The following is a 72,089-nucleotide window of genomic DNA, read 5'->3' on the forward strand; positions in this document are numbered from 1 at the left end:
TTGGATGAAATGACATTATTGTATTATTGATGATGGTTGGTTTCCAATGCCATATTCACTGGGCAAAGTTGCAATTTTGAGATGGGCAGATTTACAAATTGATAAATATTAAATAAGCTTATAATCATCTCCTGGACTGTAATAGTTGGAAATATTGAGGATTGTTTAGTTGAGTAGCTGGGGTTAGTGAAGCAGACTATTGTGTTAAAAATCCATGTAAGCACCTGATTGGCCAACTTAGGAAAAGGGAATGTTTATTAATCTTTTTTTCTGACTTAGCAGAACAATGTCTTCTGTCACCTTTTTAAGACGCAAGGGCACTCTCATAAAAAATGTACACTATGAAAGGAAATGATTATGTACCACCTAAGACCGACCCTGGCCAGAATCCAAGGTGCAACTAGAGATAGAAGGAACTAAAATTTACAAAAACATGCCCTGCTAGATAATGCTAGAGCCTAAAAAATATGAATGTGTGTATATTTAAATGATGTTATATCAAAAATGTTTTCATTTAAGCTAAGTCAATTATGCTACTGGTAGTACAAAAATAATACAAATCTGATGTTTTTATGGGCCTTCTTCATTTTGAAGGAAGTCAACCCATAGATCTTCTGAGACAATAGTTTATTTCCTAACAGGAAGTAAAGCCTGATTTCCTTTCCTTTAGTGTTGTCGCTATCATGCTTCGTTGCCAATTTATTGTTGCGAGTCTTCTGTTTATTTTTTAAACAGAATTCACTACAGGGAAAAGGCGGGGAAAGAAAAGAAAAACAAGGTTTTTGAGCAACAGTGTCTGCAAATAAAGATATTGAAGAACATTTTGAATGTCTTTGTTTAAATATGTTTTATGATTATTCATTGAAAACAGAAAACAAAGAAGTAATATTTACCAACATTGTTTCCCTATTATATATATTTACACAGCCATTGTTTTCTTAATGTGAATGTTCCCTGGATGCTTCATTATGAAATACGCCACTTGCCTCCATTCCATTACATTTTGCAATGACAGGCAGCTTTTAAAAAGTACACTCACAATCGTGCAAAGTGATTGGAACCATTTCTCAGAAAATGGTTCGCCCAATTTTTTTTAAAGGCATTACAACCACAGAACACACATATTGCAAAGTTCCATTATGAAGCTTTTCTATTGATCTTTTCCAATAAATTATGTTATGGAGTTTAGGAAAAACACATTGGAGTGGTTATGTCGAGAGAGTATATTGAAATAAAAACTGAAGGTTAGTCATGGCTCCTGTCCTGTTAATTTCAAAGCAATTTCTAAACATGCAAATTTTCATATTTTGCTTCAGATCAGGGGGGAAAAAACCAAATTCCATTGGCATCACCCAAGTAAACTCTGAAAAATGTGTGTGTGTGTGTGTGTGTGTGTGTGTGCAAAATAGCATACCAGCCACTCCTTTTTCATACATTATATTCTGGAATAAGGTCTTGCTCTAAAACTGTAGCTGTATAAAGTTAATTAAACCATGATATAATTTAATTATAGTTCTGGAACTGCCTACTTGTGATAGGACCTAACTGATTTGATAGGACCTTGCTGATCTTGTGTTAAAAAGCAACAAAACCCCTAAGCAGCGACAGTCTGCTTAGTCTATGGATGGGAGATCACCAAAAAATCCTCAGCTCATCCCACGTAAGAAATTCTAAAAATACTCTGAAATAAGGCAATGACGAATATGATTCAACGGTGAATGTGTTTGAAGCTTCACATTGGAAAGACTCAAGTGAGTGATTATCTCAACTCTAAACTAGTTGTAGTTAATATAAATTTATAATTAACAGGTTTTTATGCCAAAATTTTCTGTTGTGGTTCTGCAAGTGTTGTCCAGTATGGATAAACCAGATAGGAATCATAACCGGTTGAGCTAATCCTACTTTAATGTAATGTAAATGACAGAATTTTGCAAGGCTGAAAGTAGAATCCTTTCCACTCACCTCCTTTGCAGCGTGAGAAACGGGAGAGGATCCCTTCTGAGCCTCTTGCCCCACCCGCTATCCAGTTCTGGGCTGGGCTGTCTTAAATTTGACTGTTCCCTTGCCGCCTCCTTTTGCCCAGACTCCCAAGGTCATTACAATAGTTGACTGCACGGTTCACAGTACGTACGCTTATTTATTGGACTTAAAACAATCGGAGATTTTAGATGCTTTCAAATGATGCTTTTCTGTGATTTTTCACAATATTTTAGAACAGGGGTGTCAAAGTGGTGTCACATTGTAGCATGATATATTGTGACTCCCCCCCCCTTTCGCTAAAACAGGGGCGGACATGGCCAGTGTCTGGTGCATCCGGCCCTCGGGCCCTGAGTTTGACACCCCTGTTTTAGAGGTCAAAACAACACAATTTTCAATGTGTAAATCTTTTTTTCTCACTGCTTCGTCTTTTTTTCTTTACAGGAAAATAAATGTTTAGGAAAAGGTAGAATAGCTGCACGATGCTATTTGTCATCAGCATTAGGAGCCTCTATCTGGAAGTGCCTAGATTGCTTATTAAGGCTATTGATGTTTGCTTAGATTGTCATAATTTGTTTAGAATTTCAAATTGCAATGGTCAAATTGTTGCTTTGTCATTTTGAACAGTCCCTCATGCATCGCAAGATCTGGTTAGTAAACAAGCAAATACTAGAGCATTAGGAGTCCATGTAATCACCAATTCCTTTGGGGCTACAGGAGCCAATAAAGTGGGTAGAAGCTGTTAAGATGAATATGTAATTAATATCAAAAAGGGCCTTTGCTAAAAGAGAGTTCTGGGAGAAATATGATAGAAAGCCTTTGCCTAGTGTGACATTGCTAGAATAATATGCTGCTTTATCAGCCTGCCGACTGCTATAAATCTGCTACAAAGGTCATTCTTGGTGACCTTACCTGAGCTCTGGAAAAACATGTCCAAAAGTAATTGAATAGTATAGAAACAATTGCTTCAAAATATACTTCAAGTTAGTAAATAATTGAAATATCATGTGTTAGATTTAAATCCACCTTCCCTCGGTTGTCTTCTTTCCTGAAATTTTCAGTGCAGTAAAGATACAGAGATTTCAATAAAGAAGAACGGATCGGTTGTTTTCTTGCAAATCTTTCATAGGATCCCTCAAAAAAGCCTCCCCCCCCCCCCGGAAATTTGTCTCTTGTAATAACTTTTACTAAGCTTTTGATTTTTTAATGTTATTCTACATTATTTTGTTGGCTGTTTAATTTTATTAGGCATTGCATTTTTACTGACTTTTTTCCCTAAAGGTGTGGGAGACAAATATAAAAAATAAGCACCAGATTTTTACTGATTTTTGGAAGAAAATTTTAAGCTAAGATGCTTAAAGGCCTAGGAAGCTGGCTCTCCTAATCAAACCAAAGCAAATCAAATCAATCAGTGGCCCTTACACAACTGTGGCAAACGGATGCATGCAAATCCTTTACAAGTACAGTAAATAATAGCTAGATTCTGCTATATGATACAGTCTTTGGAACATATAATCAATAGAATTAAATGAAAATTTTCATCAGTTTGGTTTTAATTAAGTTTTTATTCATTTGTGAAAATACTATTTTTAAATAGAACTAATAAAATACAGAAAAGGAAACATGAGCATTAAGTGACTAATTAAAGTCACATAAAGCATTTCACCTTCATTGACTTCAAGCCAAGAATTATGCATAGATGAAGTGAAAAGGCAACATGAAAATCATTACATTTGTGCAACTTTCAAGCGATGTTTTTAAAACTAATATAATTAAAATCAAATGGTTACAAAAAGAAATAGGTATATATTGTTTACGGGAAGACTGACACGTATCAAAGTAGTGATACATGAAAAATGCAAATAATAAGTTGTCAAGCAAATATTCACAAAGAAAATTATATTTTAAAAATCTACAAAAGCACATCAATAAATTATATTAAAATTTAATAATTGCCTTTAAGTATTAAGTAGTTCTGCTTTAGGAAAAACATGGACATAAACCAGCCAAAGTGAAGGACACTTATATCCCATGAATTTTGGTAACATACAGAAACCAATGTAATAGTGTGCAACTTTTGATAGGCTCTGTGCGTGTTTATAAAAGAAGATCCATAGCTTTAATATACTAGGCAATACCTTATATATCTCAAATTTTCACTTTAGGCCTGATCTTTGGATGGTTTTTCCTCCTTCCAAAGCACAGAGGATCCAGAATTAAGACCAAATAGACCATATTGCACATTACGGCACACAAAAGGATCCAGCAGAGCAACGGATGGCATTTTAGGGTTTCTATGGTGAGCCTTCACTCAATATATAAATTGCAGTGGAGGTCAGAGAGGAATGGCTTGTGGTCTGGGGGTTTTGTGAAGGCTGCTTTAAAGGATCGCCAGTCACGATTTCAGCCAATGAAGAGAAGAGCTTTTGTAACAGTGGGGCCAAACCATCCGTATCAGTTCCGCTTCTCAGGTAGATTAGCTTCATCCTCACAACTCATTATTAATACTGCAACAGCTTAAGCCAACACATAGGATGCAGATGTGGAGTTTGTTTTACAATAGGATTTAAGTTTTGTAAATCTACCCATCCTTGTCTAGATAAATATAGGACAAATGTGTGAATATGGAATTAAACTGGACATCACAGAAATGACATCAAGGTGAGATACAGGCACTTGACAGGTATAATATGCAAGGCAGAACTTCTGTCTGTCACAGTATAAAAAGGTTTTGATAAATGGTAAGAAAGAAAACATATTTAACTCTTTTAAGTTTCGCTCCTGGATTTGTTTTTATGTCGCATCTTAATGCCAACATACTTTTCCTTCTTTTGAATGGTTATCTTCCCTAAACTGTAAACCAAAGAGATCTTTGCATAAAGAAAATGGCTGCATTCTGGAATTACTTTCAATTAATTTAAAGAAATTAGGGCACACACTAGACATAGGCAGTAAATCACTTTTAACAGAATATGCATATTTGTACAATTTTCTCTGAATTTTAAAGGGGTCTTAATATACTTTTACTTTCAGTGGTTTGGATGCTCTATTTTAATTTTCCCAAAGAAATGTTTTTCTAAATTCTTAGTTCAGCTATAATGCTACTATAAAATCCCATTCCTGCATAGCAACCGTGTTTAGGCTACAATTTTACAATTTGGTATTTGAAAAGAAAAATATTTTTTTGTCTACCATTCCTCAACATAGGACTGATGCCAGTAGCTTGAAATACAATTGTCAATAGAAAAAAGAAAAGCACAAAAGGAATTGTTATTAGCCCACTTTCAAGATTCAGGCTGGTTGTGTCAGCCTCGTCCACCACAATTTTACAATCGGCACTTGATCACAAGATACTGCGTGGCATAAGGGCATCTCGAAATGCAATAGAGCAGCAAGGAAAAATTCTGTATACTCAAAGACATAAGACATGGTGGACGAAGGATATAAAATCTTGTGGTGTGACTGAGAAATAACTTATCTCTGGATTGTAGCCATAATTTGTGTCTGTGTAGTATGATATTTCATTTTTTAATATAATATGAAGCTTTTACCTGGAGGGAGGAATTATACCTTGGAAATGTTCTGCATAGTTATAAAACAGTCTTGTAAAAAAACCTGATTCTTAACAAAGAAATTTTGAACATAGACTTTTAGTTTCTATATTGCTAAACAGCCCATTCTATAAGCAGCGTCATGCAGGCTCAATATCGGTTTCAAGTAAGGATTGGTAACTAAGAGGCAAGAAATATGCTACCATCCTCAATTAGATACTCATTTTGCAGAACCTGAAATCAAATAATAACAATCAAAAGTTTTCTAAGGATGTGGAAGAAAACAGTAAATTTCTCTAACCAAACATTTCTATAACAAACTGTTATAATTCAAGGCACTTTTAATATTTTCTTCATTTTTGAAATCAGTAGTACTAGTAGTTAGCTGAGCAATGGCTCTTTGGTAGCTTCTCATTTAACTGTAACTGTCTTCTCCAATTCAAAATTACTGGATTCCATTCACAAGGACATATGTGTAAAACAACTTTTAACAAGTGTTAATCTCTAGTCTTTGAGGGAACTTCATACATGGAGCAGTCCAGAAGACTGGAAAAGATGCTTATAATGAAGAATGCAAAAAAAGCATTTACCTAATGTGTTTCCTTGTTGATTTGAAGGAAGTTGTTCAAACAAATTCATTGAATCTCTTTCTCCTCTCGTGGGGGCACAAAGGCATACAAAAGCACAGTGTCTTCTATCATGCTAAGCGCATACACGGGACTATTTTCAATAAACGTATGTATAAAAATATCCTGTTGGGGAAAGAACCCCCAGATTAAGCTTAAGAGGACGTTTCTTCTGTTCTCCTTGCACTGTGAAAAATTCTTCTTCTTTAGTCATAAAGTTAGCAGCAGCCAGCAAAAAAATTGTGTAAGAGCAAATTAAACTAAGCATTTGCAGATAGCCAAGACAGAACGTTTGTCTCCATGAAGATGCAAAGAAAGAGCACAACCAATTAAACCTTACATAGCAGCAAAGATAAAGAGGATCATGTGGACAAAGGATACAAGGACAAAGATTGAAAAGCAATGAGTCTATAAAAGGATTGTGCATAAACTGAGTGACAACACTTCTTATAGGCCAGACTTTAGGAAAGGCTTGATTTCTTCAGTTTTCTAAATAATGCAACAGCCTAGAAATACCTCATAATATGCAATGTTATCATCAGCAATGATGGTAATACATACAATGACTCAGCTGAGTAGCAACCTGAAAAGTTTCCATATTATTCAAATTTGCTCAGATAAAGAGCTTTTGCTTCTATTTTTGATACAAAGTGGAGTCATACTATATGCAACTACTTTTGTAAGAATTTGTGCTTAGGCTGACATCCAAGTTGTATTTGCAATATATAATTCAGGATGATTGCACTTCTGCTTTAGCTGAGTGATGGTTCGACACCACCATGTGCAGAAGCATTATTAACATGCAGAAAGTTTTTATTTTGTTGCAAACATGCATCTGTGGCATGTGTGCAACGGAAGAAAAACATTGGTGTTCTTGCACTTCATGTTTGGTTTGGTATTTTAGAAAAATGCAGACGTTTGGCAGGTCAAAATGTCCATCTTAAGAACCATTATAAAGCCGGAACAATGAGGTATCAGCTATAAACTAGCATTTTCACAAAACAGGGAAATCATTCAAAAAATTTACCTGAAGTTCAAGAAATCTAAATCTTACATTAACGCACTCAATATTCAACCAGTGTATACAATCGTTTCAGTTTTTAAAGAGCAACTCAAGATAAGACAGTGTGAATGTGGAAATTATAGGCACAAAGTTGGTATTAAACTTTGTTCAGTGAGGAAATAGGAGGTCTAAGAAACCAATGAGTCAACTATTAAAGAATTTGAACAATGCAGTTCTGCAAAAAGATGCGGTGTTTTGATTTGGTTTAAGTGCAGACATAAATCATCTAACCTAAAACAATATTTAGGACATTCCACGTCTTTTGCAGGTACATGCAGAACAAAGCTTGCACTTTTTCCTATGGCCTGGGTGGATCCGAGTATTCTGGGGTTGGTGACAGCATGAGTGGAAGAGGTTCATAATATCCTAGGTGTAGTCTAGAGATGCAGGTACTCATCATCCCAGATTCAGACTGGCTCTTCTTGCAGAAAAACACGGAATACACTGAAGCCGAAATGCTCTGCTTTGTCATAAGTAACCCTTTATATGCCGTCATTCTAGCTCTTCCCAGTTATCAGTGAGGTTACCTTTGCTCTGCCGCCTGATGCTGACCAACCTCCCGGCTGATTTAATGCTCCACCTTGAACTATTATTCCCTGAGCTTGCCAGGTTCGTGTACTTGGTTGAGCCTTTGGTTTCATCCTCCCAGCCTGACCAAGATGAAGAGTCACTGAGAGTATTTTCTGCGTCACTGAGGTGGTCGCCGGCAGGAATCTGGGGAGGGTCCCATCCTTCAATCTCATCGGGCTTCCTGGAATGGAGGTTCTGTTTTATCACCAAGCTGTCCCAAAATCCACCTTTCTTTTCTGACTTCAAATCTTCTTTAAGTTTCATATTTGTTCTGGGTGACAATAAATAGTTTTATTGGGAATCGTATGAAAAAGGGAGATATTTAATTGCCTAGGTCAGAGTAGATTAACATTGTTTTATCACTGGATGGTTTTTCCAGTATCTTCCTCTTACCATTCAAATTTCACTGAATATATTTAGCTCATTTAAGCATTTATTTTTATATTTCCATCTTTTAAAAAACGGCTAAAGGCAAAAAAGGGTTAACAAAAGAGTAACCAGAATAGTAAAAATTAAAAGTAATTAATTTGCAAGCCCTTCCATTTCTATGAATTGGCAGCTTTAGCTGTATTAGTGGGAATAATGCCAGTTTTCCCCCATGTCCATCTATAACAATCACAGCTCCAATTCAATGCAAATCTTTAAACAGAATGTTTTGTTAACAAAACCGGTACAGAATTTAAGTGTATATTGTCTAATTCAGTGTTTTTCAACCTTTTTGTGCAAAGACACACTTTTTTCATGAAAAAAATCACGAGGCACACCACCATTAGAAAACGTTAAAAAAATTTAACTCTGTGCCTATATTGACTATATATAAAGTGTTTTTCCCACGGCACACCTTACACTATGTCACGGCACACTAGTGTGCCGCGGCACAGTGGTTGAAAAACACTGGTCTAATTTTCTGGAATCTTAGTTACTTTCTCCTGATTTATTGCCTTGATTCTAGCTTCAATAATTTGAGTAAACTTACTACAAGATACGCTTGTTACATTTAGTATCATTTTACACTCCATTATATACATACCCTTTAGATTTTGGAGATCTACATCCTGTTAATAATTGTTGTTCATCATCTTTATTAAATATGGAGGTGACTTCTTTCCATCCCCGAAAACCTGCACCTTGAACCTAATAATGAATAATATAATAAAAATATTTATAAATAATTCCATGAAATATGGCAACACTGTAGAAAAGTTTTAATAGTTAAAGTATATTGTCTTTCATAAGTTTAATTTGAAATTCTATTGTATCTTAGTTGCAACTTGTTTTAAAGCAATTGTTGTGCAATAATAAGGCATTAATAGTAATAAATCCTTAAATTCCCTAAAAGATTTCTATGCTAATTTCTTCTGGCTTTACGTTTTAAAGAATCTGAGAAAAACATTAGACTCAGATTCAGCCCACGTCTCAAGTGGAGACTGGCAGTCTGCTGCTCGCAACTCTGCACAATATTCACTCACCTCCAAATATAATTTTACAAATTAAAATGTGTATTTTTAAAAAACGTTAAAAGTGCCAAATTCTCATGACATTTCTACCACTTTATTTTTTTAAATTACTATATTGGTGTTCCTAATCTGCTTTAATATTTATACGGCCCAGAAAACAATAGCAATGCTTTAGTCATCAATCTAAATATTGCATAGTAATTTTGTAAGTTTTTTAACCTATACTGCTCAAGAATTAGATATGTTAGATTTGTGCTTTAGAGAAAATTACTTGCTTAGATCTACAAATAAAACAAATAAATATTATAAATAACCATTCACCCGGATCAGGATCAGGAACTTCTCACCCCGATGTTGTGGGATGTAGCAGAGGTCCTGAGCCACTAGAGGCTTTTGAGTCTGGTTGAAATTGAACCCCTGAGTAAGGTACTCGTTGTTCTCTGTGCAGATGAATCTTAAAACTTCTTCAGTCATAATTCTGAAGAGAGTGTACTTCTCTTGAAAGAGAGAAAGATCTGCCTATTGGAAAGCTCTTGATCTCACGGCTGTTCCGAAGCGCATGACGGCCAGCAAGCACTTTGCCCAGCTTCAGTTGAGCCCCACCCTGACACAGGCGGCCCCGGCCATGAGGGCTCACGTTTATCCCAGGGGTGACTTGGATACTATACTTAACATCATTACCTAAGCTCCTACGGTGCACGCTGCCTTTGCACACAACTCGGAAAGGATGACTGGTGCGAAATACAGCAAACTAACTTGCAAATTACTCATCATGCTCACGTAAGACATGCCTTACAATCATTGTATTGGACACTATTAAATTTCTCTGTGCAATTCAAAGTCTTGGATTTAATCCATAGATGTTTATATGGCTTAGCATTTACGGACTTACAATCTCCTCCTAATGGGGATGGGCACATCCAATTTATCTGCACAGTACATAATTCTCACCAAGACTTTTGTTTATTCTCAGATTTGTATGTAGGTGGGGAGGAACACAAACAGTGGTTTTCAGCTGTGGGCCCCACTTTATAGAATGGCTACCCTCTGGATGTCAGGCCAGCATCCTCACTGCTGGTCTTTCAGAATCCACTGAAGATTGAATTGTCCCAGAAGGCATTTTGGGAATGAAAACTATCACCATTCTGTTAATTGGATTGTTGTGGATTGCCAAGAATTGGGTGAAATTCAAGGGCCATACAAGTCTAATAAATTATTAAATAAACATTAAAAATGAATAATTATTTGCATTATTGCTTTTGTTTATTCTGATGTTTTGTCTCTGAGAATAGTTTTACACTATTGTACACTGGTGAAAGTCATTTGAGATTCAGCAGTATAAAAATATAAAAAATAAATTATCCTTGTTCTTGTCTTAAATATGAAATCAGTTCATCATATCAGCAGTCAGAATTATGCCATTTTATATATAAGAGTCCAGCTGTGCCTCACTCTGCCTTCCTGGAATATAGCAGAGAATCCATTTTTATTTCTTAGTCAGTTTTAAAAATCTGCTGATTATAATGGGTTTTGCAAAAATTTTGTAAATGTTGAAGCACTGTAAATTTGTAAAGAGAATTTCATGGTTGCTGGCTTTCTATACTAAATTTAAATGATAACATTATTTGGGTAGGAAGAAATGTTTAACTGACTGCAACAAGAGGAATCTCAAGTAAACATTAGAGCATGACATTTAAAAAACTAAAAGAACTTCGAGCCATCCCACTCCAGTCTTCTTTGGTCTCCCTTGGCGGGAAAAAAACCATTAGTGCTTTTATGTAACACTGAGTCCTCACTCTATTACAATATACTATAATGCTGCATATATTAGACATTTGTGTGCCACTGTTTTAGTGATGCTTCTGATTAACAAATACATGTAGGGAAGTTCAGTCTCGTCTGGTAGCAACTTTTGTTTTAGGAAACATTCAAAAATTCTATTGCAGGATGTACTTATACATCAAAGGAAAATTTTAAGTTGGCCTCTTCCTGGAATGTTAAAACAGTTTCCCTGTAGTTTGTTTATGCATTTTGGGGGAGAATAATACGTTTTATGACTTAAATGAAATTCCTGTTATTTAAGTGATCACTTTCCATATTAAAATGCACCATATGAGACAATATATAGCATAATTGTATATCATAATACAACACATTATAAGATGTAATATGTACATATATTCAAACTTTTTTTAAAAAAGTTTTTTATTTTATTAACTTTATTTATGTTAAATTATACTTTAAAAATGTAGCAGAAAAAAGGCACGTTTCTTCTGAACCATTTTCACAAAACAATTACATGGCATTTTGTAATTCAATATGCTGTATAACCATTGTCTACGCTATTGCTATGTTCATCCATCAGTAGATCTCTGTCTCTATATTCAAAGACATAAAGATAGATAATGAAATCTATTAATTCATAATTCTTAATCAGCTGAATCTTATTATGAAATCTTTTGTTCACATGCTAAGTATCAAGCCATTTACAATATTAACATTAATCATGTTATTATGGTTCATCGCACAGTCAGACAGGATTCAGACAGCATTTAATATCTACCTACTGAGTCCTTCCCAAGGATCTGGGAGAGGAAGATGTTGATGTTTGATAGAGGGATCATCGCAGGATGAAAGCTGTTCTGAGTAAAGCTGCCTTTGGCAATTGACTCATGGTGAATTTGTAAATGCTGATGATATTCAAGTCGTACTTCAGTTGTTTTGGGATTGCACCAAGGTGCCTATTTCTATTTGCCTTCTTTTGCCACAGTTGTTCAATTTGTAAGTCTTTGCATTTTGCTATCTTTTCCAGTTCTTTCTCATCTATTCTGCCGTCTCCAGGTACTGCCACATCCATTATCCAGAGTTTTCTGTCTTATTATCGACAATTGCTAATAAGAAAGACAAAGAAAACTCTGGATAATGCCTATAGGTTTGAATTTAGATCCCAGAGTACTCCAGCTTTTTCATTTTCTATAGCTTTCTTTATTTTATGGTCCCACCAGTTCTTGCTTGCAGGCAATGGTATTTCTTGCAGATCTTCCAGTGCAGCATTGTTATTATTATTTTCCCATATTTTTTTTAGTTTAAGACACACTCCCCTTCCTCTAAAAGTGGTGCGCCTTATACAGTGAATGTTGTGAAAGCCACGCCCATCCACTGGTGCATTTTCATCCTCCATGCATCATGTTTTTGGCCTCCGCACACTGTTTTTGAACCGTTCCAGGCTGCGGGGATCGCCACAGCCCATTGCCACTTCTGCATCTCACATTTTTGGCCTCCGCGCATTGCGTTTTTGGCCTCTGCATGCTGTTTTTTATCCATTCCAGGCTGCGGAGATTGCCACAGTACATCATCGCCAATCGCCGCCTCCATGTGTCACAATTTAGGCCTCTGCATTCATTTTGGCCTCTGCACATCACATTTTCAGCTGGTTCCAGCCACCTGGTGATGGGCTGTGGCGATCCACACAGCCTGCAACAGTTGATTGGGGGTATTATGGGAGGAATACCTGCTCGTGCCGAGTCAGGCTGCAATAACATGCTGAAGCTGACCAGACTGTTTGCTGCAAGGATGCTACCTTAGATGGATACTAAGGGATGCTGGTAGCCAGAGGCAGATTTTTTGTCCGCCCCCAGAACTAATGTATGTCTTATACTCCGGAGCGTCTTATACTCCAAAAAATATGGTATTAATTTATTTATTCTTATGGTATTTACATGGTCACCCAACTTGCATCCAGTGATTCCGGTGGCCTACATTAAAATCCATAATGTAACCATAGGCATCTCTCTCTCTCTCTCTGACACACACACACATGTACTGAGTGTGCAGCTTGCTTACGTACAGTGTTGGTGGAGGTGTGGTTCCTTCGTTAGGGGATGTTTTCTACTTGATTGTCTGGGTGTTGGTTGCTGGAGCAGATACGTTGTCTTTTTTGTTTCCTTCTTAGCTTTTCTATTGCCTTTTTAGATTTAGATTTAGATTTTATTAATATTTGTAGGCCGCCCTTTTCCCTGAGGGGACTCAGGGCGGCTCACATAAAATCAGGGAGGGGGAATACAAAACAATGACGAAGACACATATAATAAAAGTAATAAGCAACATACATTCATCATTCGGGAGGGGCAACTATCCTTGTCCCCAGGCCTGACGGGATAGCCAGTTCTTAAGGGCTGTGCGGAAGGCCTGGACGGTGGAGAGGGTACGAATCTCCACGGGGAGTTCGTTCCAAAGGGTCGGGGCTACTACTGAGAAGGCCCTCCTCCTTGTAGTTGCCAGCCGGCACTGGCTGGCCGATGGAATACGGAGGAGGCCCAACCTGTGAGATCTAATTGGTCGCAGGGAGGTAATTGGCAGAAGGCGGTCTCTCAAGTATCCAGATCCACTACCATGCAGGGCTTTATGGGTGACTAATAGCACCTTGAAGCGCATCCGGAGATCGACAGGTAGCCAACGCAGCTCGCGGAGGATAGGTGTTATGTGGGTGAACCGCGGTGCACCCACAATCACTCGCGCGGCCGCGTTCTGTACTAGCTGAAGTCGCCGGATGCTCTTCAAGGGCAGCCCCATGTAGAGCACATTGCAGTATTCCAGCCTAGAGGTCACAAGGGCCCGAGTGACTGTTGTGAGTGCCTCCCGATTCAGGTAGGGTCGCAACTGGCGCACCAGGCGAACCTGGGCGAATGCCCCCCTGTTCACAGCCGTCAGGTGGTGGTCAAACGATAGCTGTGGATCCAGGAGGACTCCCAAGTTGCGAACCCTCTCTGAGGGGTGTAAAATTTGACCCCCCAGCCTGAGTGATGGAATATTTGTCGAATCTTTGGGAGGAAAACACAACAGCCACTCGGTCTTTTCTGGGTTGAGCACAAGCTTGTTAACCCTCATCCAGTCCATAACGGCTTCAAGGCCTCGGTTCATCACGTCTGCCGCTTCACTGAGTTGGCACGGGGCGGACAGATACAACTGGGTATCGTCCGCATATTGATGGTATCTGATCCCGTGCCTACGGATGATCTCTCCCATTTTAAAATGATATGTAAATGAGGTGCATCTCTATGTGGCTATTGATGGCTGATTTATCTAAATGCCAATTTTCCAGCAATTCCCCGAATCTTTTTGGATTTAGCTTGGTCTGGGATGCTTACAATTTCCCAACTGAAACTATGTTGAAGCTTGTCCATGTGCTGTGGCATTAAGAAGTTTTCATCATGCCTCTCGAGTGCTTTTGGTGTGCATAGATGTGGCTCTGCTGCTCTACTGCTGTCTCTCCCACATAATGGCTGTTATAGTTCTTACACTCTATGTTGTACATGAGTTTTTGTCTCCTGGATTACTGGGTCTTTTTGTTTACTTAAGATATTTGGAAGGGCTTTGCTTGGTTTGTGTGCCACCGTCATGCCATGAGGTTGTAACAATCTATGTGTGGCTGTCCCTTATCCCTTTCATAGCATGTCTTGGTTTGTGCCATAGTGGCTTGAGTAGTCAGGCACTTTTTGATAACGTTGTGTAGGTATTCATTTTGTCAACAGATGTTGTATGGGCGATCGGCTTCATTTTTCCGGTCTTCTGGGTTGCTGCAATGTCTTTGTACTCATCTGAATAATAACCATACAGACTTCTCTTGTGGGAGTTGGGATATCATGGAGCACTTGGTTAGCATGGTTTGCTTTTCAGAAGGTTTGCTCTCCTAATCAAGGAACTGTGGGGGAGGAAACTACACCCCAACACTGGCAAGGTAAGCTATTATACATAAACAAGAAGCAAACTCAACACTCACTAGCAATGAGGATCTTATCTAGTTGGGCAATAAAACATCATCAAGGAAACAACCAAGCTCAGAGTGCACCAAGTACTCCCCTGCCAATAATATGCCCCCCCCCCCCAACTGCTGAAGATTTGTTGCATATTTAGAGAAGGTGATGATTTTGGCTTGGGCAAAATTTAAAATCAATTCCTTCTTGTTGCCATATTGAGTGGTTGCAAAGCTCTCTTCAGGCTTACTGGAGCCACAGATAAAATTGCAGCATCAACGGGTGTACAAAAATATACTGATACAGCTACACATTTGTTTAGGAAAACGAAAGCATGCTTCCTTAGATGAGGCCCCAATAATTTACGTATTAAATGAAACTGCAGTCAATACACATTTGATTAACACATTTTCTTATAGATATTACTTTAGTGACGTGTCCATGATTGCTATACTGCATTTTCAGTCTTGCAGCCTCATAAATTTTAAATACCAAAAGCCGCAGACATTTTTCTACTGAAGTGTTTTTAAAGTGTTAGTACAGCTAGTCCTCCACTTATAACCACAACTGGGCCCATAATCTGAGTTGTTGAATGAAGCAGTCATTAAGTAAGGCACCATGTGATTGCTTTGTTTAAAGACCGCCATCTTGGATCTCCCAATAGCAGTCTTTAGGTGACTTAAGTGGTGCATAGGGGAGAGAAGACCCAAGACCCTTAATGGGGGGCAGGAAAAAGGCCAAGGTCTCCCACCATGCTTGGGAGACCTGCGCCCTCTCCTTGCCCCACTGTAGAGAACAATCACAAGAATGCTGGAATTTGCTAGCATTCTCATCAGATTTGAGGTATCCATTCCTTGAGCATGCCATAAAAGGGACCTGAAATCTGGCAATAATTCTAGGGAACTTTACTGTTCCTTAATGCTCAGAATGCTGCCCTTTGTTAGTGTTTTCCCCTTCCCTCCAGAGGGGAAAAACTGTACCAAATTCTTCTGGAGGGAAAAATGCTAACATTTCCTTTGTCAGCCTAATACTAGCCTTCACTAGATTCACTCCAAAAAGCAATAGGGTTTCTATGCTTGGATTGGCACAATCAGACATTGCCAGGATTCTATTATAGCCTTCATTTTTTTGTCATGGTTTAACTGTTTATATGTTTTTGGATTTCTGTAAGTCAGATGTTGAACAAAAACAGCTTTTTCTTTATACAGTTAGAAGTGTACAGCATCTTGGCACTCATGATCAAGCCAAATATGGTGCATAGTTGTATGTTTTCTGGAAATGAAGAATTGCGACGTTGTTAACATTTGCTGAAACAACTTAATTATAGCTATCCAGCATAGCATCATCCAATGCATCAACTGCAGGCTCTGATGCAATCAAATTTGACAATCATGACTTCTTGCTGAGGAATCATTCAATGCAAGAGGGACAGAAGTCCTCCATTACAATTGCATTACAACAAGGTGATAATTGTAAGCTATCGAAAATCCTCAAAACTAAAGTGCCCAAGAAGTGGCTGCTTTTAAGACAATTGCTACAATAAACTTTGAAAAGTGGGGGATTAAGTTCTGCAATAGCCCAGAATAATTATTTACACAATAAAATAAAGATGGCATATCCAAGGATTACTTTGACAGATTTCCTCATTGCGTTACTAAAATAGGACTCTATTTTCTTTAATACTGCAAGTCATAATCTGTTTTCTAGTTTTATTTTTTTAACCCTCAAAATATTTACATATAGAAAATTTTAAAAACAGGTTTAAGGACTAGTTCTTACACATAAAAAGGTAAAGATGACCTTGAGTTTGAGTCTTTGTGACTCATGTAATTTTCATTGCAATATTTGTTACAGAATTAGTTTACTATTGCCTTCTTCCAGATTTGTTTTACCCTCCCAATCTATTCAACAGCTCTGGAATTAGTACGTGGTCCCCCATTAGAACCGGAATGGGAATGGAATACAACACAATACAATACAATAGAATATTTGGCCAAGTGAAATTTGTCTCTTGTGCAAAGCTGTCAGTGTATATGCAAAGCAACAGATTAATATCATCATCATCATCATCATCATCTTTATAATCAACAACAACAACAACAACAACAACAACAGTAATGAAGGTAAGTACCAAAGGGATCTGACCCTGCTTAGATTCGGAGAACAGTTAAAATCAGCTAGATGCTGCCATATGCTAAATGGATTAAACAGCTAAATTTTCCAAAATAAATCTATCTATCCAGCAGAAAAATTGATTATGTAGCATTAAAATTTAGATCACCAAAGCAAAGAAATTAGAGTTAGTATCATACACAATCTCCTAACATAAAGAACATAAACTGACGCTTTATTTTGTTATGAAAAAATATACAGTGTTTCACCGAAGATAGGAACCCCCCGAAATAAGCACTTGGCCTTTTTTTTCGGGGAGGTCTTATTATTTTGGAGGTGCAGGAGGCGGTGAGTGTGGTCACCTCATGGCTGCTGCTGCGTTGCAATATTATCAGGCAGAGCTTATTTTGGGGAGGGGGCTTATTTTAGCGCTCAATAAGCCCTGATTGGGCTTATTATCTGAGGAGGTCTTATTTTCAGGGAAACAGGATATCTAATAATACAATAGTAAGAATGTAAAGATTAATAGAAAATACAATAAATCATCTTGTTACAGTCATAACAAAGAAATCTTGCTTGAACAAATAGTAGTGTGCTTAAAAGATTCCCAACAGGAGAAATCCAAAATAAAGTTTAAATTCACATCTCAAAAATAAACAAACCTTTGTTGCGAGTTGTGAAACAGAAGATGTTACTTCATCCTGAAGACATGAATCCTTGTTCTTAGTCTGAAAAAGAATAAATAACTATAAATTTCAAGAGAGTTTAACAAATGTTTGTGATGAATAAGAAATAACAAGAATAGTTAATATTGTATAAAGATACTATTGGCATATAAATAATGTACTTGGTCCATATTCAATTTCCTCTCCTATTGTTTTGTTAAAAACAGATCTTTCCATGGCAAAACATTCATCAGCACATGCCGCTTGAACAAAGAAGGGAAGCATCCAAATAAACTTAGTAATATAGACCAATTTCTTCACTGAGTTTCGATTACAATATATCTACTACTATGCTAGCTGAACATCTGAGGAAGCACATACCTGAAAGAATAAATACAGAATATACACAGACCAGAGATTACGTTCCGAAAAGAAAGATGAAAGATAACAGAGGTATCATAAATGTCATAGAATTCATCAATATTATGGAAAAAGAAGGCGGCAGTAATGTTTCTAGACTTGGAAAAAGCCTTTGACAATTTGGAACAGGCTGTTTTTACTAGAGGTCTTAAACAGAATTAATCCTGGATAAGAATTTGAAACGTATGGAGAATATATAGCCAAGGCAAGCAGCAAAGATGAAATACTCTCCGCAGGCTTTTCAATTAACTAAGACACAAAGCAAGGATGTCCACTGTCCCCTTTACTTTTTGTGACTACTCTGGAAGTCATGACAAGATATGAAAAGATCATAGATAATTGGAATGAATAAGAAATACAGGATAATATGAAATGCTATGCACTTGATGTAGTACTAAAAAGTAGTACAACATGATTATAAGCACAAAACTCCATAGTTGATGAAATAATAAAATATTTGGTTGCTTTTATGAATATAAAATCAATTAAAGAAAAAAAGATAATAATAACAAGGTGTTTAGTTTACAAAGAAGAAAATGTGAAAAGAGACTGGCTGTGAGATAATAAAAGATCCAATGAAATATTTAGGAGTTTACCTGACAGGATGCAATAATCAAGAAGTAAATAAAAATGTGCGCATGTATATAACTAATAGTTAACGAAGAATAATTTGAATTGTTTCCCTAGAAATCAAGTACTTTATTAGTATATTAACCAACTTTACATTAATTAGTATCAAATCGGATATCACCATATTTTGCAAAGTGCCTTCTTATGCTGGCAGCATCTTCACCCGGAGTAGATCTCATTAGTTCTCATAAATTAAGTTACTCAGGTTAAGCCTGCTTGACAAGCTGTGCCTCCTTCCTAGAGAGTTCTAATAAAAATACAGCTGAAGGAAATGGCATCCAATAGTTTTTGTTTTCTATCAATTTTTGAGGTAAGCCACACATAAATATGAAGGGGCAAATGGATTAGGACAACAGAAGAATCTGGCCACTCTTCTTCTTCCCATTCAAGTCAAGTTCCATCTCACACTCATAGTTCTCACTGTGAACAGTAATAATTATGCAACCAAATACCAAGTGAAATTAAACAGCAACAACAGCAAAATAATCATAAGGAAAACTGGGCTGCTTGAAGTTTGCAAATTTACAAATACCCCCAACTTTAAATCAAAAGATTTACATACTCAAATGAACTTTATTTAAATAATTCTGCATTCATTTCCGTGGACGAAGCAAACTTTTATATGTATATATTCATACTTCTCTTGTAATTTTCAAAGGCCATGCATGCAAGTAACATCCATGTTGCATATTTTAATGGCCTAATTTAAGCTAGTAATGTAATGTTATGCTCTATGGTCAAACTACTGTATTTCTTTCACTAAACATTCAAAGGATAAGACTTATTTCAGCATTCCTGAGGTTCAGCTTGTCTTATGCTGTTTAATACTTTGGTAACAAGCTTTCAGTAACAGTAACTGTGCCAGTTCCTTTAATATTTCTAGAGGAATGTACACACGCATTTTTTTCTAGAATATTATTTTAAAATGTACAGGTACTCAAGGGATTAATTAAACCAGAACACAGCTCTCTTTATAGAGATTAAACTTTAAGCCTACTTTTTGTCTCTTTCATTTATATTAAATAATAATCATTCATTTCATTGTTTATGTTGTGGTAGGAAATGCAAATTACTTCATACAATCTTGCAAATCCAGACTGTCAAATCTGAAGTCTGCTACATTGATTGAAATCTGTTTGAGGTAATAATTGGATTTCCTAAACATAGGCACACTCATATATAGACACACATATATAATGCAAATGTCCTCTTCCTTTTTCTATTTAAAACATTAATTGCTGTCATTTAAGAATTTATTGGCTGACAGGCAGGGAGGGAGGGAGGGAGGGAGGGAGGATGGATTTTTGATAATATCTGCTAGCTTCACACAAGGAAACTCAATTGGGAAGCTGGCAGAGAGTTGGAAATTCCCCCCACGGCTCTTTTGCCCACCTTTGGCCATTAGGTTTCTCTGTTCAGGTAAGGAATTGACCCAATTGGTCACCACTTTTATCCAATTTCTGTTTGGAAATCTTTATGAGGGAGATTTTGTTTTTTAAAAAAAAGACTCAGGAGGAAATATTTGGATTAACAAATCTACAAATATTACAGAATCTGTATGTACAAACATTTCTGCTGGAAAAAAAACATAGTTTCAGTATATAAAGCTATGTAAATAAAACTACATAATTCTACTCCCTATTAGAACATGAGGAAAAGAAAAATATTTATTGTATAGGAAGGGCTCGACAGTTGTGGTTGCCTAAGATAAAAACATCTCACTGAACACACACAAAAAGTCAGTGTTTGGTTTAGCTTGTGATACCTTGACAAGTGTAATTCCAAGCAAACGTTTCCCAAGCAGAAAATAAGAACAATCGTTTAAGAATTTTTTCTTCATAAAAGGATGCCTCTGAATAGTAATTTGTGGCAACAAGTGGCAACTAAATTATCTATTACTGTACTTTCTGCTAGAAAACTTCTTGTATGCAACTGACACTCTTGACTAAACACTATGAATACAGGAAAAAAAATATTATTTCCAGCCTTTTAAAAATATTTAATTACTCCTTGAAAGAAAAGATTTTCTTTACAGATGGAAACTGCTGGAAAATCTCAGCAGTGGCTCATGACTACAGGACAAAAATCAGAAATGTTTGATCCTGCATGCAAGATCAAATCTTTTGAGCAAGAAAAACAAGGTGAACAAAATCTAGTTCAGGTGTAGCTTCAAAAGGGTGTAAAATATCTCAGGTTACCTGCCTGAAGGACAAGGAAGAATTTAGATGTAATTCAAGATCAGTATATACATCCAGCTTTGCATGATTATTTATTTCTTATGAAGAATCTGAGTGGCATTTTAGATTCAAAATAGTCTAAATACACAGACTATTTCAAAAGGAATTCAATGACATTTTTGTTAATAAGTAGAAGGGAAAAATTACAAGTGATGATACATAAAGGCAAATAGCAACCCCCTTCCAGGTAGGTTTTTTTCCATGGAGGATTAAATGGCATCTTTTTGGTTTCATGCATTTTCTCAAACCCTCATTTCCTCCTTTTTATAGATATTAAAGTGTTTGCTGACAGAATAGCATTCTTTCTAATAGTTAAGACAGCGGTGGTGAGACCCCTCCTGAAGAAACCGTCCTTGGATCCAGCTGTCCTTAATAACTATCGTCCAGTCTCCAACCTCCCCTTTGTGGGGAAGGTTGTTGAGAAGGTGGTGGCCTTCCAGCTTCAGCGTACCTTGGAGGAAGCTAACTATCTTGACGCCTTCCAGTCTGGCTTCAGACCCGGTTACAGCACAGAAACCGCTTTGGTCGCATTGACCGATGATCTCTGGAGAGCTAGGGATGGAGGCCATGCTTCCATCCTAGTTCTCCTTGACCTCTCAGCGGCTTTCGATACCATCGACCATGGTATCCTTCTGCGACGACTGCGGGAGATAGGGGTGGGCGGCACTGTTTTGCAGTGGTTCTCCTCCTATCTCTCGGACAGGTCGCAGTCGGTGTTGGTAGGGGGGCAGAGATCGTCCCTGAGGCCCCTAACTTATGGGGTGCCGCAGGGGTCGGTCCTATCCCCCCTACTATTTAACATATACATGAAACCGCTGGGCGAGATCATTCGGAGGCACGGGATAAAATACCACCAATATGCGGACGATACACAGCTGTATCTGTCCGCCCCGTGCCAACTCAATGAAGCGGTGGACGTGATGAACCGGGGTCTTGAGGCCGTTAAAGACTGGATGAGAGCAAACAAGCTGATACTCAACCCAGACAAGACCGAGTGGCTGTTGTGTTTTCCTCCCAAAAATTTGACCAACATACCATCACTCAGGCTGGGGGGACAAAATTTACACCCCTCAGAAAGGGCCCGCAACTTGGGAGTCCTCCTGGACCCACAGCTGACTTTTGACCACCACCTTTCAGCTGTGACCAGGGGGGCATTTGCCCAGGTTCGCCTGGTGCGCCAGTTGCGGCCCTACCTGAATCGGGAGGCCCTCACAACAGTCACTCGAGCCCTTGTGATCTCCAGGCTGGAATACTGCAATGTGCTCTACATGGGGCTACCCTTGAAGAGCATCCGGAGACTTCAGCTAGTCCAGAATGCGGCCGCGCGAGTGATCGTGGGCGCACCACGGTTCGCCCACATAACACCGATCCTCCGCGAGCTGCACTGGCTACCTGTCGATCTCCGGGTGCACTTCAAGGTCCTACTCACCACCTATAAAGCGCTTCATGGTAGTGGATCTGGCTATTTGAGAGACCGCCTTCTGCCAATTACCTCCCTGCGTCCCATCAGATCGCATAGAGTTGGCCTCCTCCGTATTCCATCCGCCAGTCAGTGCCGACTGGCGACTACTCGGAGGAGAGCCTTCTCTGTTGCGGCTCCGACGCTATGGAACAATCTCCCCGTGGAGATTCGTACCCTCACCACCGTCCAGGCCTTCCGCACAGCCCTCAAGAACTGGCTTGCCCATCAGGCCTGGGGATAAGTCTACTTTCGCCCCTCCCGAATGCTGAGTGAATGTTGTGTTTTACTGTTTAATTTACCTTTGCTCACATCTCTTTTTGTATTTGTCCTACACTCCCTTTCCCCTTTGATTGTAAGCCGCCCTGAGTCCCCTCAGGGAAAAGGGCGGCCTATAAATGTGCAATAAATACAAAACAAATACAAAATACAAATAGTATACTAGATAATGTACACGAATGTCACCAAGATAGGGAAGTATCCTGAATTTACAAAATACCCTCCAAATCATCAATTCAAAATCTATTTTTAAAATAAGGCATATAAATATATTATAGATATTTAGCTACTTGCAGACATTTTTGGTTTTTAATTCAAAACATGGGAGATAAAGTTGAAGGAAACTATGGAAAGAATTGGAACCATGGACGGGAACACTCCTACGAGAGAGAGGAGAACCAAACTTTACTTTTTTGCTCAGGTCCTACTGCTGAAGTTAAGAAATGAATAATCCAAACACAGATAAACATGCCTACATAATCCAATTTTCCGTTTACTTGTACTGTATTTTGTCACAAAAGCTTATTTCCCAATTTATATCAGTTATTTAAGTGTAAAAATATTTAACTCTATAAAATTGGCTTCATTCTTTTGATATTCTTTACTAAAATCCATCCAAAAGCATTATCTACTTCTCTCAGTGTGTATATACTAAGGTTTCTTCAATTAATGTAAAATCTAAGCGTCCTAGTTTTAAGAGCCATGGTGGTGCCGTGATGGCACAGTGGTTAGTATGTAGTATTGCAGGCTAACTCTGCCTACAACTAGGAGTTTGATCCAGACCGGCTCAAGGTTGACTCAGCCTCCCATTCAGATTGTTGGGAGCAATATGCTGACCATCCAAATTATATACTGTGACTGTGCAAATATTTCCGGCCATTTTATTTTTCCTTTTATTAATTTACAGATAGCAGCCCATCTTTAGAATTATACTTTTTATACTTTTAATTAGTTTTTAATATTTATAAGACAAATGGTTTTGTTTTAGAAATTTAAAAATTCCTGCCAGTGCAGTTATTTGTTTGACAAATCACTGACAGTTTATGCAGGTTGAAATGAGGGACAGAGGTGTTTCAACAAATGGTATACACTTTTTATAGATATGATTCACTAACAAGAAACTCTGGACCAAGCACAAATAAAGCAGCTACAATCTTGCTGAGTTAACATTGTTATGTCCAATATGAGAAAAGAATAGACAGCAATCCCGTAATTCTTCATTCCAGTGCATGCAAGAATATGAAAGAGTCCCACTGAAAGTCAGAAACTGCTACAGTAGATTTCTATTGGATCACTGCAGCTGTGCATGCAATTATGCAGCCAGGTTCTAATTTTATATACTGTGACTGTGCAAATCCTTTGAAGGAAATGCTTACAGCATGCAGAACTGCACACAAAACATGTGTCTTTAAATTATTAAAATGACTGTGTTTTTTGTTCAAAGAACATTACAGAAGAGTTCAGAAAGTCATCTCATACGAGAACAGTCTTAAACCTTAGGTTTAGCCATTAAAAGAGAAAAAAGTGGCTTAAAATGGGATAAAATCCAATCTTCATTTTAAGAAAGTTTAAGATGACAGATATCTAGTGAACCTTTGATAGAAGAAAAAAAGGAACTGTTCCAAAAAGGAACAAGACTTAGTCAAAAATAAGTAGAAGAATCGTGAAGTATATGACCTCTCTCATAAAGAATCCATTCTCCTAAATCAGAGGCCATTAAATTATAACGTGATTTAATTGCATTAAGGAAGATAGTAAAGAGGATAAAAAGGTTTAATAAAATGTAGAATTACTGTAATAAATTTCGTAAACATGCTGAACTATAGGAAACTGGGCCACAAATAGGTGTTCTGAACAAATAAATAAAAAATCAGATATATTTAAAGAAAATGTACATTGGAAAAATAGAAAAGGTTTATGTTACTATTAGCAGGTGGAGAAATTGCATGGTTATTCAAACCAGGCATATTGGATCAACAAGCAAACAATACAGAAAAAGTTCCATGCCTTTAATACTCCGGGGCTGCCAAATCTACTTCCAATCAGGACTTTTAAGTACATATAGCAGGAATAAGAGCCCTAACAATGTTAATGGTGCCTCCTTTCACAAAACCAGGGTCAATTTCTTTCTAACTGTAGAGTCAGTTGGGCATTTGATCCCACTCTTTAATCTCTTAGAAATTGAAAGTGTGTCACTATCAGAGTTGATCTATGACAGAAACATCTGGACACAAAATATAAAAAATATAGCTTTAGGAAACAAATTTCTTTACCAACTCTACTACTTTTATAAGAGTGCTTATGGCCTTAATGGGCAGGAACAGCCTTTAGCCTCCTGGATCCTCTATTACTCACATGCAATATTATACAGGTAGCCAAGATCAAACCACAGCCGCTTATCCTGAAGAAACTCAATCACAGCTGAAATGTATAAAAACATCAGGCTGGTCAGACATAAATGCTTCAAATGTTTGGTGACCAAACGTTCACCTGTTCTTCAGACGGCCTCAGTTTCCTCAGCAGGAACACTGGGCTTTCTGGGGTTCTACAACCACTGACTATACAAAGGAGGCCAAAATGTTTTACGTAAACTGATCCATGCTCAATGAACAACCCTCCTAAAGGTATGTGATCAACAGATGGAATAAAATATCAACCAAGAAAGAAAGGAGCTAGTAGTGACTATCAAATCTGGGAGAAAAACCGTGCAATTCAGTTAAAGTGGGTATCCTTTTTAGATAGATAATCCATATTGTTACAAGAAAACTACATACATATTAATGAAGTTAATACAAGTTAAAGTTGACTCAAAGGAGACTTTATGTCTATGTAGGTGTTTTTCTGAATGTTTTAGTGTACTTAGGGATTTATGAATACAAGAAAGCAAACACTTTAAGTTGCAGGTAGCATTTAAAGCACAAATTAATACAGGAAAATCATGTTAGACCTCATAGCCTATAACTATCCCTAAATAGGGAAGGCATTACATCAACATTCAGAAACAGACTATTTCTTGTCATAATAATATATAGCTAATACCTTACATCTCTCAAAAATACATGTAACATGTTGCTAAAAGTTTTGAGCATGGGTAGAGAGATAATACTAAACAAGCTCTTTATGGTAGGGAGAGTGCAGGTAGGGAGAAAACCAAACAAACAAGTTATTTGTTACAAATTAAAGCTAAGGTTGAACTTTCCCAGTTTTCAAAAAATAGGAACACCCAGTTTTTGAACGATTGTTTCAGGAAAAGCTGTTATAATTAATAAAGTTATGACCAAGTTAAAGTGAATAATTACATCGCATTACTGGGTCTGTTTATGCTGGAGTATAAAATGGTGCAGGTGTCTCAAAGAGGTACTGTAAGGAGGTCGCTTTCCTTTTTTCACCCCCGTTTCCTAGTCTTCATTTAAGTAAGGAAAACATGCACTCACCTTGCTCAGAATGCAAGGTTAATAACATCTGCACAGGTAAAGCACATGGCCAAATGAGCAAGGACATCAGTTACTTCATCAAAGGCGCAAAGAAGATTTCTCACCCCGCCCGAATGTTGAATGAATGTTGTGTTTTTATGGATAATTTTCTTTTATTCACGATTTTTTTTCCTTTAAGTCTTGTCTTGCACCCCCTTCCCCTCATTATTGTAAGCCGCCCTGAGTCCCTCCAGGGAAAAGGGCGGCATATAAATTCTTAATAAAATCTAAAAAAAAAAAAAAAAAAAGATGACAAAATAACTGCTTCTTGCAAAATAATGTGAGCTTATTTCTTACTAATAAAATGGTAATTTGGGACATGTTGCTTGCACTGAATAGGTTCCAACTACAAAAAAATCTGAGAAATTACCCCTATTGTAATTTATTCAGGTATATTATTTACCAACTGCTAATAGCAATAGCACTTAAACTTATATAGCACTTCACAGTGCTTTCCAGCCCTCTCTAAATGATTTTCAGAATCAGCCCATTGCCTCCAAAAAATCTGGGTGCTCATTTTACCAACCTCAGAAGGGTGGAATGTATTTATAAATTTTTAATGTGGCAATAAGTAATTTATGTTATATTATATGTTTTAAAATTATAATTTTAAATCAACACTAAATATTCTGCATAATTGCTTGGATAATATATTTTGTACATTTCTCTATTTTCATCAGAAATTAATCTCTTAAAGATAATTCAAGTAACATTTAATTCATTTAATTTTAAATGAATTAATGTGTTTAAATTAATAAAATATTTAAGCTCAACCTCAAGTGACCTATATTTACTTTATTAATGTTGTTACAGTATTCCCTTTCAATAAACAAACCTATTATCTTTTAAAATATTATAATAGAAGCCTAGAAAAGTATAACTCACATTGCAATCCTGAATAAACAGGTTTTAAAGTTCCATTATTGTAACTGCCATTAAGTTCAAAGGAGTGACTTTTAGATAAATGAATATAATGCTGCAATATTCCACATAGCAATCCGAGTTACTAAGCCCCTCTGAAATAAGGATGCACAGCTTTGAAAAGATTAGACATTGTACCTAGGTTTCCCTTTTAAGGACCTAAAATTGCACACCTATAGTTACAATCCTAAATAAACTTGACTTCACTAAACAATAGGGAGCTTATGTTAGTATAAAGTAATATGAACAATGACTAAAGAAATTTTAAAAAATGGAACTTTGATGTTATATATGCTGATAGTAGCAAGAACATTCTGGGCACAAAAAAGGAAGGATACTTTGATCCCCACAGTGGACAAATAGCTGCAAAAGTGTTGATGGAGTTAGCAGAGATAACTAAACTGACTGCTTTGATTAAAGAAAAGAACACAATTTTATTTCTGCTTGGAAACTGCTTTTAGACTTTGTTCTTGAGGTGGAAAAAATGAAACTTTGATTTGGGGTTTTACTAATTAGATAAGTTTGTTATAGAAATGGCTATTATATAATAGTAAAAAGCTGAGGTTGTATATTATTGCCTTATTCTATGTGCCAAAAAGAGTTGGAAGTTTTTCTTTTCCTTTCCTCCTACACTTTTTTTCCTCTTCCCCTTTTCCTCTCCTATTTCCCAATTTTTCATTTCTCTTTGTATTTCTGTACTTTATATTTTGCTAAAGAAAATTTGAGAAAAAGTAGAGAAAAATTAATGTAAAAATCTTATATACTTTTAATCTTATCACAAGCTATTGCAGAATTTTTAAAGAACACAAATGAACAGGTTCAAAATGTGTGTGTTCACAAACATGTCTCCAAGTGCTATTAAATGCAGATCATGTAGATTCTATAAGAGTGATAAAAAGTATTTTCATATATATTGACAATAGGCTAGCGTGCTGAAGGGCAACAAGATTTGACCTCAAGTTTTAAGATTCCCTGCTTTGAACATAACCGTGAGAACTTCTACAGTGCACTCTTTCAGAGCTCCTTATTTTTTGTTATGTTCAACCAATATAAGGTGTAATTTTACTCACTTGTATCTAATGAAAAGTATAATTGGACGCCTTAACTCAAAAGCACAGAGAAAAGTTCTCCAAGCATGCAGCAGAGCTTTTAGCACTGCTGAGTGGGGCATTTTTAGGGAAAGATTGAAAAGAGCTTTCCAGAGGATAATCAGCAGTATAGCACATACCAGCTCCTTCTTGCCACAAGCCTCACTGTTGAGGCATCCAAGGGGAACAGAAAGCGATTGCTCATAATGCCAGATCAGAGTTATAAGAAAGAAAGAAAGAAAGAAAGAAAGAAAGAAAGAAAGAAAGAAAGAAAGAAAGAAAGAAAGCCAAGGCGCTTGGCCTGGGTAAAGGCCAGAGGGAGAGAAAGCAAAGTCTGTGAACAAAAGGGGACAGAAACATTAAAGCAGCCTTTCTCAACCCTTGGCCCCTTGGAAGATCTCCGGACTTCAACTCCCAGAATTCCCCAGCCAGCATTCACTCCCTGCATTCGCTGGCTGGGGAATCCTGGGAGTTGAAGTCCGGACATCTTCCAAGGGGCCAAGGGTTGAGAAAGGCTGCTGATTGAAGCTCTTGGGGGCCGCAGAGTCAGCAGCGCTGGGGGGGGGGGGGACTTTTACCTGAGCCGAGAAGGTCCCTGCTGGCGGCGGGGGCGGCCTCCTCTCCTGCCGGCGGCCGTCTTCTTCCTCGGGGGAATCGTCCAGGAGGACCTTGCTGCTCTTGTTGAGCTTCCACATGACGGGCGGAGGAGGCGGGGAGGGAGGGAGAGGGAGCGGAGGAGGCCAAAGGCGGACCGGTCCTTCTTATTTGCGCCTGGGGAAGTTTGAGAGAGAACCGGCTGAAGTGGCGATGACTTTGCTATTCAAGTCACCAGCCCACCAGCTCCCTGGAGAAACGGCCGAAGGAAGCCGAAGGAAGCCGGGGAGCCTTGACTCCCAGAAAAGCCGCTGTCGAGAGGGGGGGAGGGGGGGCAGGGGGGGGCTGCGGGTGCACACAGAGATCTAGCGCCTTCTCTGCTGCTGCGTTTGTCCCACGGACCGGGCTTCCCTCGCCCTCCGAGCACACTCCCATCGCCCCGAGGACTCTCCCGGGGGCCCAATTTATGGGTCCCGCTGACTCAGCCGCGTCCAAGGGGGGCGGTCTGGACGCGCTCAGAGGCACCTTCGCCGGGGAAAAGGGGCGGGCGGGGAGGGCGGGAAGCCTGGAGGCTCCTCCGCGTTGGGGGGGGGGGCAGGTCCTCTCCCCGCGGCCCCCACCGCAGGCGACCCCCCCCCCCACCCCTCAGCCCAATCTCCTCTCCGCCGCCAGCCGCCTCCACAGACGCCGCACGAGAGCCGGGGGGGGGGGGACCAAGCGGGGGGGAGGAGGGGGAGGCCCCGGTAGGGATGTCGGGCTGCCTCCCCGGCCCTCGGCGCCCCTTCCTCACCTGCGGCCGTTCCGCCTCGTCCTCAGAGCCGCCGCCGCCGCCTCCGCAGCGGAGCGGAGCCTGCGAGCGGCCGCTGCCATGTTTGCGGCTGGCGGGGCGGCCGGGGGGGGGGGGGCGAGGAGGAGGAGGAGCGCGCGCGAGGGACCGCGGGGGAGGGGGGGGCTTGCTCCGTCGCCACAGCAACCCGGGAGCGAGCGGGCGCGCGCGGCGCAGGCCTTAAAGGGGGGGGGGGGCGCGTGGGGGGGCGCGTGGGGGGGGCGGGGCCGAGGTCCCCCCCACCCGGGGTTTCCTCGTGCTCGGGGGGGGGCGGACGGGGGGGGGGTCTCGCGTGGGGCTCCTCCTCGGAAACTCCTGGACCCGTCACCGCCTCCCTCGGCCGATTCCCCCCCCTCCTCCTCCTCCTCCTCCTCCTCCTGGGTCCTCGGTTGGGCGGGGAGGGGGCTCAGGGGCGCCGAGGCCCCTCATAAGCGCGCAGAGAAAAGCCTCCCCGTCTCCTTGGGGGTCTCAAGGGGCCTCGTCTCCGTGGAAGCGGGGACCGCGGAGGGACGCCCCGGTATTTCGGGCGCTTCGATGGAGAGGAGCCCCCCGGCCTTTCCCAGGGCGACGCGCGAGCGGAGGAGGGTCTGGTTCCAGAGGCCCCACAAAGAGTGACATATTGTGGTTTCTGCGCGGCTTCCCCGTGGACGGAGAGCCAGCTTGGCTGATAGTTTTAAGACCCCAAGTCAGAAGAAACTGGGGGACGGGGGGGGGGTCCCGGCCCTGCTTTGGGCTCAAAAGCCTTTCAGGCAGCTTTGAGCGACTCTCTCAGCCCCAGGAAGGGAAAAGATCAGGGCAAACCACTTCCGAAAATGCTGCCCAGAAAACCGGCAACTTGGTCAGCTGCCAAGAGTCAAGGACCGGCTCGGAGATATATAGATGCTTACCTTTCCTGCAATACATGGTTTATAAGGCAGTGAGGTAGGCAGAAATTAAATACATGCACAAATGCATAAGAGAAACCAAACAACTGGAGTTAGTCATTGATATGTCTAAACACATAATATGCTCATATTATTACCACATCCTTTATGGTAATAACTAATGGAAGTTATATTTCCATTAAAATGTTTTAACCATTTTCAAAGAGACAGATAGGATGGCAGAGAGGTCATTTCCTTACCAGCAACTGGTATCACCTTATATTGCCTTCCTGGACACCTTCGCTGAAGCTCTTCCCTTTTTTTAGACAGCAAATCATGTAGAAGCGTGAAATGTGTTGATCTCCGTCCTGCTTCTGACCTCTCTTCTGACCTGGTGCCTCATCTAGGAAAGCGGTTGGGCAATGATCCCACCAAAAAAAATATGAAAGGGTTGTTCAAGGAAGATACGGAAATTGCATATGGACTGAAATAATTCTTTGCATTGGTCTCTGCTGCAGGACATATAGGACAGACACTTGAGCCTAAGGACACAGAAGGAATTGGAAACAGTAAAACCCACTAAGGAAACTATAGAAGATACTGTAGGACATCATTACAAGCTCAGGTATCTGTTATATAACAAATCCCTGGGTCTTGATGGCATTCACTTGAGAATTGTTAACCATGGGAAATGGGTGATTTAATGTGTGTGTGTGTGTATTATACCTTGAAACTAATAAAAATATATAGAAATATACAAAAATATCAAAGGTGAATAAAGCCCATTACTCTCCAGATTAAAAGAGGAAATACAGGTAGTCTTTGATTCATTATCAGAATTGAACCTAACATTTTTGTTGCTAAGCAAAACGTATAAACATAGTAAAATGTAAGTTTTGCCCCATTTTACAACCTTTCTTGCCACAGTTGTTAAGTGAATCTTTGCAGTTGTTGGTACAATAATACAGTTGTTAATAATAATATAGTAGTTGAATCAGGCTTCCCCGTTGACTTTGCTTGTCAGAAGGTCGCAAAAAGTGATCATGTGACCCTGACACACTACCACTGTCATAAAAATAAATTAGTTGTCAAGTATCTGAATTCTGATCATGAGACCACGGGGATGCTGGAACAGTTGTGTGAAAAACTGTCATAAATTACTTTTTTCAGTGTCGTAACTTCAAACAATCACTAAATGAATGTCTGTAAATTGAGGACTACCTGTATTTCACAACATCCCCGTCCTCCAGGCCTACTGAAAAAGCCAGTTTGTTATACGGCCTTTCTGAAACCCAGCAGGTAGAGTCTCTGGTTCTCAGTGAAACATTATTCCTAGAAGGCGGCCAGCAATAGACAAGGTTCACTCCAGGGCATCTTGGGTGATTCTTAAGTGAAGGGACCTGAAATAAGCTTTTTTTCTATACAATCTTATCAGATCCAACTGGGAGAAAGAGGTTCCCCAAATATCCAGATAGTCTATCAAGAGTTCTAAAGGTGATAATAACCAACATCTTAAATTGTTATTGGAAGTCAACTGGTAACTGATGTTGCTCCCAAAATAGCACAACAGTGTCATTCATGGCTATTTCAACCACTGCATTCTACACAACTGTAGCTTCAAAGTGGTTTTCAAATATAGCCCTATGTACAGGGCCCGATGTAGAATACATTGCAATAGTCTAAACACAATATAAGACATGAGTGATTGGGCCTGTTGTTCTAGGAAAGGTCATGACAGTGACGGAAAACTGAGTTGTGCCATTGGAGGCTTTGCTAAGTTTCAAGCAGGAACTGACACTCAAGAAAGATCCCCAGATTATGAACCAGATCAGTATGGAGGGGTGTAATTTCCATCCAGGAAATATTCCTAGAACCAGATGACTTGGTCACCCAAAGCCACGCCACGTTCCTGGGATTTAACCAAAGCTTTTTCTTTCTTTTTTTAATTCAAATTCTAAGCACATCCGGACCCCAATCAGAACAGCACCAGTTCACTTTGGTATTAATATGCAAAGCAATGCCAGCACCTAACTCCCTTTAATAATTTCATGTACACGTTGAAGTGAATTGCTGAGCTCTCTGACACCTCATATTCAAAGGACCCGAGACTCCACTGCTCCCTCTTCATCACTACCAGCTGAAACTGCTTTTTCAGGAAGAGGAAAGATACTGTCATACCATGATCCTCATTCCCAACCCTCAGAGTTGGTCCGAGTGGTTTCGTGGTTGGTGACACTGAAAGTTGCAGAAAGATCATACAACACCTGGCCTTGCTAAAAACAATCTACAAGTGCAATCAGTGCAGTTCTTGTGCTGAAATAAGCTTTTATTTAAAGCCTCACATTATCTCATCCCAGATAATATCACAAGTCACTTCTGGCCCAATTGCCATCCCAATGAATTTCAGGATTAGATTAATCCTTCGGATGTAGAAAATATTTCTCACAGAGGTTCTATAATTGGTCTTCCAGGGAAGGGATCTAGGTCACTTTAAATAGGGACACTCGGAAGCAGTCTTTGTACACAATACAAACGGAGAAATATTGTTTTACCAGTCTAGTTGCCATAGGTACAGATATGTTCTAGCCTGGAATCTCTTGGATTACTTCCTTGTTTCCCACCAGCTGTGTTCAAAGGGTCTCCTAGAATGCTTCTGTAAGCCAAGAAGACCTTTTTGGATCAGCAAGTAGGGAGAGATTGATAGGTGCAAACATATCCAAGGCTGCGGCTTCCTTTTTGTTCCAGAAAGCAGTTAAATTTTCAGAAGGACTGCCCATCAGTGTCTCATAAAGTTCCCTAAGCATTTTGTAAAATAGTTGATTGATTCTTTAAAGAAATAATGACAATATAAATTCTGAAAGAAAAAAGAATAGAATGTGCGAAGAAAGAGAAAAAGAGAAATATTTACCGTAAATGATTTTCAATCTTCATCACAAGAAGTACAAGCAAACTTAGTAATTCTTTACCCCCTCCATAAGTATCTCTTCTTCCCTTAACCCATCCTTTATTAATACACAAATCCATAAATCATTAGCATTTCGGTCCTGGTGTCAGTAAAATACACAGAAGGTTTACATTTAGAACCATGTGTTGTTTTAATCTGGGTCAAACAAGCCAACTATTTACTCCTTCCTTTTATTTCTTACAGTCTTTTAATTCATTCAGATGTCATAGAATTTGATCTCTCTTAAATTTCCTTTTTCCCGTTTCAAAGGCTTCCTCAAGTCTTTAGTAAACCTCTTTTATAAAGTCAATAAATCAATTATCCAGGTTGTTCTCTTGGTTTTAATTGACATTTTCAGTTAAACTGTCATCTCTGTTTTATAATTCACATTAGTTTTTATTTTCCAGTATTTCAAAAAAAAAATTAAAATATTCTAGTAGTTCTGCATCAAGTGAAGTTTGTTTCAGCTTTTTATCCTGTAGATCAGGGCTATCAAACTAGCGACCTGCGGGCTGGATGCATCATGCGCTGGCCACACCCACACCTGGTTTAGTGAAGGGGGGGAAAGTCCTGATATGTCATGTGGCTCTGCTGTGACAACGTGCGTTTGACACCCGTGCTTTAGACCTTCCAAGGTATTCTTTCACATTGTCATTTTGGAAATAATCTATCCATAGAAGCTGACATGTTATATTGCAGCCCCTGTTTTCTGACCCTATTCTTCAAAGAACTGAAATAATTCACATGTAATCCTGTTTTTGGTTATTTTGTCTGTAACGCTGACCAAACATAACAGGCAAATCTTTTTTCCCCCTTTTCTGCCTGAAATCCTTAGTCCCCTCTAGTGTCCTATTTCTGAAATCACAAAAGCTCAGATTTCTCTTCTAACTGAAGACAGACTAAACAATTTAGTTTCCACAAAAATGCTATTTATTTATCTACCAAGACCCAATATTCCATTTTTTTTCCCGATCGTTTAATTTGTTTATAACTTTAACTCTTATATAGCTTTTTAAAAGTTCTTTATTTCTGTTCTGTTTCAAAGTTGTTGACACACACATACAAACAGTACTTTAAACGCAAGAAATATTTCCCACAATTTAGGCATGTAACAGAAAACAAATAACTAGTAAATAATGCTTGCCCGAAAGGAGCCCAATGCAGTCCAGGAAGCGATCCGTAGTCCAGAGATGCTCCAAAAGTCACAGGATGCCAGACTGGCTAATCAGCCCGTCCAAGGGTCAAGAAGAGTGAAAAACAAGAAGCAGCCACACGATTCAAGAGCGGAACAGTTGTCTCCAACAGGCACAGGAGATGCCTAAATCTGCCCTTGGTCAGCTGGCTGCAATTATTCATGCTTTGCCTTGGTTTTTGAGAGCCCACTTTGGGCAACATTGCTCTGCTCGCTTCTCTCTGCTCCTGGACCGGAGGCTGGGGGATTGCGCGTTGTCATCCGAATGTTGCACTCTCCCTGGATCAGGGATCACCACTTGTACCCTTCCCAGCTGGCTTCCGACAAGCAAAGTCAACGGGGGAAGACGGATTCACTTAATGTTTGCATGATTCACTTAACAACTGCAGAGATTCGCTTAACAGTTGTGACCAGAAAAAGTCATACGTTGAAACACATCTCACTTAACAGCTACCTTGCGTACTTAGCAACCGAAACTTTGGACTCCATTGGAGTTGTAAGTCGAGGAGTATACACGATATAATTCTGTCGTTTATATAAATCTTGCATTGTAAATTATGTAAAGGAAGCTGGGGTGAAATGTACAATATTCTCGTCTGGCTTCCTCTCGTCTTTGGTGACGGATTAGCTGCATGCAAAGCATCATCCTTTCCCCCTTTTCTCTTTTCCCGGGGGCTGAGTTGTGGGCAGTGTGGGAGGTAGCCATTCCTTTCCTTTTTGTGCGTGAAGCAGGGGGGGGGGGGGGCGTCTATGCCTTCAGGATAATTTGCACCACCAGCAGCCACCAGTGCTTTGTTCCTGGTCTGCAGGCATTCCTGAAGATCATCACCTTCTCTGTCAGAGCCATTGAGGCACCTCACAGACGTCGTAGTAGTTATTAGTAAGAGTACCTGATTGGGGAACAACGGGGGGGAAAAAGACCTGCCATATCTGCAATTGGTCCATTGTAGCAACTGCTGAAACCCCTGTGCAAACAATTTGTTGCCGAAATATATGCAAAATTTATTGTGTGTCTATGTATTCAGTGTATCTATTTATTTATTGGTGAGATGAGCTTTTGCACGCAGTGTGAAGCAATTGAGAGAATTTTGATTGCTTCCGAGCCTACAGTAGCTTCGTTCCAAGCATTGAGGGCAGGATGGTTTTCACACCGTTGGTCAGCTGGCTGGAAACCACTGACTGTCTCATGACATTCACTTTTATTCTCTGCATTTCAAGGTTAGCTTAATTAAATAATTAATTAAACAAATAGATTCAGAAGTGCTGGCTTGGGGGTAAAGGCGGCCTCCAAAATCTTTGTTACTGAGCTAACGCCTTGTTGACATCCTGTGTGAAGGAGCCTCTCATTCCCTGTTCGTTTTGCCTGATCATATCACATCCTTTTTATTGCTTTATTAGAGAAGGCTGCCAGGTTTTCTCTGGTGGATATTTTCCAGGTAGATTGGGGGCTACACTTGTAAACCAGGAATGTCTGACCTATTAGAGTAAATAGTAGTTTTAGCCAGTAATTAAAGATAGCCATCCAGATCCTGGCTTTGTAATTCCTAGTTCTAATCTGAAAGCTGCATTAGATATGCATCTGCATGATCATTCTTAGATACTTGGATTATGCCCTCTGGACTGCAGCTCGGTTAATATAACAACCCAGTAGAATTCCATATAGTTGTGCCAGAGGTGGTATTCAGTAATAATTTCTGACCAGTTCTGGAGATGCAGAAATTTTGAATAGTTCGGAGAACCAGTAAATACCACCTCTGACTGGCCCCGCCCCCATCTATTCTCTGCCTCCCGAGTCCCAGCTGATGGGGAGGGAAGGGGGATTTTGCAATATCCTTCCCCTAGAGTGAGATGGGAATGGAGATTTTACAGTATCCTTCCCCTGCCATGCCCACCAAGCTACGCCATATCCACCCCCAAGCTATGCCCACAGAACCAGTAGTAAAAAAATTTGAATCCCACCATGGAGCTGTGCCATAACTTTTGCCTCAAATAGTTTTAGCTCAGCTGTAACATAACGCCAACCTTTAGAGAAACCAAATATATAATAGCTCTTCTTTGGGCATCCTATGATTTGTGGGTGAGTGTGAGTCCCTGCATTCCATCCTGAGGAATGAAAGATAATTCTCAAGTAGCTGAAACATTTAACTTGCTCGGTATTATTGCCGTTAATATACCGATCATAAATTTTCGGTCTTTTGTTAAAGATCAGAAGTTTTGCTTTTTGGTAATTTGTCATCAATTTGTCTTTTCTGGAATATTAAGCAAGCAATCTAAGGGTCCTTCACATCCCCACCATGGACAGTGACAGAATAGTCCCATTGTCATCCCACAGGAGAACTGAAAGTCATCTTTTGGTTAGTTTTGATGGGTGAAAATTGCTCTATTGAAATTTGGGTAACTTGAGTTTATATAAAAATCAAAACGTAATGGAACAAGAATACAACCTTGCTTTATTATTTCTGTTGTTACAATTAACTGCCCTTGCGGACCAGATTTTATTTCAGATTGGTATTGCCATAAAGTTTATACATTAATAAAAGTAATAATTTATCTATGTTGGTAGATATCAGCTGCTTCCACAATAGTTCTCTTGATATGGAGCCAAATGCGGATTTGAAATGTACAAAACTGCATAAAGAGAACTTTTGGATTCTTAGACGTATTTCTCTGCTAGATGTTATAGATTATTGCTTGGTCTATTTCAAATCTTCCTGGTCTTTAGACCAGCCTTTTCTTCACATGGGATATTATCTTCAATCCAGTCATAGACATTCTATTTAGGTGATTAGCATCGATTTTGTTAATTATGTTTTTAAAAACTGCTTGGATGATAGTTGACCAGAATTTTCTTTTGTCCTTTTTTATAAATTGGAATTATAATGGCTATACCCCAGTCTTCTAGGATATGAATGGTGTTGCCAATAAAAGTGAAAAACGTAGTAAGAACCGAGGTCCCACCAGTCGGTGTTATTTTTAAGACCTTCAGTGGGAATAAAGTCATTATCTGGGGCTTCATCGGGCTTCAGTTGCTCAATGAGTTGTCTTATATCTCTCTGATGGATACAAATGGCGGCCAATGTAGCACCTCAAGAGTTATTAAGCGCTCCTGGGCGGTGCTGGCATCTATGCCACCTTGTGGAGCATATAGACAGTGGAAAAGGCCTCCTGGGTAGAGGTTGGAATTAGCATTCAATGCCTTGTGAACTATTGTGCTACAGTGAATGTGAATCACGCAACCTCGTGGCTTCATAGAGCCGAGGCCACTTTGCTATGTCCACTATCCTTTTTTAATTCTATGATTAAATGCTTCTACTGGAATTTTTTTTTTTGCAAGAGCATCTGGGGCTCATACCTAATTCTATTCCTGAATTAGCTTTAACTATGAACAAGATCTGTTTTTGACTTTAATCTTTATAAAACCATAGTTTTGAGCTGTGGGTCCTAAGAGGGGGGCGGTCTACTTTGGCTACTTGGTTCATTAGAACTCCCTTCAATTTGATGGTCTGCTTTTCAAGGTCCAGCAATTTATTACTCTCATCGCCATTGGTCTCATCAGTCATCATTTCCCATGTAATTTATTGCATCACTTCGTTATCATGAAGGTAATAATTGGATAACAGCATAGTTTATCTTATCAGCCTATTCTAGTCTCCTGTTACATCTGTCATCTTCTAAGTCAGCTGGTAGTATGTCTCAGTATGTATGTAAAATACAAATAGTTTTAACTGTTAAAATTACGAGGGGAGGGGAGGGGGGGGGTTAGTCACTTTCTAGCTCGCCCATTGTGACCTGGAATGAAATGAACAAATGAACGCTATTATTTGAGACGATGATACAATCTAGTCCCTCCTTGGATATGAAAAACCCACTGGGTGACCTTGGGCATCCGGGCTCTCTCTCAGCTCTACTCATCTCATAGGGTTGCAGTTGTGGGGAAAATAGGAGGAGGAAGGTGTGTTGTATATGTATGCTGCCTTGGGTTATTTGTAAAAATAATAAAAGTGGGATACAAAAACAAACAAACAATAAACAAATAATCTGATGTGCTTTTTCCGCTCCCCCTCCTCACTATGTCTATTTTCCTGGACAGTCATTCAGAATTGCCCTATGTAGGATATTCAGATTTAAACAGTGAGTTAAATGGGCTAGACAGAAGCCAATATATGGACTTTAAATGGATGCTGCAGCAATGGGGGGGGGTCATCACAGGGGTCAGGAGAGCGTCAACAGCCATGGATGTGTGGCATTAAAGTCCCTTCCAATTAGTAGATCTGCAGTAAAGAAAATTAACATTACATCTCCAAGGCGGTTTTTCAATTTGTCATGGTTACCTTTACATGAACGTTTGGATAATTGAGGTTGAGGATAAATGTCAATTACTAAGACTCTGTGATGGCCAGTGTGAGACCGATGGCCATTCCCAGGAGTGGGATGGCAACAAATAAAGGGAGATGGACACTGTGGTTGCTAAACCATCTCTGGCTCTCCCTCCCTTTTGACTCATTTGTTCACTCGAGATGCAAAAAGTTAAGTTTCAAAATCTATGGGATCAGAATCAGAGCTTGTTGTGTTTCAGGAAACAAGGGGGAGAAGATGCATTGAGGCAGAATATCCTTCTAAGGGCTGCAAGAAGTTCTGGGATCTTTTCTTGAACATCCTGGTCAGGGCTGTTATTTGTGTTCCCTGAAGTGACATAATTGGGGCACCACAGATTAGCTTTAAATTGCTACACGAGGCACTAAGGAAGTAGGGGAAAATTCCATGTGAAGGTTAAATTACTCTTCACTGTAGCTTATTACCCAGGAATTAGAGAAACACAAAGTCAGCATTTGACTTCATTCTAAATTAAATCTTTACATTGTTAATCTTTTAATCCAAATATTAAGCTTTGTGTTTCAGCACTTCTGGTGCTTCTCCAAGAGGAGCCTCTTGCCTTCAGAAGTCGTAGGGGATTCATCATTGGTGGATTTTAAGAAGAGTCTGGCAGCCACTTGTCTCAAATTGTACAGGGTGGCCCTGCTTGAGCAGCGGGTTGGAGTAGAAGACTTCCAGGATCCCTTCTATTCTGATTGAAGGTGAAGCTTTGTCTTTCAGCTTTAGGAATTCCTCTCATTTCTACTCTCAGCATCTCCATTATATTCCTCTACTGAATATTAATCCTGTAAACTTCAAATGTTCAGCATTTCTTTACATGGTCAAAACTCTTTCACTGGTGCTAAAATAATAGTTTTATATCTGCTTATAGTTTTCTGTAAACTTATGAATTCTTTATCCCCGTGTGTAAATATTTTGCCTTGGGAAATGCTTTTTGTTGTCTTGGACATAACATATCTCTGGAGTGATGGCAAAATATAAGTAGCGGGGTGTTTCCTCCCTGATGAATATCAGTGCTTCAGGCTGAGGAGATTCACAAGAGGTAAACATTTAACGTAAGGTTGTTTTATTACCTTTCTACAATTGAATGTTTGCCACTGTTTTTCTTCACCGGAGGAGCTAACAGCCCAACTCCAGCTTTCTTACTTTTTCATTATTAAAGGAAATAATAAATCTTAGGCATCACTCTAGTGGTGAAAGCCAAAACTCCTGCCCATTTTTTTTTACTACCTTTGACAAGAACCATATATTTCCATCACAAAAGATGTCTGAGACATCTTCCCAATTCACAACCTTCATGGCTAAGGATAGTAAAATAATAAAATTTGTTTGACACGTACTCGGTGCAACAACTACCAAATGCTCCGTGCAAGAGTTTCATTTCAACGACTCTTCCAAAGACTTTCAGGGCAGGATCTATCTGCCTTTCCGGGGATAAGGACAGAGAAATAGAGCATTGGTTTTTTTTAAAAAACACTATTGTTTTGTTGCTCCCTTTTTCACTGTATTTCATCTGGGCCGGGGATGATGAATGAAGTACCCATTGCATGAATTGATTCTTCTTGAGGCAGGCAATGCTGTGGATATCTGCATGTCAAGCCTTGGATGGCACAGAGATTGGAGTTGTTCAACATCAACAGCTGAACACCAAATCCAGCTCTCAATCAAGTCTGGAAGGCATCTGCTTTTTAACAAAGTGACCAGTATAAGAACAGGATCCCTAAACATTTACACTCAGATTCATAGCCTATCGCAACAGAAATGTAGCTCCCTGGTAACTATCGTGGGGTGCGATGGCTTAGTGGCTAAAGGCGCTGAACTCGTCAGGTGAAGAGGTTACAGTCCAGGTTAGAGATCTGGGCTCTGGACACCAGAGTGAGTTCCTGTTACTTGCCCCAGCTGCTGCCCACCTAGCAGTCTGAAACCGTGCAAATGCAAGTAGATCAATATGCACCACTTTAGTGAGAAGGTAAGGTTATTCCATGTGCCTTTGGTGTGTAGCCATGCTGGCCGCATGACCACAGAAACGGCAACACGAGACAACACTAGCTTGCCTGGCTAAGAAACAGAGATAACCTTTAGTGACTATCAAAGATCCGGAGAATCACCACTCTACCTCGGGATCATTTCTAATGAATGATCCCCAACTTGGGAAGGTAGATTTCTGACCAGGCAACATCAGCATCCTTGCCTAGCTAGGTTTTTATAATGCCCATCAAATCCATTTCTTAATTGAAAAATAACTAATATGCAAACATAGTCTTAATCCATTCAGACCTGGTATTTACCGACAATTTCTCCAGAAAGACTGAAGCAATCAGGCCCGAAGTGGAGATGGCACCACAGTGCTCCTCCCTCTTTCTCTGGAATGGCCTCGACTGACAATCATTCACTGAGTGACTATTCAAAGTTATAACAGCACTAAAAAAAACCTTTTCAGACTTATGGCCATTGCAGCATCCCCATGGTCATGTGATCAAAACTTCTGCTGTTTGGCAATTGGCATGTATTCATTAATGAATGTATTATCCATGCTGCTATTACAAGTTCTTTTCCGATTTTTAAAATTCGTATTCACCTCCTTTAACCAGCTGCCTCCTTGCTTCTTTGGGTTATCCCGTATCTGCCCCCAGAACTGCCCTGTTCCTTCCTTGTCTGGTAGTAACAGATTCTCCGCAGTCCCTTCATTGATGGGTTGGAAGAAACATTTCTGATTGGATTGAAATGGGAGGTTCTGCCTATAATTTGCAATTTGGGCTTCATGTCTGCTGACCTCCTTGGCTATAGCATTATTTCCTACTTTTATTATTTCTAGTGCTTCCTTAAGATTCCCTGTTTCTAAGTTGTATTTGTTGACTGAATGTTCTTTGTTCTCCTTCATCTTTTCTTTCATCCCGTTGCCCTGCTTGCCGTTGATTACAGTTTGATCTTGTTTTCCAGCCTGATCGTTTCCCTCCCCTCCCCTTCGTTGATTTTGAATCCCAGGTATTCAGTTTTACTGCAGCTGTGCTGTGCATGAGTTGGTTTGTTTCTTGCAGTGAGATAGGGCTTATATTTGCCCTTACAGTGATGGGGTGCTAGCTGTCTCCTTGGAACCCGCTTCAACACAGGCCACCTTACCCTGTGTTTTTGTGCTCTTTTACATGCTCAGTGATTCTTTCTTTCAACTCTTCTACTTTTTTCATTGGAGAACTTTGTTATTAGGAGGCAAGGAATAGAGTCATGCTTTCAGAATATAAACAATTCAGTAGCTGATTTCTTCTGCTGGTTTGCCTTTGCAGTTTGATTTACTTCTGGCAAGACTGCCTGCTCTGGTTATTTAGCCAGCAGCCATGAGTTCTAAAGCCCAATGTAAATTATTTTTGACATTTGTTGTCTTAGTTTACTCCAACCTTTAGGTTTCCTGAGGTTTTTAGATCCACTACTTCTCTGTTTTAATTATGTGTACCTGTTTCCCTTTTTTTTACTTGTTCTTTCTGTCTCTCAATTTCTCAGAGAGTTCTCTGTACAACCTTGTTGGTTTTTGTAGTCAATGAAACAGGCATGGGGTACTCATTGTGCCTTTCAATGGCTTGCTAAGCAACTTGGATGTGATCCAATGTGCTGTAACCACTTCTGAACCCTCCTGCTTCTTTGGCTGTGCATCCCTTCATGTTCTCAATTTTCTTTTTGCTATTATCTTGGTGAAAATCTTGTACGTGATTGAAAGAAGGCTTATTGGGCAAGAGTTCTTGAAATCATCTTGGGCCCCTTTGTTGTGCATAAAAATCACTAGCATCTTGTGTAAACTGCAGCCACCAGCTTTCAGCATTTCAACCGTACCACAAACATTTCCTGAAGCTTTGCCATTTTTCATTGATTTTATGGCACTTGATACTTTCTCTACTGGGGTATTTGGCATTTCCTCTCTTGTGGGGGTTAGTTGTTTTGAGTGATCTTGATCTTTGTATAGCTCTGAATAGAATTTTCCAATTATTTGTACATTTCCTATTTTGTTCTGAACACACAGAGGCAGTCTATCTTCACTTTAGCTTGTACCACTCTGAAGTCACATCCAATGTTAAAAGTGATTGATGACGGTACAATTACAGAAGATGATGACATGAGGTAGCTAATTTCACTGGTGTACCCAGGTGGACTCTTCTATGTCCATTTTCTGCTAGCCTTTTTCTTATAAAATGAGTTGATGATATTAAGTCCCTGTCCTTTAGCAAAATCTGCTAATCTATCACTTCTATTATCTCGTTCACCAGTTCCACATGGACCAATTGCATTTCTCCACTTATTGTCCTTTCTATTCTTGCATTAAAGTCAGCCATTAGTATTTTGCATCAGCATTTTTCTTTGTCTTGAAGCCAGGCCACACCATTGTAAAGACTTTGACCTCATCACCATTGTAGCTTATTCACTACCTCAGGGTTCTATCTGACACTCTTGTCAAAAACGAGTTAGGAGTGTGACATGGTTCTATATACCATGACTTAATTTTCTAACAACTTATTTCATAAAATTTCTAAATAAATTCGCCACAAATAGCAAAATTTCAAGGTTCTATCTGCACTGTGGCATGAAAACTCAGAACTACGGGGTTCTATTTGCAGCAGCCAATAGCCATGCTTGGCTGCACCCATGTGACAGAGCAAGGATGGAGCCTGCAGCGCTTAGCTTTGCCTCTGTTTCTGGACATGTCAATTCCAAAATAATGTCTCTCTTCCACGATACGGAAGCAAGTTCAGATTTATTTGAACCAAGTGGGTCGAGTATGTTCCAGAAAGCAAGATGGCCAATTGGACATGGAACTTTTAATTGAAAACGAGTGAGTAGTCTGTGCTTTAAGTCTATACCATTCACTAACGCTATTGCAATGCAGGCCCGGAACTCTGCATTTTGATCCTAGTAATAATTGTGGCTATGAGTCACACTCGAGTTAGAACTCTGTGTGTGTGTGTGTGTGTGTGTGTGTGTGTGTTCAAGCATATTAGCTTAAGTAGGCATAAGCCTTTAGTGAGGAAGGTCACCCAATCGTCCAAACATTGAAAGCATTGAAATGAAGTTGTCTGTACCAGGCCCCTCTTGCATTCAAGAAGTGGATAATATGCAGGGCATAATTGAACGTGCTATGAATTCTTTCCACCAGTTTCTTTCCTAAGATTGCTGAAAGAAGCCAAGCGACGCCAGCCGTTCAAAACCATCCAGAGGAAGCCCACCCATTTTAAAAATTACTCCATGTGTCCAAAGCAGTTTTCAGTACACAAGTGTGCCGTATGCTAAAGTATCACAACTAATATTCACCCAGATCCATTCAACAGTAAGGTTCAAGACGACCTTCGCTGTGGAAGATTGGGACACGGTCCCCCTCCGTGCCTTTGAAAAGAAGACAAGGAGTGTTTGCGGGAAACCTGCTTCCCCAACACCGCCTGCCACATCTGTTACATTCCCTCTGCCTAAGACAGGCGAAAGATTTATACCATCTGAAGAGAAACCAGAGTATAAACTCTAAGACACAGTTACAGGTGCACACAGTAACCAAAGCAAAACACGATGACATAGAAAGTATGTTCGAATGGATGCCTAAAGTCGATAATGACTATTACTGCACCATTTTGAAGAAACTGTTATGCAAAACTTGGGCTAAATAGTAATTCTCCATATTAAGACATATGCATTTACATTGTTACTGAACCTTCAAATAGTAATTTACAAGCATTTTATGGTCACAAAAACAAATTTGAGTTAATATCAAGTTGAATTCAGTGCTTTTTTTAAAAAAAATTTATTGAACTTTGTAATTCTCATTTTTATGGTGAAACTTAGTGTGACAAGGTTCTATTTGATTTTCGGGGCCTCCCGTATGACCCCAAGATGAGTCGCCATCGGCCTCATTTTTTTTTTTCTTGCATGCACTATTTGTTGGTAGGATCACATACCATTTTTTATTCCTTCTACATACAATGGGGTAACCAGTACAATTTTTTAAAATGTTTAAGGCTCATTTCCCACAAAATGGTTGCGACGCACTTAGAACCCTGTAATTCTGAGATAGCGTATTGTTGGCACATAAGCTTGGATGATTTAAAGCTTGTTCATTCAATTGAATGATGGATTTGGCTACTGTCTAATATACTTTCAAATTTTACTACAGACTCTTTCAGCTTTTGGTGGATGAGAAAACCATCTTCGTCCATCTTTGGTACCCGTGGTGTAGAATAGATGCTGAGTCCTATCAAGTTCAACCAAATTTTTGCCTTTTAGTCATATTTCACATAATCCAATGATATCCAATAATCCAATGAACTCAACATTGTTGAGTTCAATCAGCAGTTCTTTTAGTCAAGCGTCTATTTTCAATGTTCAAATGTTGAGCATTTCTATGTCCAAAATCCAAAGGCAGCCTGATTTAGCCCAGTGATTCTTAGTGTACTCTGCCTTTCAGTGGGTCTTCCCGCTGCTGTGGCTAGTCGCCTAGGGGTCTCGGGGGAATGAGGGCTATTTTGAGGTTGTATTGACATGTTGAAAGAATAGACTATAATCTGTCACACTAGTCCCGGTTGGCAGATATGATGGGTGTTAGTCTGAGCTATCCATCATGGCCTGTTTGGCCTAGGTGACCCTTCTGGACACGTACATGTCCAACGACCTAATCCATGAATTCATTTAACCACATGAGCCCCTTCACCTCATCAAGACCTCAATCATAGAAGGAGCTTCAGGAGCGTATTTGATGGAGAATATTCATGATACCAATGGTTCTCATGTTATGACATCCATTGGGACCAAATTGGGGCTGATTGCCATTGATGTTGTTAAGTGAAGAGGTATAATGGATTGTCCCTGATTGGATAAAGCAAAAAGTGGGGGAGTCCAAAAAAAAGGATTGCAGGTGTTTTTGAAGTTGAAAAATTCACTGAAATATATTAAAAACAAGTAGGCTGGAACAGAATCACATTAATCCAATCCTATATTTGAAGACTCTATTTGAAGAAAAACTATATGTTGTTGTTTTTGAAAACTAACACATTAAATTATTTATCAAATAGCATTTTTGTTCAATCAAAACTAGCCACGTTGAAATGGAGAATATTTGAAGCTGATGAATAACCTTTTGGCGGAAACTAGCAGTTAGAATATTAGCAAGATTTTCCATCACATTTGCTTTTGGAACAATTCAACCAAGCATATCAAGACAAGCTATCTAAATTCTATTTTTAATGCACGAGAGAATGCACTTTGCCTAAAATCTCTTATTACATGGCTGAATGATATATCTCAATTATGGGACATCTGTGGCTCTTCTGCATCCCTGATGTGAAATTCTGCAAAATTTCAAAATCTCAGAAAAACACCTGTTTTTTTCTATGACACATATGTGAATTTTCTATGAAACAATGGCCACTCAGTATGATAATTTCACTTTTTGTATGTGAAATTATATTTCACATAATTTCACATTTGCTCTCCAATAATGATGGCAACTCATTTTTGACTATGTTATTTTAGTTAAACATTTTTGAATAGGTATACCTGGCAACTCCTGGGAATAACCTTGGAATTGGTTTGAAATGTGTCTTCACACTATCTTGCGTTTTGATGATGAGTTATTTCACTGTGGTAGCAAAAATAGATATAAATAATTTAACAATGAAATATTCAAGACAGATTTATTAAAAGGTGAAGTTTGTTTACATATAGACCATAATTCAGAATGAAAGAAAAACCTATCATAATACTTACTCCACTTCCATTTCGATCCACTTTTTGCTTCCATCCTAGTTGTAATATGCTCCTCTTTGGCTCCTGATACCATGATGCTGTAAAACAATAAACATTGTGTTGCAAAATAGATTTTATTTTTACTACTGAATTTTGTATGATAACTCTTCTACCGAGTGAAAAAACACAATGTCTTAAAAACTGTATTATTGACCTTTTCAACATACTCATAAGTCTTATCTGAGGTTTCAGCAGAATCTGAAAAGAGTTAAACAAATATTTTAGAACAGTATTATCTGGATACTTCATTGTTTATATGCTGTGGCACGTTAAAAAAATGAATTTTATTAAATTGCATTTACCTATAATCTTACAACTGCTTATTTTGCAATGCAAAATGTCAGGTTCTGAAGGGTTAATGAAACCAGCCAAACACAGAAACGGTTTGTAAATGCAGTTTGTATTCTTCCTTCGGCACGAACTGACCAACAAAGCATTAAGGCAATGAATAAATTGTCAGAGCTGCCACCCGGTGCTTCCCACCACCTTTTATAGCTACATTGGTAATTAAGATAAGCCGCACCCCATAGGTGCGCACACCCATCACCTTGTGACCCAGAGCAAAACCACCCGGCAATTAATCATGGATTGTTAGCACGAATTTCTTCAGTTTGTGTAGGCGGGACGGTGAGTCTTGGCAGCTGGCCCAGTCTTCTCCCCCCTGAATGGCAGCTCCAGGCCTCGGAGCTGGCATCGTATAGAGCAGGGGTGGGTTTCAAAAATTTTACGACCTATTTTGTGGGCATGGCTTGGTGGTTATGTGACTGGGTGGGCATGACCAACTTGTAAAATGTGGTGAAGCTCACTTAAAAACGCTCTTGCTTAGCAACCAAAATTTCTTTTTTTGTCTTTCTCCCTTCCCTCTGTGGGAAGCAACACCCCTCCCCAAATAAAATATTACTCATAGGAAAAGGCTCCCAGAAAAGGAAAAATCAAGCTGCTAGCAAAGAGACCTGCCTGAGGCTCATTCCACATTCCTACCAGGTAGAGATAATGAGATAATGAGCCTATAGAGAGTTTGGCTCCATTCACACAAGCAAGGAACCATCTAAACACAAAGCCCATGTTGCACAAACCCCAAAACTTAAAAAACATAGAACCATATAAGAATCCTTCCTTTTCGTTGTTGTTCAGCTGACCCAGAACAAACTGCTGAATGTCACTTTGCAAACCTCCTTCTGAGCAGCTTTTCAATTTAAAGCAGGGTCTCCAAAGTTTGCAGCTTTAAGACTTGTGAACTTCCAATTCCCAGAATTCCACAGCCAGGAATGCTCAGTTTGGAGACTCAGATTTAAAGCGACAGCATTTGTTTCTCCTTTGCTGAATCTCCTGGCTGAAAAGTGAGTTTTGTTCGAACACCTCCGTCTTTCTTTTTCTTTCTCTTTCTTCCTCCCTTCTCCCCCCCTTTTTTTTACTTTTTAAAGCCTTTTATCCTTGCCTGAACCGGCAGGGAAAAAAGGCTTAAAAAAATCTGATGAAACTTCGGACAGGAGAACTCCCATTATTACTGGTCTGGTCTGCCAGTTTTTTACTACCTCTTCTGGCGTACCGCACCATACTGGGAGAATCCCACCCCTGGTATAGAATAATACAAAAGGACTGGATTTCTGTTATAACTATTTTTGATGTATTTAAAGAAAGCTCCTAAAAGGTTATAGAATTCTTGTGAGGGAGGATGAAGGGACGACACTCCCAGCTGTTATTTTCCAAAGTAGAGAGTCGTCAACTGAAACATGTTTATTTCTCTCCCACAAATGGAAAAATAAAGTGGAGAAGCATCAACAATCCCAACTCGCTGAATTGTTCTCACTTGTACTCAATAAAGAGCTGTTGTTACCATTAAGCCTGTGTGTGCCTATCCATTACCCAATCTAACCCAAACCTTTCTCATCATGTAAGAACGATGGAGGGAATTGTACATGCTGTAGATCTATCAACACTTATTAAAGTAATAAACTGTTGCACCTGGGATTAGCACAGTGATAAAATCTTATGTTGTTTATCTGACACGGAGTTTTTGCTTTTGGGTAGAACAGGCTTGGCCTGAAAAAATAGAATTCATATGGAATACTGAGGACCTTGAAAGTATCATTCAGTGTAATTTGCCAAAAGCCCACAATCATACTTAAATTTGGCATGCTCTTTAGTGTCATGAAGTTTTGACCTCCTCCTGAAAATCTCTGTAGCTGGTAAATCATCCTCTTATCTTCCAGCTACAGATTCCAATATAAATTCTCTGCTCCAGATTTCTTTCTTTGGGGGGGAAAGGATGGGTTGGGAGGGTTGCATCCTGGGTGATGTTCCATTTTTTAACTTGTGTTAAGATGTATAATTTAAAGCAAAGGTTCTTGCACTGCTTTTCCTGACAAGGGAAGCTGAAAGACAAACATAAATAGCAGCACCACTAGTAATTACTAAGCTTGTAAACAAGGAACAGACTCCAGACAGTGTGAGTGTGAGCTCACAAATATTTTGCGGGGGGAACGTTTGTAACAAAGACATCTGCTAGCCGAAGTCCATGTCCAATACACCGTATGTGTGCTTAGATACATTTTGCATGTTTACAGAACACACACACACACATACAAAAAGCTTAAATGCTATGCTTTAACTCTCAAACTGAGCTAAAAAAATGTGGAAAATGGTTCTGTTGAATCTAGTCCCTTGTCACTTTTTATTTTCCTAATTATATGATAATATACACATAATGAAGTTTATCAGAAAAGCTACTTTTATGACAGCAGAGGATTTGAACTTGTGATAACATTCTAAAGTCACATGAAAACATGTAACAGTATTTAAAGTTTGATTTCCCCTCCCCCCCCTTGTATCACACACTGCTTCACAGATCATTCAAATTATTCCAATAGAATTTTAGAAGAGTGTACATATACAGTTTTTCAATGTTTATTATACATAAGAAATATTATCTATCTGGTAAACAATCTCAGTCTCTTGTTACAATGAAGTTTCCAATTAATGCTTATACAGTATTTATATCAAAAACATGGATGGTCCCAATTTTTAAGACAAAGTCTTTCCAAAGTATTATTTTGGGGCAGACTTTGTCACTTCTTCCATAATCACATTCTTCATAAAAACCAACGGGTTCCCTTCAGCACAGAATACTCGGGAAAGTTCTAAATAGGTTTCCTAGCCTTTCTCGTGTTAAGTTACCTTATACAGATTTGCTATCATGCAATTGATAATTTTGGTTCAAGAATTTGCTTTCCAAAGGAGGAAAAATCCCTCTTGTGTGATTTCTGCCAGCATAGTCAATTGGCGCCAAAGGTCTAGAAATATGTCCAAACTTCTTGTCCGGCATGGGAAAACCAAAACCGACACAATGAATTGCTCAGTAGAGTTTTATTGCTGTCTGCCTGTAGACGGGAACCTTCCCAGACTAAAGCACATTCTGCATACGTCTCACAGAAAATCCTGTAAAGATTTCAGGAGACTTTTTTCTGGGTCTTTTCTTTTATACCAACAGCTCAAGGCTGATTCCTCTCTTCATTCCTCTCCCCTGCAACTCAGCACCAGGCTCTATCCCATTTTCTTCCAAAACCCCTTCCTGTTGTCGGCCATGTGTCCCCCCATCGTGCCATGCAGCTGCTCTAGTTGGGCCCCCTGTTTCCCTCTTATTTTTGCGTCTGCAATAACTACTAGCATTTTTATGGGGTCAAACATCTTGATCAAAAGGAAATGGAAAAGGAACCTCTCCAATTCTAGAAACAGAGTTGACATGTTACATTGCACTGGAACCAGTGAAGGCTCTCAATATCCAGGATGACCTTTTAACTGGGCAATCTACTCTCTGCAGCAGAATAAAGAATGATGATAAAATGCATAGTGCTGTGATGTATGTGATGTATGCCTGCCATAATAGCCCCATTAGAATTCCAGCGGGAAAACATGTTGGAATCATATAATGCTTCAGCAAAAGGCTCTAACCATTTATGAGAGCATAAATTTGGGTGTATTTGTATTTGGCTTTACAAATTTTAACACCGTTCCCCACAATCTCCTTTCTTCCACTGGTTCTGCATCTTATTTTGTGAATTTGCTTTATGCGAGGTTTTGAAGGAATGTAATTGTAGCATAAAATAAGGGAAGTCAGTACTTCAATAAACTAACACCAATCCAAGATGCGAACAGCTATGTATGTTTGTAACAAAAGTAACTAAAGAAGCAATAATGGGTGTTATATTACCAGATCTATGGTTAAGATATCAAGTTCCATCCAAATGGTGACTAGCTAAAAGTAGGAGCAAAGACATATGGAGAGAGAGAAAACAAATAGAAATAATTCAACTTGGTATTGCAGGTAAGATGTATGCAGGGAGGGAAGGAAGGAATGGAAAGAAAGAAGAAAGAGAGGTGGAGAGGAGAGAGAAAGAAAGAAAGAAAGAAAAAAGGAAGGAAAGAGAAAGAAAGAAAGAAAGAAAGAAAGAAAGAAAGAAAGAAAGAAAGAAAGAAAGAAAGAAAGAAAAAGAAAGAAAGAAAGAAATCATCGTTTGATATTTTTAACTTTCAAGAATGTAAATCTTCTCTATCCCCTGTTGTCAAGAGTAAAGAATTATGAGCTGATCAAAGTTGCTTCTTTATTGTTGTTCACCTATTTACAAACTGATTGCATTCTCTTGGGGGCAGCCAAATAAGAGTTTCAGGGACTCTGGGGAAAGTCAGGCCTTCATCACTTCCTGCTACGCAAAGACTACAAGTTAGCTAGCCGCTTTACAACTCTTTCCACTCTAGCTAGAGATTCTGTGCCCCATTAGAGAATTCATTATTCCTTTAGTTGGTGGTATAGTTTAAAATGCATCATTTGGGGTAAATATAGTTTCTGTTTTGATTATAATTTTGTAGACACTTGAAATGTGCTACGTGTCACTTTGTGGATTAATTCAATATAATTAACACAACTGAGTTGTATATTTTTTTTAACTTTTGTGGTCTAGATCCTTATTCCAGAGTCTATTGAATCTTGATGAACGTTTGTTCTACTGTTTGTTTCCAAAGTAAAACAAAAAAAAAATATCAATAACACTTTACACTAAGTAGTTTGTCACTAATTAGCTTTTTACACATTCAGAAATATTTTGTGGCGGGATAAAGTTACCTGAAAAGAGGATAACAAACTAGAACAAATACAGTATAATATTACTTAATGTTGTTAATTTTGAATTTATTCTGAGTCCACAGTCAGCCGTTTAAAAGAGAAGACAACACTCTTCATAAAGCAGCATTCAGCATTTTGATTTTAGATAGAATGACATTCACTGTGTGTATGTGTTCCTTCTAATATTTATCTGAGAATCCAGGAATAAGATGGTATCATTAACTCTGAAATAATTAAGAGCCTTTAACTAAATATCCTGGAAAGGTATCGCTTGTCACTGATGAAAATAACACTAGCTATAAATAACTGATGAAAATTAATAAATTATTAAAATACCTGAAGTCATAATTTACAAGAAGGAAAACCATTCTTGGAACGTGACTCTGGTTCTCTTAGAGTATTTGTTGTTGATGGTTACTTCATTAAGTTTGATTTCCCCCCCTTCCCACACTCACCCACACCTTGCAATTGCTTGCTTTCCTATGTCAACTAGTACAGAGTTAGTGCCAAATAATGCACAATCTATATTTAAATGTATGGAAAATTTTCTTTTTCCTTTCTTCAGAAGTGGAATACTCTAGGTCGGAGGTCCCCAATTCCCCCGGGCCATGGACCAATGCCAGTCCATGGGCCGCTGGGAACTGGGTCACACAAAAAAGCAGCACATAAATCCCCATTTGTGCAAGAGGCATGTGTGCACTGGAAATCATCTCCTCCCCCCGCTGTTGCCGCTGCAGGTCCACAGATCCAGATGGCTGGAAATGATGGGAGTTGTAGTCCAATAACTGGAGGTCTATTTATATGAGTTAATGGACTCTTAAGGTTCAGTTTTCATTCAGCCATGTATCCTAGGCAGTGATTGAAGGTCAATTCCTCGTGGGAAATATTGTTTATGAATGAAGAATTGTGTTGCTTACTATATCAAGCACAGTATGCTAAAGTGCCAATGATAAATAATGGACAAAAATCTCCTGAGTTTGCCCAAGCATGCAAGGCATCAATGAGGAGGATCCTCTCTTCCAAATGTTATGACCTTACACTAAAATCTTGACCACGTTGTGCAAGAACATGGAGATTGTGTGAAATCTGGTGATCTAAGTGTCAGGGTTACAAGTAACAGAGCCAACACAATCAAAACTCTGAGGCCAAAGTACTCCTCAAAGGCCAGATTTATTAGGCATGCCATATTGGCACATCTGGTGAAAACCGGAGTCTGAAGGTCCCGCGGTTTTCCCCACACAAATTTCTTTCAAAGTTCTTTCCCCCAGTCCATATGTCTGCCACATGGCCCAGTCCAGTCACCATCCAAACTCTGGTTGGTTTCAGTCCATGCCTCCGTCTCCCCTCAGCACCTGGTGAGGACGTCCTTGGTTCCCAGGAGAAAGAATTTCATTTTGGCTACGAGACCCCATCTGCCTCTATCTCCCCCCTCCCATTCCCACAGCGCTAGCCATCCCTATTGTGGCAGCCCTGAAAATGCTCCAAAATGGTTATTGAAAAGAAGAGATTCAGGTGGATTTCACCACTTTAATGAAAGGTCGTGAGTATTTTGGCAGCTGCGAACATGGATGTACATTGTCCTGATGTTATACTTGTAGCGTGTTAACGATCATGAGATAATTCTAGGTAACTGAAATATGAAAGTTGCAAACTTCGCAGACATAAGTTACCTCCACCAAATTCAGGTCACTGTATTCCTGAAATACATGACTCTGTTTTCATTTTCAGTGGAAATCCTGGTCCTGGGACAGGATGAAAGGAAGTCGTCCATTACAGGACAGCACTGAATCCCCTGTCCATTTAAATGTTCCTAAAAGTTTGGACGTTGAAAGCATGTCCTGCATTTTAAAAATAAAGGCCTTTACTGGCAGGATGAGCTACAATCTGCTTGGCTAATATTTGAGGAAATTGGAACTATAGTTTGCTTTAGTTTTAGTCTTAAGTAAACAAAGTTCTGCTTGAATTTGAACCATTTCCTTCTTTGTAATGGAAAGTAGTCCTGGTGAGCTTCTTATACATGTTTGATTTTAAAGGGCTTCTCTTGTTTTAGTATAATCGCACCGAACAGAGTGGTTGGTTTTTTTTTCCCAGTCCATTCCAGCTCTGCAAAACTCTGCTGAACAAAAGGAAACGTTCTGATGTTTTCCTTGACTTTGATATCTTGGCCTGGAGATCTCGCGAGGTTCCTAGAGTGCAGAGCAAATTAACTGTATCAAGAAAGCCAGGAGACATCATAGTCTCTATAATAAGCATTTGTTTTTATATAGTCAGCTCTCATACAGAATATATTATTGGGAACACAAAGCAAAACTTCTGCAGAATTGTTGGATGATCTCAGAACAAAATAGCTTTGTATCTCTTCATTACAAAAAATAATAATTCATCTCATCAAGTCTTAATTTCAAAGTCTTAGTGAGATAACCTTGATGAATTTCCTATTGATCCTATTGATGTATAGTGAAAGAGTTAAGTGACACATTTAAAACAAAGGTTTTACTTTGCATTGGTATATTGATTAATTTATTAAATTTATACGTGGCCCATCTCACTGTCAAGTAACACTGGGTGGTGTCAAACATTAAACATGAACAAGGAACCAAGGTACAAGTAGAATGGCTACTCAACTCTACTCTGTTCTACTCCAACCCACTCCCCATTCCAATTCCACTCCAATGCTGATTATTATGCTTGATCTTTCTCCCCATAATCCTGCTACTCAGAAAAAAGACTGAATGGGTAAAATAGAGTTGAAGATTTGCCAGGTTTGAGGAGGACTGGATGGGGCTGCTGAAGAACCTCATGCTGTTAAGCTTCAGGAGTGGCAACAATTATAATTATCATAATAAAAGAATTATTATAAAAGTTTAGACACAAACAGAGAAATAGTTTACAAAGAAGCACCTCATCCTCCTTTTCAATGCACCATATTTGAATTCTAACAGAAAATATTTGTTTTTTACTTAGAATTTACAGCCTGATTTCTAAGGGAACAAACAACTGTTGGAAAAATTCCTTGATACCTTCCTCCAATGAGTTGCCCATTTCTGATATATGAAGTGATAGAAACAAAAATGTTTTCGAGTTCTTATACAATACAATACAATACAATACAATACAATACAATACAATACAATACAATACAATGCAATACAATAGCATCTTGGTGTCATCTGCAAATTTGATGAGTTCCCCATTTATCCCCTCATCCAGATCATTGATGAAGATGTTGAAGAGTCCTGGGCTTAAAACAGAGCCTTGGGGTCCCCCACTGCATACTTCCCTCCATGTAGATGCAGTTACACGTTGAGTGCGGTTGGTCAGCCAGTTACGAATCCATCTGGTGGTGATGCTGTGATGCCCACATTTTTCTACTTTATTTAGTATTATGTTATGGTCTACTTTATCAAATGCCTTGTTGAAATCCAAGTAAATTATATTGACGGCATTTCTCTGGTCCACTAATTTTGTCACTTTGTCGAAGAATGCAATAAGATTAGTCTACCATGATTCTTAATTGGAAAAATAGGAAAAATATGCTTTTATGCATTTCCACTGGTTTCATATGTTGTTTTGAAATATCGTCTTGCCATCTGTTTTCCTAATAGAAAGAAAGAAAGAAATTCATTTTAAATGAATGTGATGATATGGGATAAATATAGACCCTCCATTTTTGTCACACGCAGAGCATCCTTTTTATTTGCACACAAAAATATGAGTGCTTTAAAATCTGCCAGTAGATAGTTTCTATAGTGCTTCTCAACATTAGTTGTGAGGCACTATGAAGTGTTGCTGTTGTGCACCTGTTCTTGTGGCTCTTTTTATTGTAGGTGTCTGATAGGTTCTTTTCAGGAGTGAGTTTGGGCCAACTTTCCTGCTTGTATGACTTATTTTCTGGAACGAGCTCCCTGTTGAGATCTGGATCCTTACTACCCTCCCGGCCTTCCGCAAAGCCACCAAGTCCTGGCTGTTCCAGCAGGCCGGGGGGGGGGGGGGGGTCTGAGAAGCATCTACCTCCACGGAAATTGTGAATGTTGGTTTTGTTTTTAATATGTTGTCTTTGTCTCGTTCCCCCCTTTCCCTTGTCTTTTGTGAGCCGCCCGGAGTCCTCCGGGAGTGGGCGGCATACAAGACAAACAAACAAACAAACAAACAAACAAATAAATAAATTTTCACTCTACTGTTGCCTCATTCCTAGAATGGGTTGGTAACATCTCTCTCTCCTTAATTCCCCTTCCCAATAACTTCCAGGCATGTTGTTCTGTTCCATGTATGTTTTTTTAATCTTATGTCACCTCTACTGCTTATGTCTGTTTCAAACAATGCACTTCAGGTGGTTTCAGGCTAATCCTAGCAATTTATTATCTACCTCACAATGGTAGGAATTCCCCCTCAACCAATCAACGGTTAGCAGGGTCTTTCATGTCTTTTAGAGCTGCCTTTACCACGAATACGGTAATAGCATTCCTTGTTGTTTACTTGTGGTGCAAATAGAAGACTATTGGTTAAACCAGCAAAAAGAAAAAGCACAGGAAAAAATAGGCAAATCAGAAAGGAAAAAAAAATACCCTTTTAAAAAAAAGTTGGCAGGTTCCAACTTCCACCCTGAGTTCTGGTCCCCTCTTAGGCATGAAAGCCAGCTGGGCGGCTTTAGGCCAGTCAGCCTCTCTCAACCCAACCCATCACATACCGTTGTAATTGGGGGGGGGGGGGAGAAAGAAACATTACGTATGTTTACTGCCTTGGGTTACTTACTTGAGATTACCCACAACTCTGGGAGATGAGGAAATAGCCATCTTGCTCAAACCATGATTGGTATCTTCAAAAGGACAACGGGTTTGCATCCTTCCTTTTCTAAACACTTTTTGAAATTTCTTGCTAACTGCCTTTCAGCTATTCAGCTTTGGATTGACAAGTCTGAAAACAGCAGGCGAGTTTATAGAATGACAGGGCTGGGAGGATCTAAATGATCTTGTAGTCCAACCCCATACTCAAAGTTGGAGATTTATGTCGTCAGGGTCAAATCGTGGTCCAGTCTATCCTTGAAAATTCCCAGTGATGAAGCACTCAGAACCCCGGAGGCAGAGCTATTACATTGATAACTGCTCTCAGTGCCAGAAAATGTCTCCTTCCTTCTAGGTTGGACCTTCCTTTGACAAGCCTCCACCCATTGCTTCTTGTCCTGCCCTCTGGTGCCCTAGAAAATAAGTCAATACCCTAAGTCAAGAGCCGAGGTGGCGCAGTGGTTAAAATGCAGCACTGCAGGCTACTGCTAGATCAGCAGTTCAGCGGTTCAAATCTCACCGGCTCAGGGTTGACTCAGCCTTCCATCCTTCCGAGGTGGGTAAAATGAGGACCCGGATTGTTGTTGGGGGCGATATGCTGACTCTGTAAACCGCTTAGAGTGGGCTGAAAGCCCTATGAAGCGGTATATAAGTCTAACTGCTATTGCTATCTTTGTACACAGCTCCTCACGTACCTCATGTGATTCTATCCCCCAGACCTCTCCCTTCAATCCTCAGTGGAAGAAGTTTTAAATAAATGTTTAAGGAGTTTTTTTTAGAAAAAAACGCTCTCTCTTCTTCCCATAACCCATCTCTTATCCATATGCAAGTCCATGTATCCCTAACCTTTCAGAACCAGCCCTAATTCAATAGAAAGGTAGAAGAAAAAGTAATCAGCGATACAAGGATTTTTGATGGTCACAAATGAGGAGATGAAGGTCTGTATATTCAGAAGCAGGAGAATCAGCTAAATGCATCCATCCCATGCCCTTTTGAATGGGGCAGATAGCACAGAACTTCAGGTAACAGGAGAATGTGGGATAAATGATTGATGGTGATTTCAATCTCCTTCCAGGATAATGCATGGGACACTCCAGCTGTTTGTGTAGATGTCAGCTATTAAACAAATTGGTTGACTTCAGGAAAATACATTGCAGTATTTTTCATGTGTTTCATGTGTCAATTTGTGTGTTTATCGAATAAAGCAAAAATGAAAAGGTATTATATATTGTTGCAAAATTGAAATTCTCAAGATAATTATGCTTATATTTAACTACTGAATTTCATAATATAATGACATGGTTTAGCACATAGCATTCAATTATTTGAATAATGTTTAATAATATAATTACACTATAAAGTGCAAGGAACACATCACTCTGTGGTTTCTGCCAGCACCTTTTGATAAATCTCTGCAGTGGTTTCCCAAAGGAGGGGAAGGAAGGGCTGCTGGGGGAGCCACTTTCTTCTCATTCTCATAAAGCTTCTGCTTGTTCTAAGTGAAATTCTGCCATAAAAATCTGCCTTACAGCTGATGTACAGCATACATTTATGACAATTATTATTATTATTATTATTATTATTATTATTATTATACAATTGTATCACAGCGGCCAGTTGTTTCACCGGATTTGGCATTGGTTACTAGTCGGGCCCCACCCAGGGGCCTAGGACGTCGTAACATATTTTCGTAATATGCATGCAGATCCAAGCAGTGCGGCTTTTTGCATTTGACTGATGGTGATTTTGTCAATTTTTAACTCTTTTAAATGTAATTCCTGTGCTTTTGGAATAGCACCCAGTGTGCCGATTACCACTGGAATTACCACTGCTGGTTTGTGCCATAATCGTTGAATTTTGATTTTTAAGTCCTGGTATTTTGCGATTTTTTGATGTTCCTTCTTGGCGACTCTGCTATCACCTGGTATTGCGATGTCTATGATTGTGACCTTATTTTTCTCAACCAGTGTGATATCTGGTGTATTATGTGCCAGTATTTTGTCCGTTTGTATACGGAAATCCCACAAGATCTTGACCATCTGATTTTCAGTGACTTTTTCAGGCTGATGTTCCCACCAGTTTGTTGCTGTTTTAATATTATAATTTTTGCACAAATTCCAATGGATCATTTGTGCTACTGAATTGTGCCGCAATTTATAATCAGTCTGCACAATTTTTTTACAGCAGCTGAGTATGTGATCAACAGTTTCATCAGCTTCTTTGCAAAGTCTGCATTTGGCATCATCAGAAGATTTTTCAATTTTGGCCTTAATGGCATTTGTGCGGATAGCTTGTTCTTGCGCAGCCAGGATTAGTGACTCTGTTTCTTTCTTTAATGTACCTGTTGTTAACCATAACCAAGTTTGTTCACTGTCCACTTTATCTTTTATTTTTTCCAGAAATTGGCCATGCAGTGCTTTGTTCTGCCAACTCTCCATTCTTGATTTTATCACATCTTTTCTGTATTCTTGTTTTGTCTGTTGGGCCTTCAGTAGATTTTTGTTCTTTACTTCAATTAATAGATGTTCTTGACTTTCTTTTAAATAATCAGCCAGTGCAGGTTTTTCTTCTTCAACTGTTTGCTTCACTTGTAATAATCCTCTGCCACCTGATTTTCGGGGCAGGTACAGTCTATCAGTATCACCACGTGGATGTAAACTGTAGTGCATTGTCATTAGTTTCCTGGTTTTTCGGTCCAAAAGGTCCAAATCAGCTTGTGTCCAGTTAACTATGCCAGCTGTGTATCTTATAACTGGTATTGCCCAGGTATTTATGGCCTTGATTGTATTTCCACCATTCAATTTAGATTTCAAAATTTTCCTAACTCTGTTGGTGTACTCTCCCCTGACAATAGTTTTTACTTCTCCATGCTTGATGTTATCCAACAGCAGAATGCCTAAGTATTTGTAGGCTTCATTTTCGTTGCATTTAATTAGTTGGCCATTGGGCATTTCATATTTCCAAACAAGTGGCACACCCGTATTATGACTATTTTATAATACACATATGACTTCAAAACAAATTCATTGCAAGAACTGTTATGCACAGTTAACATTATTATTAAGCAACCTCAATTGCTGGTTCTGGGGAATAATGTAACAGGGCTGGACACACATTTTATTGCCTTGGGAGCAAAATGTCTTAGTCTGAAATCAAGAAATCACAATACGAAGGCCAAATCCTCCTCCTCCCCCCCTCCCCCCATTCCTCAACTACCAGAATCCTTCTAAAGTGATCAGCCATTTATTATGAATCAAGGTGAAATTGTTCAGTAAAAATAAAGCATAATCAGTAAATATACTGGAGCTGGACTGAGGATTTTATGAGTGGAAAAGCAGTTATGCTGAAATTAAACTAGGACGATTTGGCAAAAACACTTTTGACAAGTTCTAATGTTTTCTAATACAGGTAGTTCTTTAGCCATTTCTTTAGTGACTATTCAAAGTTACCGCAGAGCTGAAAAAAAACCTACTTATTACCATTTTTCACACTTATGATGGTTGCCACATCGCCATGATCATGTGATCAAAATTTGGGCACTTGGCAACTGGCAACTGGTCCTTCTGAGGGTTGCAGTGCCCCAGGGTCACGGGATCACCTTTGGCGACCTTCTGACAAGCAACGCCAATGGGCAAGCCGCCACTTAACAACCAGGTTACTAACTTAACAGCTGCAGTGATTCACTTAATAACAGTGGCAAGAAAAGTTGTAGGCAAAACTCACTTAACAACCATCTTGCGTAGCAATGGAGATTTTGGGCTCAGTTGTGCTTGTAAGTCAAGGACTTCCTCTACAAGCGAGGGTAGTTATTCATCAGATCAAAGGCTTTAGAATCACCAAACGAAAATGATTGAAGCAAAGCCATTCCTGCCAATTCTGTGTGGCTTCCTTCCGCTGAAGCAACCATAGAAGGCAAACTGGAAGGGGACCGAAACTTAACAAGCAAGTCCCATGATGTGATGAATAAAGAAAAAAAAAACTGCTGCTAATTTGAGTTTGACAAATTCCTGCATATTCCCCACATCTGGTGACTATTCGATCTATGGGCACAATCCAAATTCCCCAAAGGGCATTTAATGCAGGGGTGGGGAAACTCGGGCCCCTTTAGGACTTGTGTACTTCAACTTCCAGAATTCCCATGGCTGGCTTAGGAATTCTGGGAATTGAAGTCCATAAGTCATAAAGGGCCAAAATTCCCCACTTCTGATTTAATGGAATGAATCACCTGTCCTGTTTTTGAAAGAAGAAACCAAGCAGCCCCAAACTCCACATATGCTGGTTTCCTTTCTTGCTTTTTCTCTCGGCTGCTGTTAAAAATCACCCGGGAAAGAATTCACTGGGCAAAAGTCCTGCCTTTCATTTGCTGCTGCAGCTTCTGACAGTCAAAACAAATGCAGAATGTGATCCATAACAAAATCTATCTACAGAATCTATCTACAAAATCTATCTACAGAAGAGTGAAAATCTGAACAGGTTGCCAAGGATATACTTACATACTTTTAACATTTTGGATGAGCTGTTTTAGGAATATAAATTCACTCCACTCAAATGTATACGTGTTTAAACCAGCTTATTTTGTGTGGACAGGACCTTGCAAGTAAGTAATTGTTTCATAAGGTCTCACTGAGAAATAGGTAGTGTTTTCTCTCATACAGGATTTCTATCTCCATGTTAAAAGGTAAAGGTTTCCCTTGCTTGCACATATGTGCTAGTCGTTCCTGACTCTAGGGGGCAATGCTCATCTCCATTTCAAAGCCAAAGTGCCAGTGCTGTCCGAAGACGTCTCCATGGTCCTGTGGCCGACATAACACTGAAGAAGCACGGAACGCTGTTCCCTTCCCATCAAAGATGGTCCCTATTTTTCTACTTGCATTTTTTACGTGCTTTCAAACTGCTAGGTTGGCAGAAGCTGGGACAAGTCACGGGAACTCACTCCATTACACGGCGCTAGGGATTCAAACTGCCAAACTTTTTGATTGACAAGCTCAGCGTCTTAGCCACTGAGCCACCGTGTCCCTTATCTCCACGTTGAGAGGATGTCAAACTTGGCATACATCTAAAAACAAAATCTTCCTTTACTAGTTCAAGTGTCCTGTATTCTTTCTTATACAATCTGCTTTGCACAGTCCAAGAATTTGTGGTTCTTTTTTTTCATCCTTCAAGGAAACCTACTGTTCATTTATTTATGTGGTATAGCACCCCTATTATTGGACAAGAAAGTAGATTTGTGGTGCAGAATTTTTGGCCTTTTATATATCATTGGACTACATTTCCGTTAATGTTGATAGTTTCTTATATTGGCTAGGGCTAGTAGGTGCTGGAAATCAACAAAACCACATGTTCTTCAGTCCTTAGATGGATAATTGAATAGATAATTTTTATTAAAGGGTTTTTAAAGGATTCAATCAATAAGAATTTAAAAGGGGAGAGGGAAGGGGAGAGGAGAGGAGGAAGGAGGAAAGGAAATGAAAGGAACAGAAAGAGGAAAGGAAAAGCTTCTGTTCTTTTTAACAGCAGTTACAAATACTTTTCATCTCTTTGTAAGGTTACAACGTGATTTCTTTTCCTAGACTATCCTTTCTAAACATCAAACCCATAAATTTGGCATAATTTATGGCATAAGTTTGACAATTTCATTTTCTTTTTTTAAGCAAAAAGCCCATAGTTTCCAGTTAGTATTAAATGTAGTTACTATCCTTGCTCTGATCAAACAAGTCAGTTTTGCCCTTCTCTGCTCCTGCTATAAAAGAGAGTGGAAGATGAGAGTAGAAAATACTCAAACTAACCGCATCCTATCAAGTGCTCAGCAGAATGGAAAGTAAGCATCCATTTCCCATCTTCTTCATGGGACAGAAAACAAGGACAGACCAGCGCATCCCCTCCTGCTCTACCTCAAATTAGGTGAGAACCAGGCATGTCTTTCTTCTCCCCTTGATCACAAAAGTTCGTGAAAGAGAGGATTACTTTCGATTGCGGAGTGTAACCCAAATCACTCAATTTCGGAAGGTTATTATAAGTTTACTTTAAGACTTCTTCTAAATCTATGGAGGAAAAAAACAATGGAAAGAATATATTTATAGCTCAGAGTTGAACTGCGCAGTCCTTGGTGTTCCTGATACAGATATCTGTGTTTTGACCCACTACGGTTTTGATGCACTGTCTAAATGAGATTAAATACAAAATTAAGTAGTTCCATTGACGGTGCCATCGGACCGAATACTTTTTCCACTGTGCAACTGTTAGACTACCGGTCTTTACAAGCATTCTGTGGCACCAGAACATTTAATTCCCCGTCTGTCCCTCTCTGTGCCTAGTTCAGTAGCAAAATGACCCCTCCCCCAATTCTCTGGATAATTCTAGATCTCTGCTGTGGGATCCACAGTAGAATTTCAGCCGAGGGGAAAACCTTGAAACCTTCTCTGTCCCTTATCTGAAAATCAGCAGGAGCTGAAGCCTTCACGGGCTTTGGAAAAGAGGAAAGCGTCAACCTAGTTTCCGAAGCACCAGGAGGCAAGACAGGAAACAATGGATGGAAACTAATCAAGGAGAGAAGCAACCTGGAACTAAGCAAAATTTTCCTAACAGTGAGAACAATTAACTGATTTGCCTTCTGAAGTTGTGGGTGCCCTATCATTGGAGGCTTTTAAGAAGTGATTGGACAACCATTTGTCCGGAATTGTATAGGGTCTCCTGCTTGAGCAGGGGGTTGGACTAGAAGACCTTCAAGGTCCCTTCCAACTCTGTTATTCTGTTACTTCTTCTCCTCTGTTGCTCCCTTCTTCTTTAGAAGAGCAACATTTTCAGAATAAAAGGAAGAGGGGAAGACCTGCTTGTCTTCTCCAGAATGGCTTCACCTTGCCTGCCACTCCCAAAAGTGTAGAAAATTCCCTTTCTCACTTTCATGACCCACAAAGAACTGTGCAAAAAGTGGAAGGATATTTTCTGCAAAGAACTAACTCAAACCTAATACATTTTATGTGTTTTGCTTTGAAATGTAATAGATATCTCTAAGTACAGCATAGACAATTTAATTCTGAAGCCAACTTTAGCTCTGGCATATGGAGCATAACTGTGAGATCTAAAAAGGGAAAGGAAAAGGATTATTTTAGAAGATCTGCTCATACCAGCTTGACATTTCTTAAGAATCAAAACAAAGACATATCTGCACTTAACGATAAATGCATTGATTGAGTGACAGGTCTACCAGATGCTAAATCATCTGCTAAGTTATGAATATTATAAAGAACTCCAAACACAACTTCCAAAACTTCTCTTGTTGCTGTTCAATCATTTAGTCATTTCCAAATCTATCCGGCACAAAGCTCAGCATTTTGCTAGGACTGAGTATCAAAAATTGCTTCTCTGTGTTCTTATGTGCTTGTGCTTGTATCATTAATGATAATATCTGACCCCCCCCCCTTGTCTTAATGAAATTGCCTTTAATTAGGGCATCAGAGTTTTATCCAATGATTCTTGTTTGTATACAAAAATTTAACCTTAGCTTCATGATTATTAGAAATTCCAGTGCGGAGTCTGCATTTCTTTGCTTGCTTATTTATGGCTTTGTTTCATTTATGAATTGGATTATTTGTTCTTCTTATATGTTCTGGGCTTTTTTTCCACAGTTTTTCCCAGGACTACAAATCAGGTTTTCTTCACTTATCCTTTCTTATGGGCCACAAAAATAAATCAGAACTTGAGACATGAAAACATATTTCACTTTTATTGTTTGCTAGACCAGCAGCAGTTAAAATGACAGTTCAGCCCAAAACGCAAACCGTTCAAATGTCATTGCTGTTATTTGATTTCATATAGGACAAAAATAAGGTTTTTTCCCCCCATTTATAGATACTATTATGCATGTGTAGACATCATTAATGCACAGTGCATTCAGAAAGTATTCAGAAATTGTGCCCTGTATGGGAAGTTCAATCATATCATTGTGTAACATTGTAATATTTCTAAACTGATAATTAATCCATATTATTAAACCTATGATAGGCACTGATTGGCAGTATTATTCTCTTCTTCAAATACCTGAAAGTAAGAAATTAGTAGCTGACATTAATCACTATCTCCTCTTTTCCCTTTCTATGATAAATTTACATCTGGGCAGGGGCAGAATCTATTAATTTTCTTTTGCCTTTTTATTGATTCCTCTGAAATTTTATTTCACTTATAGATTATTCGGGGAGTTCTATGTGAATCACCACCATCTTCCTTCTGCGGAGAATTCTTTTGGGGTTGTGTAATTGCATGTAGGAGCCGACCAGGCTGAGCCGGAGGGAGGGTCAAACACGTCATAAGTCATGAGTTCCTTCACACCCGGGAGAGATCAAAGTCCAGCCCACTTTGAATTCCTTTCTATGCTTAACTCCCTCCAATTTCCTTTGACCATTAGTAGCTCAGATTCTTGTAGAGAACTTAAGCTCGCAATAAATCTTTATACTCATTTCAGCTGCCTGAATCTCCTGATTTCCATGGTGCTCGACATTGCCAATTTTAATTAATTCAACAGAAAAGGCCTCGCAGGTCAGGAAATCCTGGAATGTTTATGGTACCGATAAGGAATTCAAGGTGCCAAGTAGGGCTAGGGTCAAGATTTCTTCTTCATCTGTTTTGCATTCCACCCTGAGATTTGGAGCGGAATTTTGAACTATTTCTTTCCTTACTTGCCGTACTTGTCTATGATGCTAAATTGCGTACTTCTTATTTTTCTTATTAATCAGACTCCTAGAAAAGAATCGTATACGGAATCTCCAAATGTAACGTTGGCAAAAACCCATTGCATAGAAAGAGGGGGAAATAAAGGCAAGAGGCATCTCTTTTGTACAAGTGCCAAGCGTATCTGCTGCATACGTGTGAAGTTTCAGAAGGGGATTTTATGAGAGGTAATGGGAAGCAAATGAAGCTGAAATTATTGTTTGTTCAGAAGCAGTACTGTCAACATTCTGAGTAACGCCCGCTTCTTTTCTTCCAGGAAAAAGAGACACTGCTTGTAAAAGAATGAGTATTTGGCCTCTTGTTTTATCTAGTGCTTACACTGGACTTCTCTACTTCAAATAAAGCATCAGGTGCACCAATTATGGCTTCCTGGAAACTTTATGCAAGGAAGTGTCTCTAATTCCTCTCTTTAGAATAGCTCATCTCCATAAAAACGAGCACCTTGGTAACTTAGACAGGATGTATGAAATTCCGAAGAGCAGGTGGTGTCTTTGAATCATTCATGAACTTTGGTTGGTAGCAAGGAGACCTTCTCAAAAATAAGGAGACTCCAGAATGACTTTGAGCTGCCGTTAGAAACTGGACAGCTAATAAAGAGGAAGTACCGTAATAATATTTCAATGGGGAAAAAGCCATTATATGATTAGTTCTTAAAATAGGATCTATTCCCTCCCGAACAAGATCCATACAAATATAAGATGTGTACTTTTTATATTAATGATCCTACAGGCTAGACAAATGCAAGATCCATGTCATTAGAAGTGAATATCCTGTATTCTTTGTTATGTTAATTTTTACTATAGCTATATAAATAGTCTTTCTAAACCTCCCATCTCCCTAAAAGAGGAACTCTGGGTGGTGTACAATATAATATAACTGATAAATTTTTAAAAAAGTATAAATTTAACATTAGAATCAGAAATTAAATTAGGGCTTATTTTAAAAAAAATTATAGAATAATGTCAATTAAATATCAAAAGCGGGGGGGGGGGAAAGTCCTACCATAATATGGACATTTATTTATCACATGTATATAGCTGCCCCTCTCACCTATGTCATTCTGCGCCATATACCATAAACAACCTGTTAAAACAATTAAAACAACAGTTAACTGTAATTAAATGCAAATAAAGCCCAGAAGAATGGACCAGTTTCTTACACATAATATAATCATTTGGGGGACTCCCCATTTCTCTGGGCTCCTTTTCCAAACACGTGTGATTCCCTCCTTTCCCCAAGGTTTTCCGTGGGAAATACAGTGATAATAAGGAGAAGCACCAGGAAGTGTGTTGCACTTTCTTGGTACCAACATTAAGGAGGCAACTGATGAGCTGATGGCTTCCTGTTTCACTTCAGTTTATTTGAATTCCTGAGCTTAATAGTAAGATATCAGTTAGCATTAGTGTTAGAGCCACGGTGGCGCAGTGGTTAGAATGCAGTACTGCAGGATACTTCTGCTGACTGCCAGCTGCCTGCAATTTGGCAGTTCAAATCTCGCCAGGCTCAAGGTTGACTCAGCCTTCCATCTTTCCGAGATGATGGGTAAAATGAGGACCCGGATTGTTGGGGGCAAGAGGCTGACTCTCTAAACTGCTTAGAGAGGTCTGTAAAAGCACTGTGAAGCGGTACATAAGTCTAAGTGCTATTGCTATTGCTAGAAATATAAAGCTATGGCTTTATGTTTCTTCAGAAGTGATTCAATCGATAGCCCTTCAAAAGAGGTTAGAACCATTCTTCTTCAGTGAGGCTTTCTCCCCACATCTTTGATACAACTAATAATTACCCCTTCTGGTCCAGGTTTCAAAATCTTGTATGTGTTCAGAATCACCTAAGAATGAGCAAGCTACTTGGGTAACTAAAAAGGAATTAATATAAAATCTCACCTGTCTTCTGTTTTGGATGCTTTCACTAATGGTGATGCCATAATTGAAGCATTCAAGTCCTATTATAGATAAGTAATTTTGTTCTAAGGGGACGCAATGGCTTAGTGGCTAAGATGCTGAGCTTGTCGATTAGAAGGTAGGTAGTTCAGCGGTTCGAATCCCTAGCACTGCGGAACGAAGTGAGCTCCCATTACTTGTTCCAGCTTCTGCCAACCCAGCAGTTTGAAAACATGTAAAAAATGCAAGTAGAAAAATAGATACCACTTTGGTGAGAAGGTAACAGCGCTCTGTGTGCCTTCGGCATTTAGTCATGCCGGCCACACGACCACAGAGACGTCTTTGAACAGAGCTGGCTCCTCGGCTTAGAAACAGAGATTAGCACCACCCCTAAAGCCTGTAACGACTAGCACCCACCTTTACCTTAATTTTGCTCTTGTTGTGACAAATGTGTCACTTCTGATTGCATTCGGGTTTTGGCTGGTACACCAAACACCTTGATAACTTGGTACAGTTTCACTAGACAATACAGCGGGAAGGAGGGAAAATCCCTTCGCTGTCTTCATAATAAAAAAACTCACTTCACGATTTATTTTCTCCTTCCTAGATGTCAAGGATGGACACTTACTTCTCTGACTTTAGTTCAAGAGAATACTAAAGAATCACATAAATTATGGGTTACAGACACAGCACAGTGAGGATTGTGATGGTTGCATGAGTAATTTCTCCACACTAAACTATACTTTTGACTTGAGTAAGCATTCATACAAATCAGAATCCATTTTTACCTAAGTACAAACTATTTCAATAGATCCTGCATTCTTGAAGAAGAATGAAGCCACTGAAAGCCCAAACATCTGTGATCCAATAATGACAAAGGAAATGGAATAAGGTTCACTATTATCTGATTGCCATTCTCTTATGGATGAAAAAATCCCATCAACAGTATAATGCATGAGAAATTATGTCTGATGCATAATCGTCATAGGAATTAGAGTTCAGATTGTATGATCTCGATTTAGATGCTGAAATTTCCCAGGACAAGTACCCAGGGTCCTTAACTTTGGCTCAAAGACCACCTCTGTCAGTGGCTCAGTAGGTACAATGCAGGGTTGCAGGCTAACACTGCCGACAGCCAGGAGTTCTATCCTGACCAGCTCAAGGTTGACTCAGCCTTCCATCTGTCCGAGGTTGGTACAATGAAGACCCAGATTGTTGGAGGCAAAATGCAGACTCTGTAAATCACTGAAAGCACTAGGGAGTGCTACTGCTATTAAAGTAGTTCAGATTGGTATGGATTTTGTTGTTGTTAACCACATACAGTGGCAGAATAGTTCTGGCTTGCATCTTTGTATAAATATAGTCAGAGTCAACAGTCTATTTCACATGACCTATAAAAGCCAAAACATAATTTGTTTGATTTGACCGCATATTGTATGAATCTGGTTATTATGAACTGCAAAATACAAAATCAACTATGCCTTATTTATTATAACAAGGTCAAACAAGTTGATCCATCACATGTGAAACAAATGTCTAAAATTAGGCAGCATCTTTGCTTCTTTAAATATTGTTTTTGGTCTTATTTTTTTCCTAGAAAACTGAACTTGAAGGAAGACAAGGCTATCCTTGCCCCTGATTTCTGCTTGGATGGCTATCATAAACATAATAACTGTACCAGATAAAAGAATTATAGCTAGAAATTATGACCCTTGTCAGAACTGAAAGAAAGCACTTGCCAGTAATTGTAGACAAATCTGACCAATTTAGACTGATCATCTAATTTTACTGTAAGACCAGCTTCCTAAGAAGAATGACTGAATTGAGTTCCAGCTTTCCTTATTCTTCAGTCCCAAGCAACTGAAGGAAAGATACGGATTCTTAATTCTTTCTTTCTATTATAAAATGTGTTTGAAAACATGAATAATATATCTTGGAATCTTAGAAGCCGGAGGGATTTCTAGATTGTTCTTATTTTTATTTTTTTTAGTAAAGAGGGGATGTCTTCAAGAAAAAAATAAATGCTGCAGAGGATTGTATGTTGATCTTGCAACATCAATTTTATGAAAGGAAAATCATCATGCATTTGCTTATCATATATAAACCACAGTATTTCCACTTTGCTTAACACAAAATCTTCAGTTATTGTAGCCCAGAACTGTGTTTCCTGGTTTGCTTGCTTTTTAGCATAACAAAAATAAATCTTAAAATGCGCTTCTTTACCAGATTTGGGGTTACAACATTTTTTGACTCCCAGACAATATCCCAGTGATTTTAAAAGTCAGGATCCTTTTTGCAATGTCTGCCATGAGCCTGCTGAATTAGGGTCAAATGTCTCTGAATATTATTGGATTAAAAGTCACTTTTTAAAAAACAAGCAGGGGAAAATATCTCAGGAAAGTTCAAAGTCCGTGTTTTTAATTAATGAGTAAATTAAAAAAGTCGAGAGTACCTGTGCTTGTTCAACGAGAGGTATTTTTGGAGAAATATCTGCAGCTCCAATAAGGAAAGAAAAGGGCCTTTTGTCTGGACTGGCACCAGACTAGGGTTACCATGGTGGCAGACTTCTTCTCACCTCTTCATTAGCCATCACCACCTTTAATGTGAGGGCCAAGTGCTCTTGAGTCTTGACCTTGGACTGAGTGAGCTTGCCTTCCTTGTTTGAAGGAATAACCCTAACCTGAACTTTGTAGAATACAGCCGCTTTTAGCACTAATGCCCAATGGATTATCTCTGCATTATTCTCCTAAGGAGGCCTAATTGCCCCCCCTATTCCTGCCACTGCTTTCATTTGAACAAGCAGACATCCAGCTGCAGCCCTGAATGTCACAACCTACCCGAACTATATATATATATAAAACCTCAGAAAACATATATATATATATATATATATATATATATATATATATATATATATATATATATATATATATATATATATATATATATATATATATATATATATATATATCCCTTCCCTATTTCATACAATTGCTCTAGTTTTGACATCTGTGTTGAATGTGAGTCAGAACCAGAGATTCAGCTGTGTTCAAATTGCATGAGATAATACAGCCTTCACTGAGCCGAGGTGGCGCAGTGGTTAAATGCAGCACTGCAGGCCACTTCAGCTGACTGCTAGTTCTGCAGTTCGGCAGTTCAAACCTCACCAGCTCAGGGTTGACTCAGCCTTCCATCCTTCCGAAGTGGGTGAAATGAGGACCCGGATTGTTGTTGGGGGCAATATGCTGACTCTGTAAACCGCTTAGAGAGGGCTGAAAGCCCTATGAAGCGGTATATAAGTAAGGTGACCAGATTTTCAGATTGGAAAAGAGGGACACCCTTGACCGGGGGGGGGCTTAATTAAAAAACTTTTTTTGTCAAAAGGTCACCCCAGGACACTGAAACCAGAATAAATACGAATCTGTTGCCAAACAAAATTTTGATCACGTGACCATGAGGATGCTGCAACGGTCGCTAAGTGTGAAAAATGGTCGCAACGGTCGCTAAGTGTGAAAAATGGTCATCAGTCACTTTTTTCAATGCCATTGTAACTTTGGTCACTAAATGTTTTCCCCCTCCTCGAGACTCCTCACTTCTCTTGCTTATCTACCTTCACCTTATCTGTCTTCTGCTCTTTCCCTCTCTTCCTTCCTTCCTCCCTCCTTCCATCCTCTTCTTTCCTCACTCACTCCCTTCCTCCTTTTTTCTCTTCCTTCCTCCTTCCATTCTTTATACGATATAAAATTCAATGAGGGTGAAACACACCAAATCTGGCAAAGCTGCCTTGCACCAACCTGGCCTGCCCATAGAATAGCAGCCACTTTGAGACACATAAACCTGGTCTGAACATATTGCATCACAAAGATTTGCAAAGATCACACTTGCAAAAAGGAACATTTCTTGTAGTAAATACATTTTATAAACAATTTAAAAGTAAAAATCCCCCCAAAATAATAAAAAAGGTATTCTATAAATAAAAGAAATCCTTAAAAACCATTGTTAAGTATTACACCAGCAATAATTTATACTGTCACCATTTCAAACTATCATCAGAAATACGAATCTGTTGCCAAACATCAACATTTTGATCGCGTAACCATGAGGATGCCACAACGGTCGCTAAGTGTGAAAATGGTCGCTAAGTGTGAAAAATGGTCATCAGTCACTTTTTTCAATGCCATTGTAATTTTGGTCACTAAACAGCCATGTTCCTGACTTAACAACCACCATGATTCACTTAACGTGGCAATAAAAGGTCGCAAAATGAGGCAAAAATCATTTAACAAACGTCTCCCTTAGCAACAGAAATTGGGGGATCAATCCTGGTCGTAAGTCGAGGATTACCGGTAGCCAATTGCAAAAGGCAACTTTACTTGGAACAGGTGAGATTGTGCCCGGATCCCTTTCATGCCAACATATCCATCTTCTGCTCTTTCCCTCTCTTCCTTCCTTTCTCCTTCCATCATCTCCTTTCCTCACTCACTCCCTTCTTCCTTTTTTCTCTTCCTTCCTCCTTCCATTCTTTCAGCTTCATTTCTTTTGCCTATCTACCTTCTCTGTCTTTCTGCTCTTTCCATTTCTCCCTTCCTCTTTGCTTTTGTTCCTTTCTCCTTCCCTCCTTTCCTATTTCTTGCTTCTTCCTTCCTTCTGCCTATCTACCTTCACCTTCTCTGTCTTTCTGCTCTTTCCCTGTCTTCCCCTTTCCTCCCTCCTTCCCTTCTTTCCTTTCTAGTTCCATCCT

At 39.2% G+C, this 72,089-nt stretch overlaps 1 protein-coding gene across 1 annotated transcript; it reads right to left on the reverse strand.

Moving 5' to 3' along the window:
- Positions 1-4,175: 4,175 nt before the first annotated feature.
- Positions 4,176-29,787, reverse strand: TDRP (testis development related protein). The gene is made up of 5 exons (XM_032215708.1): positions 29,666-29,787; positions 28,860-29,052; positions 17,772-17,837; positions 8,818-8,921; positions 4,176-8,058 (listed from the first exon to the last, which is right to left on the reverse strand). The coding sequence occupies exons 2-5, from the start codon at positions 28,974-28,976 to the stop codon at positions 7,710-7,712; spliced, it is 636 nt and encodes a 211-aa protein (XP_032071599.1). The 5' UTR covers positions 28,977-29,052; positions 29,666-29,787; the 3' UTR covers positions 4,176-7,709.
- Between the last annotated feature and the right edge of the window lie 42,302 nt (positions 29,788-72,089).

This window comes from Thamnophis elegans, chromosome 4 (assembly GCF_009769535.1).
Source record: "Thamnophis elegans isolate rThaEle1 chromosome 4, rThaEle1.pri, whole genome shotgun sequence".
Taxonomy (NCBI): domain Eukaryota; kingdom Metazoa; phylum Chordata; class Lepidosauria; order Squamata; family Colubridae; genus Thamnophis; species Thamnophis elegans.

Bases quoted from the DNA above. Each gene is read 5' to 3' on its own strand.
- TDRP (XM_032215708.1), bottom strand. From the start codon at position 28,976: ATGTGGAAGCTCAACAAGAGCAGCAAGGTCCTCCTGGACGATTCCCCC. The intron at 17,838-28,859 runs GTAAAAGTCCCC...ATTCTTTTTCAG, and splicing joins CAGGGACCTTCTCGGCTCAG to ACTAAGAACAAGGATTCATG. The intron at 8,059-8,817 runs GTATGTATATAA...ATTGTCACCCAG, and splicing joins AGATCTCCAAAATCTAAAGG to AACAAATATGAAACTTAAAG.